The sequence below is a fragment of the Lycium barbarum genome, chromosome 5, assembly GCF_019175385.1.
Source record: "Lycium barbarum isolate Lr01 chromosome 5, ASM1917538v2, whole genome shotgun sequence".
Classification (NCBI taxonomy): Eukaryota; Viridiplantae; Streptophyta; class Magnoliopsida; order Solanales; family Solanaceae; genus Lycium; species Lycium barbarum.
In genome coordinates, this window is record NC_083341.1 from 138986849 (window position 1) to 139047796 (window position 60948).

General features: G+C 35.1%; 4 protein-coding genes across 4 annotated transcripts; 2 read left to right on the forward strand and 2 right to left on the reverse strand.

The window, feature by feature from the left end:
- Positions 1-25298: 25298 nt before the first annotated feature.
- On the reverse strand, positions 25299-25875 carry LOC132642817 (uncharacterized). Its single transcript, XM_060359845.1, has one exon. It carries the CDS (start codon positions 25817-25819, stop codon positions 25412-25414), a length of 408 nt encoding a protein of 135 aa, XP_060215828.1. The 5' UTR covers positions 25820-25875; the 3' UTR covers positions 25299-25411.
- Positions 25876-28769: 2894 nt separating this feature from the next.
- On the reverse strand, positions 28770-29177 carry LOC132639902 (uncharacterized). The gene has a single exon (XM_060356288.1). The coding sequence runs from the start codon at positions 29175-29177 to the stop codon at positions 28770-28772; it is 408 nt and encodes a 135-aa protein (XP_060212271.1).
- Positions 29178-31701: 2524 nt separating this feature from the next.
- Positions 31702-32109, forward strand: LOC132639903 (uncharacterized). Its single transcript, XM_060356290.1, has one exon. The coding sequence runs from the start codon at positions 31702-31704 to the stop codon at positions 32107-32109; it is 408 nt and encodes a 135-aa protein (XP_060212273.1).
- A 27931-nt stretch (positions 32110-60040) lies between these two features.
- Positions 60041-60448, forward strand: LOC132639904 (uncharacterized). The gene has a single exon (XM_060356291.1). It carries the CDS (start codon positions 60041-60043, stop codon positions 60446-60448), a length of 408 nt encoding a protein of 135 aa, XP_060212274.1.
- The last annotated feature ends 500 nt before the right edge of the window (positions 60449-60948 follow it).

The window sequence follows — 60948 nt, forward strand, 5'->3', positions numbered from 1 at the left end:
AAGAAATCGGCGAATCCCAGGTTCTGGTCGAAAACGCTCATAATTCCTTCAGTGCGATCGCGCCACGAGACAGCGCGATCGCGTTCATGACGTCAGCGTCCCCTGTCCCTCAATCGCGATCGCGGTTTGAGTCGACGCGATCGCGTGTCATTTAAATAGCGCGTGGGCGCGGTCGCGTGAAGTCTCGGCGCGGTCGCGTGGAATTAATTTCGTGCTATGGCGCGATCGCGTGAGTACACGGCGCGATCGCGCAGAGTAATTTTCCGCGAACTTTTCCAGAACTTCCAGTTATCCCTAGTTTTGCAACTTTTTTGCTTGTTTTCCACACTTAGGCTCTAGGGACCTCATATAACCTGAAACATGACAAAAACCACGTAAAATAACACAGACTTGCTCAAAAACAAGTAAAACTTATAGTTAAAAAGCATCGATTATGGTGTAAATTCACGCCACATCATATATATATATATGTACTTTACCCTTTACAACATATGTTGGGCCCATGCTGGCACGGGCTTCGATATCTAGTTACTACTATATAGAAGCATGGGTTGGCACCCGTGCTTCGTCGTCAACCAAAAATGTTTTTTAAAAACTTGTGGGCCCCACCTAAACATCAACCAATTTTTTTTTTTAAAGTGTGGGCCCACCTAAACATCAACCAATATTAAAAAAAGTGTGGGCCCCAACTAAATCAAGCAACATTAAAAAAATGAATCCCATATTAAAAAAAAAACAATGTAAAAAAAAAAGGTGCAGCTCATATTAAAAAATCAAACAATATTTATGTAATTTCCAAAGTATCTCATTAAATCAATAATGATGGATTCATTGCCACATGCGTATCAATCCATTAGTGGGAGCAAATGAAATTATTGTATAGCAACATACTTAAAATACTTATATATTCTAACTATATAGAAGAGCCGGTTGGGCTCCTTTTGCGCGTCCGTTGTAGGGCCCCATAAAAAAAAATTGTGGACCCCATATATATTAAACAACAACTAATATTAAAAAAAAAATTGTGGGCCCCATTTTAAACACCAACCACAATTAAAAAAAAAGGAAGAAAAAAAGTGGAACCCACCACATCCAAACTCACGGGAAAAAAAGTGGACCCCATATTAACAAAATCAAACAATATTAAAAAAAAGTGAATCCCATATTAAAAAAACAAACAATGTAACAAACAATATTAAAAAAAAAATGTGTGGGCCCCACCTAAACATCAATCAACATTAAAAAAAGTTGTGGGCCCCACCTAAACATCAACCAATATTAAAAAAAGTGTGGGCCCCAACTAAATCAAGCAACATTAAAAAAATGAATCCCATAAAAAAAAAACAATGTAAAAAAAATAGTGCAGCTCATATTAAAAAATCAAACAATATTTATGTAATTTCCAAAGTATCTCATTAAATCAATAATGATGGATTCATTGCCACATGCGTATCAATCCATTAGTGGGAGCAAATGAAATTATTGTACAACAACATACTTAAAATACTTATATATTCTAACTATATAGAAGAGCCGGTTGGGCTCCTTTTGCGTCGTCCGTTGTGGGGCCCCATAAAAAAAATTATGGGCCCCATATATATTAAACAACAACTAAAATAAAAGTTAAAAACAATTGTGGGCCCCATATATATTAAACAACAACTAAAATAAAAAAAATTGTGGGCCCCATATATATTAAACAACAACTAAAATAAAAAAAAATTGTGGGCCCCATTTTAAACACCAACCAGTATTAAAAAAAAAAAGGAAGAAAAAAAGTGGAACCCACGACATCCAAACTCACGGGAAAAAAAGTGGAGCTCATATTAACAAAATCAAGCAATATTAAAAAAAAGTGAATTCCATATTAAAAAAACAAACAATGTTAAAAAAATTGTGGGCCCCATATTAAACACCAACTAGTATTTTAAAAAATAGAATGGAGCCCCATAAAAAAAAATTGTGGGGCCCATATATATTAAACAACAACTAAAATAAAATAAAATAAATTGTGGGCCCCATATATATGAAACAACAACTAAAATTAAAAAAAAATTGTGGGCCCCATATATATTAAACAAAAACTAATATTAAAAAAAAATGTGGGCCCCATATTAAACATCAACCAGTATTAAAAAAAAAAAAAAGAGGTGGAACCCACCACATCCAAACTCACGGGAAAAAAAAAGTGGATCCCATATTAACAAAATCAAGCAATATTAAAAAAAAAAGTGATTCCCATATTAAAAAAATAAACAATGTTAAAAAAAAAATTTGGACCCCATATTAAACACCAACCAGTATTAAAAAAAAAATGTGAAACCCACCACATCCAAATTCACGGGAAAAAAAATGGACCCCATTTTAACAAAATCAAGCAATATTAAAAAAAAAGTGAATCTCATATTAAAAAAATAAACAATGTTAAAAATAAATTGTGGGCCCCATATTAAACACCAACAAATATTAAAAAAAAAAAAAAGTGGAACCCACCACATCCAAACTCACGAAAAAAAAAAGTGAACTCCATATTAACAAAATCAAGCAATATTAAAAAAAAAAGTGAATCCCATATTAAAAAAACAAACAATGTTAAAAAATATGCTTAGAAAATCAAACAATTAAATCAATAATGATGGAGTCATTGCCACATGTGTCTCAACCCATTAGTGAGAGTAAATGAAATTATTGTACAGCAATATACTTAAAATACTTATATATTAAAATAAGATAGAATTTAATTACTTTTTCATTTTTTTCTTACTCTAATAAATGTGAAAAGAGATTAATGTCATAAAAGAAAAAATAATATTAAATGGAGATCAAATAATTAATAAGGTAAATTAGTGAAATTATAATTCTAATTGACGTTTCCTTAAAAGACCGTGTAAAAAATAACATGACAAGTAAAATGAGTTAAACAAAAAATATTTACTAAAAATTAAAAAATAGAAGTTCTTCATTTAAATAGAAAATCAAACTTCTACTTTGTTTCATTTTAAACATGTAAAATTAATATAATAATTTGAATTAGAATTATCCAAATCAAAATTTGATAAAAAAATTATATGTATTACTTTACTATTACTACTATATAGAAGAGCCGATTTATAGAGGCAAGATCGTCGTCCGTGTTTGGTCCTACTTTTTTATTTAAGGGTAAAAAAAATCCTTTGTTGTCCCACCCACTTTTTTATTTAAGGGCAAAAAAATGACGTTTCATACTTTATATTACCAACTCTTCTAAAAGGTAGATAGAAATACTTTATTATATTTCTATTTTTCTACTATATAGAAGCATCGGTTTACCTATGCTTCGTCGACAGTCACTCTTAAAAAAAAAAAAAAAAAAAAAAGGTGAACTCCACCCTCTCCAAACGCATGAAAAAAAAAGTGGACCCCACCCTCTCCAAACTCATGAAAAAAAAGTGGACCCCATATTAAAAAAGAAAAAGAAAAAGAAAAAAGGCAACGTCAAAAAAAAAAAAACGTGCACCCCATATATTAAAAAATCAAACAATATTCATATAATTGATAAGTTGGTATTTTACCAACTTATTTCTTCTTTAAGCTTAGACTTTTGCAATGTTTGATTGAAAAAATAGTGCATTTAATGTCGTTTACTTCCATTTTATAGGTTTATGTGATTTAGAAGTGATCGGAAGAAACCAAGCGAAAATAAAGTCAAAAAGAGGTCAAATTGGACAAAAACTGCACAGTTTTGCAAAACTGTCAAAAGTGGACAGTTTTGCAAAAACGGGACAGAACTGCAAAAAACGGGCAGAACTGCAAAAACTGAAATCTGGGGCATATTTTGTCATTTTTGGAACTTGGAAAAATTAGGGAACTACAAAAGGAAGAGAAGGGAGCAATTATATTCATCTTTGGCCATTTTTCTTACAAGCTTGGAGGCTAGGTTTTTCTACACCATTGGAGGAGAAGATTGGAAGCACTTCAATGAGATATTTCTTAATCCTTTCTTCAATTCCTTGTTTTGTATTGTATATCTAAGTGTGTAGATTTCTATTTCATTACTTGAATCTTGTTTATGCAAATATTCATATGTTTGGTTTGGATGAATCTCTCATTTTGCTTATGTATTGAATGATTTTAATTTCTAATGAAGTGAGTTTATTGTTTCTCTATTACATCTTCATGCTTAAATGTCTTTTAATGGTTGCAAACATTATTTGTGCCTAAGTACTTTTACTTTGCTTGAGAAAGAAAGTGAAAGTTAGGAAAAGAGTTAGATAGCAAGGATTTGAGTCATTAAACTCATCTAATAACTTGAGCCAGAGATAGGATAGTTAACTTGAGGTTGAATTGATTGTGTTTAACATCACACTCTAAGGCTTGAGAAAGCTTAGAGTGAAATTCATTGATTTGGTTGAGAAACTTTCAATGAGATTTTAGAAATCATTATCTATTAACATAAACCCGCTCTTAGTTGTAAAATTGTAAAATACATTGGATCGTTACTTGAGAGTAATTTCCCTTGTATCCATGCTTGTTGCCATTGATCATTTTATTCGCTTTCTAGATTAGTTTATATTTTTGAATTAGTCATAATCTTAATCAAGAACCAAAATATTATCTATCGTTTGACTTTAGCTTAGTTGGTGAAAGTTTCTTACTTTCTTAATCGCCTAGCATATTGTTCTCCGTGGGATCGACCCAGACTCATAGTTGGGTAAATTATATTGCATACGGCCGTGTACACTTTCTCTTTGGGGAGTGGATTTGGACGTTATCAATAATTCCCAAAGTATCCCCATCAAGTCAATAATAGTGGATTCATTGCCGCATGCATATTAACCCATTAGTGAAAGCAAATGAAATTATTGCACAACAAAAAACATGGGCCCCATATTATTACTTTTCTTCAAAATATTTAATTGCCGTATTTGCTATTCCGCCATGTCATTTATTTGTTATGTCTACTAAAATAAATATACTTAAAATATATATATTTAAAAAATAAGATACAATTTAATTACTTTTTTATTTTTATTATTACTCTAACAAATGTGAAAAGAGATTAATATCAAATGAAGATCAAATAATGAATAAGGTAAATTAGTCAAATTATAATTCTAATTCACGTTTCCTTAAAAAACCATGCAAAAGACAACATGACAAGTAAAATGAGTTAAACCGAGAATATTTACCAAAAATTAAAAAATAGCATTTCTTCGTTTAAATAAAAAATTAATTTCTACTTTGTTTCGTTTTAAACATGTAAAATTAATTTAATAATTTAAATTAAAATTATCCAAATCAAAATTTGATAAAAAATAATAAGTATTTTACACTTTTAAATTAATTGAATTAAAATTGAAAGTATCAACTAATGCTTAAATATTGCTATTATTTTATCTCAAAGAGAGGAAAATAGTTTTCTTTTAAACAAGTCTTCTCTTTTAAAAAGTATTAATAAATTTTCGTAGCAAACACGAATAAAATAAAGTTTTAGATACGGAGCACAAACTACAATGTTATATTAATCGTATTTTGAACATAGTATATATATATATATATATATATATATATTATCACTATCTAAACACAACTACATATATATAGATACACTATAATCCGAAGTGTTGGGCTCGTGTGCAGCAAGGGCATAGGCGGTCTAGTACTTTTATAGAAACATGAGTTTGAAGCAGTATCATCGTCATCATTCCAAGGGCATTTCGGTCATTTCACGTTTTGCTTATTCAACGTCCTTGGACGACCAAGGGTACTACTGTAATTTCATATTGAGTCCAGCTGTTCACCCACTCCCCTCTGGAATTTTCGCTATTCACTTTGTTAGCCTCTCTGTTGTTTCGGAGAATTCTCGGCGTAAGTTTCAAGATATTTGTGCAGGTTTAATTTCGTTTTCCCCCCTCATATTCACAGAGATAACTAATTCAGCTTTTTTCTGGTTTAAATACTGGGTTTATATTAATTTTGTCAACTTCGTCATTGTTTGCGATATAATAATTTGGTTGAATCTATTTTTGTTTCTTTCTGCTCTTACAGTGACTTCTTCTTATGCATGTCTTCAAATTCTCTAATATTTTCTTTTATAGTATATGTTTGCTTTCTCTTTTTATTTTTTGAACCTACTGTTAGTAATCAACTTTATTTGAAAAATAGGAATTACAGACTTATCTCATCTGTTGCTTTCTCAGGTGCATGGTATCTTAATGCAGCAAGACCTTTATGATTTGTGTTGATACTTTGGCATTTCTTGATTTTCTATGCATACTGCTTATCCTTTTGTTGTGGTAAAAAAATAATTCAATGCAACAGAAGTCGTGTTCGTTGGAACAAGAGTGTTTGGGTTAAATATGCTAAATGGGAAGAATCACAAAAGGATTTCAAGCGCGCACGTTCTGTTTGGGAACGTGCGCTTGAAGTCGATTATAGAGATCATACAATGTGGTTGAAATATGCTGATGTTGAGATGAAGAATAAGAATGTTAATCATGCTAGGAATACAATGTTTGGGATCGGGCTGTTACGTTATTGCCTAGAATTTATCAGTTGTGGTACAAGTATATACATATGGAGGAGATGTTAGGGAATGTAGCGGGTGCTAGGCAGATTTTCGAGAGGTTGATGATGTGGATGCCAGATCAGCAAGGTTTTGTTGAGTTATATTAAGTTTGAGTTGAGGTATAATGAGGTTGACAGGGCGAGGGAGATATTCGAGAGATTTGTTAAGTGTCATCTGAGAGTTGGGGCGTGGATTAGGTCTGCCAAGTTTGAGATGAAGAACGGAGAGATAGGTAGGGCAAGGGGTTGTTATGAACGGGCGGTTGATAAGTTAGCGGACGATGAGGAGGCCGAAATGACTCATTTCTTTGTCATTTGATTTACATCTATTTGGCCTTTTAATGATATGCACCATGTTGTTGCAGTGTTTCACTCAATGTGAATGATATTTCTTGAAAATCTTTCGTCGGTAGAGTGTTTTTTACTTAAATTTTCATATGCTTTGAATGTCTAATTAAGGAAGTCATCATGCTGATGTGTTTCAACTCTCTGTTATATGCTACCTAGCTTTTGATCATGGAGTAAAGACTTCATATATTCTAACATTGGGAGCCTTTTTCCGCTTTTATCGTAGATTTGTTTTCATGTAAGTAGCTAAATGCTCACCCTTTTCTTCAAACTCTGTTAACTTTTTCTCTAGGTCAATTTCGGGCCACCAAAAGCAACTGTATGTTGTCACACCCCCTGCCTTCCAAAGATGCCTAGAGGACAGGCCAGACACAGCAGCACGATGACCGGGGAGCAGGTTCCTATGGGAAGGGGGACAGACGGCCATCTCAAGGCATATCACGACCTACAAGTAAAAAGCACTTTATTCATGATCACATGTTTGTGTATCCATTTGTGGTACTTTGTGATTCACATGAAGTCGCTGTCCAAGCACATTAGGTTTTAATCCTGAACAGAAAAACATTAGCTGGGGAATTAAGAGCATGACTTCCATATTATGTGCGTTAAGATATTTATGTCTATATATATTCTTTCTCCTGGACATACTAAAATGATTTACTGATGGACGATCTCTGCTAGGTTTATCACAAGTGAAGTTAATATGAGAAGTGCAAGTGGAAACTAATCTATAGAGCTATGGTTTAATGCAGTGCATATCCATGACTGCATCTAATTAATTTGATGGAGGTGCTTGCTTAATAGTGGATGTGGATCAGTACAGCCCTGCAACTTGGATTCAGCTTCATGCATATCCCGTAAATCTTGAACACAAAGATGGGCTTGTAGAACTTATGTTGTCTAATAAATACTTTAAACTTGAACATGTTTCTTTGTGTTTAGACTTTCTATTTGTGGTCATTATGTATGGTCTTTTACACACTACTATGCCGGAAAAAAATACATCAACATTTATGGATTTCTTTTGTGTTAGCCAGAGGAAGATTCAGAATTTAAATTTTATGGGCTCAATCTTAAGATTTTTAGTATTCAACCCATTATAGTTTACAAGTTATGGGTTCATATCTATTAATACATTATAATTTTAAGAATTTTTTACACAAAAATTTGTACTCCGCGTCTAAAGTTAGGCGTTCAATTGAACTCCCATTTATAAGGCTAGATACGCCACTGGTGTTAAACAGATTAGTGCTCTTAAAGGAGAGGATATATACTTCTTGATTGACAGAAATTGCCATAAGATGTTGTGACCATTTTTTTCCCCTCGACGCTTTTTTGGGTTGGTGCTACCCTTCTATTGGAACTATACTTAAAAAAGCTTTACCTTTAGTATCCCAAAACAGAAATTAATTGTTATAATGTGTGATAGATGTAAAGGTTTAGATTATACATGTTACTTATTTTAGCTTAATTTATTTAATGCAGGTGTTGGAAGGTAAAGCTGAAACAAGACCTTGGTTATAATAAAGATATCATTTTCAATAGACAAAGGAACATCCAATTCAGCAACAATGATAAGTCAAGACAGAACCAGATGGAGATGCTAAGAAATTCTTTGGATTTTGTAATTATATCAATGTCATACGGTTTTGTTAGCATTAGAATTCTTTGAATATCCCGCAGAACTGTCCCTTAATTCATGAAAACACTATGAAGTGTTAATATGTTGTAAAATATTGAATCAACTTGACAATGTTTTTTTTTTCTTTTTCTTCCAGTGACCCTATTAAATGCTTGAAACAAGTATGAAAATATATATTTTCGTTGTTGGAAACTTTTCTTTATTAATCTTATAGATGTACAAATAACATTAGTAATAGTGTCGGGCACAGGCCCATGCCTTGCAGGGGCGCCCAACATCTAGTTTTATATTTAATTGTGACCTTCATTTTTGTCACTAATAGTTGAAATAATTAGTGATGATTGTATTATTGTTTCTATATAACCTTCAATTTAGTCACAGCTAAATTTTGTCACAGAAAATACAATTTTCAAACGGTTACGACTTAAATTTTGTAGTCAATTAGTGCAATTATTGGCTACGAAAAACACTCGTAGTTATAAATTAAAAGATCATCAATGATAGACATTTCATTGATTTGATAAAATAAAAAGTAGAGTTTTATCTGTCAATAAACATGCAACACTCAAGCGGATTGGTCCGTTGGATAGGGTCTATATTGGAAAATGTTGGACAATTAGGCCGAATTTTGAACCCTGCAATTGTAGCCAAAGTCTATTTAATTCGCAGCCCAAAATATTTCAATCATAGCAATTAGTTGCCAGAATTGTCAATTTGTTTTAAATTAAAATCAATTTCTCACACAATTAAACCAAATTCAAATATAATTTTGAAAATTGACCAAACTGGAGTAAAATTGAGATTAAATCATGTATTAAATAAATGATTTAATTAAACTTTTTCAACTAAACAAAGATAAAAATAAATACAGTAAACAGATTAAATCTATAGTAATAAGTCGTAAATAGTTATAAATTAGTAATTTTAAATATGTATGTAATCAGACAATTCTTTTTTGTACTGATTTGTAATTTCTAAAACATCAAATACATTTTGTACTTTAGGAAACAATATGTAATTAATTTACATAAATAAATTAATACTGAAATTATATACATAATATTATTAGGGTATTTTGCAGTGTGAAGTGGAAAAATAGGACAAAAATAATATGAAATAGTATTTTGCAGTTTTATAATACTAATAATAAATAGATATTTCTACTCCGTTTAAAATTCATGAAACTTAATAATTAACTTATAAAGTGGAGCATCAAAATTGGATGTTAACACATATATGCATAATTATTTTTCTATTCAATATTTTTTTTTTGAATTTTTCTTACGCTATATAGATCTTTTATATGTTCTAATTTCTACTTCATATCACAAAAAATCGTTCTAAAATATATATATTCAGTACAATTTTTGTAGTGATTAGCGCACTGCACACATCTCTAATGACCAGTTATATTAAAATCGTGATAGTAAATTTATCGCTAATCCATTACAATAGATAATATATTTATTATATGAAAAGTTTTATAATATTTTTGTGTTGTAGCTCCATCGCATAATTTTGCATTATTATTTTTCAAATAATTTGGCCATGATTTTGTCATTGTATTGGTGAGAATTACTGCGAGAAACAATTTATCTCAATCATTTTTTATTTCATTTATTTGACGCTTGCAATTGTAGCAAATTCTATTTGATTCTTACCCAAAATTATTTCAAGAATAGCCATTAGTTGGCAAAATAGTGAATTTGTTTTAAGTTAAAGTCAATTTCTTGCACAATAAATTCAAATATAATTTTAAAAATTGACCAAATTAGAGAAAAATTGAGATTGAATTATGTATCGATTTAATTAATCAAACATCTTGGACTAAACAAAGATAAACATAAATACCATAAATAGACTAAATATACAATAATAAGCCATAAATAGTTATAAGTTAGTAATTTCAAATATGTATGTAACTAGAAAATTCTTTATTTTGAAATGATTTGTAATTCTCAAAACATCAAATACATTTTTGTACTTTTGGAAATAATATGTAATTAATTTACATAAACAAAATTAATAGCCAAATTATATAAAAATGTACATAAGATTATATGTAAGGTATTTTGTCAAATGAAATGGTTAAATAACACCAAAATAATATGAAAATATTTTTGACTTTATAATAATAATAAATAGATATTTCTACTCTATTTAAAATTCATAGGAATTAACAATTAACTTAAAATGTGGAGAGCTAAAATTGGATGTCAACACATATGTATAATTAATTTTATGTTAAATAAAATATTTTGAAAAATATTTTATACATTTTTTGTAATGATTAGCGCACTGCACATCTCTAATGACCGTCCAGTTATACTAAATTTGAGATAGTAAATCTATCACTAATCCATTGCAGTATATATTTACTATACGAAAAGTTTCTACGATGGGTTTTTGGTTATAGCACTATTACATAATTTTACATCATTATTATTTTTCAAATAATTTGGCCATGATTCTGTCACCATATCAGTAAGAATAACTGCGAGACATAATTTATCTCAATCATTTTCGATTTCATTTAATTGAACCTTGCAAATGTATTAAAAATCTATTTAACTCGTAGTCAAAATTATTTCGATCACAACCACTAGTTTCCATAGTAGTAAATTTGTTTGAAATTAAATTCAATTTCTTGCACAATTAAACCAAATTCAAATATAATTTTAAAAATTGACCAAATTGGAGTAAACTTGAGATTGAATTACGTATCAAACTAATCAAATTTCTTTAACTATAAAAAGATAAATAAATACCATAAATAGACTAAATATACATTAATTAGCCGTAAATAGTATAAGTTAGTAATTTTAAAAATGTATGTAATTAACAATTCTGTATTTTGAAATGATCACATTATTTTTCAAAACATCAAATGCATTTTGTACTTTAGGAAATAACATGTATTTAATTTGCATAATCAAAATTAATATTTAAATTATATAAAATATATACATAATATATTAAGGTATTTCGTCAAATTAAATGGCAAAATAGCACCAAAATAATACGAAAAAATATTTTTGGATTTTATAGTAATAATAAATAGATATTTCTACTCTGTTTGACGAATCGTAGGTGCCCTTCTGGCCATGAGAATTATTCATTTTTTTTTCTAGATTTTTTTCATTTTATTTGAAAATCATCGTTTGGCCATGAAAATTTCAAATACAACTTGAAGGTATATTTGGAAAACATCTAAAACCTTATTTTCACTTTTTCACTTTCAGTACATTCAACCAATCAAATATTCTTTGCAAAAGCTATAACCAAACACAACTCCAACTTCAAAAATTTCAAATAAATTTAAAAACATTTAGTTTATATGGCCAAACATCTACTTAATAAGTTAACTTAAATGTGGAGAGTCAAAATTGGATATAAATACATATATGCATAATTAATTTTATGTTCAATAAAATATTTTGAAAAATGCTTTACGTCATAGATTTTTATAGGTTTTAAATATCTACTTCATAACTCAAAAAATCATTCTAATATATATTCAATACAACTTTTCAATTATTTTTTGTAAATCATACACACACCCGAATTACTTTAATTGCATTATTAAACTTGTAACTAGTCTGTTTTAAAAATAAAAAAATTGTGGGAGCTTATAATTAATATGTACAATGATCCTAACATTAAGCCTGCTCATGTGCACACACAATATCGATTATATACAAAATTATTTTCAAAGTGTTTCACTTGTCCAAATAAAATTTGTGAGGTAAAAAGTGTTGAAATCATTCATAATACAAAAATCAAAGATAGGAATATAATTTTAATAGTTAACGGGAAGTCGTTTAAGTGAAGAAGTCATAAGTATGGGAATTTTACATGAAAATATTGGAGGGAAATTAAAATAACAAAAATTGACTTTCAATTATTTTACCTTTCCTCCAATATTTTCGTGTAAAATTTTGTCTCACCCATTCCCTCCTTGTAAACCGCTAACAACTACCCACTAAGATAAATATGATGTGTCCAACTCAAATGCAAATATACGCTCTCCCAAGAAAGAAGAACTTCATATGTGTATTTTCTACTCTTTGATTTTTTTTTCTATCAATTTTTTTTCTGTTCCTCCAACTGATGGTCATTAGCATTTGACCAAAAAAAAAAAAAAAACACTCCTCTCTCTCATCATTTCATTAGTCTTTTTGTAGGAGGTGCATATTTGTTCGGGTACAATGAGCAAATTTTCCACAGGGCTTGTCAATTGTTCTTTTAATAAGGAGGTATGTTTGTAATAATATAGCGTCGATCTTGACATCTGAATTGTTACTGATTCGTATAAATGTTATTACTTCTTTCTCGTTCTATTATTTGACTCACTAATTAATGTTAGTTTTATGATTAAAGTCTGAAGATATATTTTGGTTAACTCCTGATAACAAAAAGTATATACTAAAGTTATTAGTATATATTTTTTTTTCACAGAGGTACATGAAGGTGCAAAAAGTATTTCAAGAGTGAAGTTTATAGATTACGAAGGTTGCATTAGCACATGAGGAAACAACATACTTTGTCTTTTTCAATTAGACTTTTTATGATTGAGTGGTTTCACTTTATTTACTCAATGTTGGACCCATATGTTATCTCATAATAATTATAGATGTAACTAGTAGAGGTGTCAAAATGTGCTGGCCCAGCCCAACCCAACCCAGCCCTAAAGGGCCAAAGAATTAAATGGGTTAGGACGGCTTGACCCTTTTAATTGAAGGGTCTGCAAAATGGTAGCCAACCCAGACCTAAGCGGGCCGCGGGCTAGGACGAGCCAGCCCGTTAAGGTTTTTTGTCTTCCGAAATAACATTTTCTAAGTGATTTTGGGTACAATTTGAACATGAAACATTTGCAATATGAAATAGAATATTCTATCACCCATTCTTGTGCAAATCCATATCATAGAAGAAAAAATTCAAGAGAACAAATATAAATTATTATTTTTAATCACTAATTCAGATCACGTTCAAAAGAAATTAAACATAATATAAATTCTAAGACTAAAAAGTATTACTCTAATTTCTAATTACTACTTAGTAGTAAGTACATTCTTTTTTCTCATCACTTTTTATCTTTTTGTTTAATTTACTTATATTTATTAAAAAATAATTAATTTATTATTTTTCTCTGGTTTCAAGGGTTGGGCTGAGGCCAACCCTTGAAGCCGGCGGGCCAAGTAAGGCTCGGCTTTTGAGCCTCACTTCTATATGGGCCAAAGAAATCTTGGTCCAACCCTACTTAAATAAAGGGTTGGGTTGGGCCGACCTCGCGGGCCAAGCCCACATTGACAGCTCTAATAACTAGTAGTTGATTTTGTATGAATTTTTCTGATGTCTTTTATTTACATATTTAAATACTCATCATTAAATATATACAATTTGTTATAAAATAATTTTATCCTGGAAGATTTATACATTTTAAGACAACCGCATTTGGTCACAAAAGTGTCTATTTATAGAAAGTAACTCATTATTCTCAAATTGATTAAATTCAGTAAAAGAAGTAATTTATCCCAAAATGGATTCATATTGATAAAATAATTATATTTTTAACTGCAAATTAACTTAGTATTTGATGACAATTGAAATTGTCACTAATTAAGATAACATATAGTGACGAACTAGTCTTGTCAAAAAAAAAAAAAATCCTATGAAATTGTTGCCTTTCCTAGAGAAATCAATCTGTCACTATTTTAATTATTTAGAGATGAAAATTTCCTTTCGTACATAAAACATATACCTTTTAGTGACGTAATCACTTTCTTTTAACTACAAATTATGCATAGCTTTAAAGACAATCTGTATCGTCACTAATTAAAATTATATTTAGCGACAAATTAGATTTGTCAGTAATAACCAGCTTTTTATCGACGTTACAGTGTTTTTAGCTACAACTTTTACGCTATTCATGACAAATAGGTTCGTCATAAATACTACACATTTGAGGATAGAATTTTATTTTGTAGTTAATATAACTTTATTCAGCGACGAAACACTAAGTTGTCTTTGTATACTTTTAGCGACCCACTTTTAGGGACGAAAGGTTCACGAATATTTTTTTGTCACGAAAGATTTTTTGTGACGAAAGATTTTCTTGGCCAAACACTAATTGTTGTTCAAAAGTACTTTTTAAATTAATTGGCCAAATACAAATTGTTTTTAGCCAAAAGTACTTTTCTGAAAAGTATTTTTTTAAAAAATACTTTTTAAAATAAGTTGTTTTTAAAAGTTTGGCCAAACAGGCTCTTAGAGTGTGATATTAAGCGTAACCAATTGAATCTCAAGTAACATTACTATTCGTAGCTCAAGTTATTAGATGAGGTTTAAAGCCTCAAATTCTTATTAATTAATATTTCCCAACCTCAATTTTCCTCTTCCGAGCTCAAATCGAAGTAAATGGGCAATTCTCCAAAATTGAAAACATTCAAATTCACTCCTCAAAGAGAAAGTGTACACGGTTGTATGCAGTATAATTTACCCAAATATGATTCGGGGTCGATCCCACATGGAACAATATACTAGGCGATTTAAACAAGTAAGGAATTATCATCAACTATTGTAAGCCAAACACTTTTTCAATATTTTGATTTTAAGAAAATTACAACTAACGCAAAAATGTAAACTAACCTAGAAAGCAAGTAAACTGATAAATGGCCACAAGTTTAGAAACAAAGGAAACTACGCTCAAGTAACGATCCAATATATTTCACGATTTTACAACTAAGAGCGAGCTTATGTTAATAGATAATGGTTTCTAAAATCTCATTGAGAGTCTCTGATGTGCCACGAAATTACGGGATATTCGATGCTAATTCCTTAAGCTTTGGTGACTCTTCAAGCACTTTTATTATTACTTTTTGTGTATTTATGTCATTTTGTAGGATAAGATGCTCGGAGAGCATAACGGAGCAAAACAGAGTAAAATAGAGCAAAAATAGAACAAGTAGCACTTTCTGGCAGCACGTGCTAGCAGCACTTGCTGCAGCATGTTGTGCATGCGAGCAACACTTGCTGCAGCATGTTGTGCATGTATCACCTGCGAGTAGCACTTGCTGCAGCATGTGTTGCACGCAGGGCATTTTTGTCCACAATTTGTTCCCGTTTTTGGAATGTTATAAATACTCTTTTAGGGTTTGTAAAACATATCTTTGGCCATTCAACACAAGTTTTGGAGACTAGGGTTCCTGCACCACACTTGGGGATTGAAGATTTGAAGTTTTGATAAGAAATTTCTTAACCATTCACTCATTTCTTCAATTCCTTGCTTTGTATTGTATATCTAAGTGTGTAAATTTATTCCATAACTTTAATCTTGTTTATGAAAATATTCATTTGCAAAGTTGGATGAAACTACTTGTTATGTTTATGTATTGAATGATCTTTATTGCTATTGAAGTGGGTCTTTGTTGTTTTAATTAATCTTGTTCTTTAATGTTTCTTAAGGGATTAGCTAACCCTAAGACTCGCCAATTTACTTTGATTGAGCTCGGAAGAGGAAATCTAGGTTGGGAAAGATTAATTAACAAGAATTTGGGTCATTAAACCCATCTAATAACTTGAGCTCAGAAGAGGATAATAACTTGAGGTTAAATTGATTGTGCCTAATATCACACTCTAAGGCTTGGAAAAGCTTAGAGTGAAATTCATTGATTTGGTTGGAAGACTTTCAATGAGATTTTAGAAATCATTATCTATCAACACAAACCGACTCTTAGTTGTAAAATCATAAAATACATTGGATCGTTACTTGAGAGTTTCTTGCATCCATGCTTGTGGCCATTGATCATTTTACTTGCTTTCTAGATTAGTTTACATTTCCGCATTAGTTATAATTTTCTCAAAAACCAAAATATTATCTATCGTTTGGCTTAGCTTGGTAAGTGAAAGTTCCTTACTTTCTTAATCGATTAGTATATTGTTCCCTGTGGGATCGACCCCGACTCATAGTTGGGTAAATTATATTGCATACGACTGTGTACACTTTCTCTTTGAGGAGTGGATTTGGACGTTATCAATTTTGGCGCCATTGCTGGGGAACAATTTGGCGTATTTGGGTTAGTTTGGGATTTAAGCTTACTTGCTTTTGTCCAATATGTGTCCTCCATAGCTTCCTATCTAAGGTCATATCCTTGGTAAACTGGAAATGCGCCATGTCTTGTCTAAACACCTCTCTCCAATACTTCTGCGGCCTACCTCTACCTCTTCTGAAACCGTCCATAGCCAACATCTCACACCTATACCTTGGGGCATCTGTGTCTCTCCTCTTCACATGCCCAAACCATCTTAATCGCGCTTCCCGCATCTTTTCCTCTACCGATGCCACTCCAACCTTATCCCGGATATGTTCATTCCTAATCCTATCTCTCCTAGTGTGCCCACACATTGATGAGTCGTGAAATTACGCGATATTCGACGCTAATTCCTTAAGCTTTTGTGACTCCTTAAGCACTTTTGTTGTTACTTTTTGTGTTTTTATGTTGTTTTGTAGGAAAAGATGCCCGGAGAGCATACCGGAGCAAAACAGACCAAAATAGAACAAAATAGAGCAAAACAAGCGAAGTAGCTGAAATGAGTGATCGGAAGAAACCAAGTGAAAAGAAAGTCAAAAAAGAGGCCAAACTGGACAGATTTGCAAAACTGTCAAAAGTGGACAGTTTTGCAAAAACGGGCAGAATTGCAAAAACAGAAATATGGGGGCAGATTTTGACATTCTTTTAAACTTGGAAGAATTAGAGGAGCTACAAAAGAGAGGCTTAGGGAAAAACATATACATCTTTTGCCATTTTACAAGCTTGGAGGCTAGGGTTTCTTTCACCTACACCATTGGAGGAGAAGATTGGAGTTCTTTAATGAGATAATTCTTAAACCTTTCTTCAATTCCTTGTTTTGTATTGTATATCTAAGTGTGTAGTATTTATTTTCTTCACTTGAATCTTGTTTATGGAAATATTCTATGATTAAAGTGTTGAATGAAACTCTTGTTTTGCTTATGTATTGAATGATTTTTATTGCTATTGAAGTGGGTCTTTGTTGATTTAATTAATCTCGTTCTTGAATGTTTCCAAAGGGATTAGCTAACCCTAGGACTCACCCATTTACTTAGATTGAGCTTGGAAAAGGAAATCTAGGTTGGGAAAGATTAATTAACAAGAATTTGGGTCATTAAACTCATCTAATAACTTGAGCTCGGAAGAGGATAGTTACTTGAGGTTAAATTGATTGTGCCTAATATCACACTCTAAGGCTTGGAAAAGCTTAGAGTGAAATTCATTGATTTGGTTGGAAGACTTTCAATGAGATTTTAGATATCATTATCTATTGACATAAACCCGTTCTTAGTTGTAAAATCATAAAATACGTTGGATCGTTACTTGAGTGTAATCTCCTATTATCCATGCTTGTGGCCATTGATCATTTTACTTGCTTTCTAGGTTAGTTTACATTTCCGCATTAGTTATAATCTTAATCAAAAACCCAAAATATCATTTATCGTTTGGCTTTAGTTTAGTTGGTGAAAGTTCCTTACTTTCTTAATCGCCTAGCATATTGTTCCCTGTGGGATCGACCCCGACTCATAGTTGGGTAAATATATTGCATACGACCGTGTACACTTTCTCTTTGAGGAGTGTATTTTGGACGTTATCAAAAATGGCGCCGCTGCCGGGGAACAATTTGGCGTATTTAGGTTAGTTTGGGATTTAAGCTTGCTTGCTTTGGTCAAAATTCGTAAATATTAGTGTAGTTGTTTTCTTTGCTTGATTTTATTTTTATATATAAAAAAAAAAAAAAAAAAAAAAAACTGACCAGTTTTTGCAAAACTGCAAAACTGTCCAGTTCTGAAAAACTGTCCAGTTTTTGCTTTTGCGGAAACTGTCCAGTTCTGAAAAACTGTCCAGTTTTTGCTTCTGCAGAAACTGTTCAGTTCTGAAAAAAAACTGTCCAGTTTTTGCTTCTGCAGAAACTGTCCAGTTCTAAAAAAAAAAAACAATGGCATCATATAATGAAAATTGGTCGGATGGTAGTTATGCATACTTTGATGACCCTTGTCTTTATTGTGGAGGACCACACTCATGGCAAAATTGTTTGAATTCTCCCGGGGGCGGATTGTGCGCACAATCCCAAACCTATGAGTGGAGTATATGTGATAGGTGTGGTGGTCAAAATGGTCATTGGGATAATTGTGATTATTTGTCCTTCCCTCCCCCGAACCCCCACTATGACTATTCTAGTTTTGATTTTGATGATAGTAGGGATATGGAAGTGGAAGAAGTCTCGAATGCTCAAAATGAGAGGATAATGCTCATGTTGGAGACCATCCTTGAAAAAGTTGAAAAACAGGACTTAGCGGTTAAGGACTTGAGGCAACCACTTGATGACTTGAGGCAAGCAATTAATTGCAATGACAAAGCTATTCACACCTTGGAGGATCAAATAAAATTATTGGCTCAGATTCATAATGCTCAACAACTTGAGGATGTTGAAAGTAGACAAGAAAGTGACCAAAACATGAATTTCTCCAAGGGTGGATTTTTACAAGCTTTGAATGACCCTCAACTTGAAGAAAGTCTTGACAAAGTGGAAGTTGTGAGCCAAGATTGGCTTATGACTCAAGCTCAACAACTTGGAGCCTATGGAGATCATCGTGAAGGCATTTCAAGGATGATGGAAATTTTTTTAAAAATCCATGTTGAGCAAAGTCAAGAGTTGAAGGAACTTGAAATTGCTATCCGTGACTTGAATACCGAATTGAATGCAAAAGTTGAGGTATGCATTACTCAACATCAAATAGTTATGGATAGTAGTTTTCAGTTAGTTTCCAATGAAAAAGTGGTCAACATTGATTTTCAAGAGCTAATGATGAATTGCCAACCGACCAATCCAAAAATAATGCAAGATGCCAATATTGAAGAAATGATACTAGAGTTGCATAAAAAAGTTCATGAAATAGTTTTTGAAGACTCTAGTTCATTTTTGGGCGAGGATGTCAAAAATGAAGCAAATTTGAAATTGAAGCGCATTGGACCACATTCCAACCATTTTTCAACATTGTGCTTGGTTGATGATATAGAAGTTGAACTAACCAAGCCTATCGAGAATTTTGGAGATGAAGAAGAAAACGTTTTCATTTTGAAGTTTGCTATGCCAAGAAGACAAAATGGCATGCCTCACTTAAGGGCCAAGAAATGCAAAATGCGACACCCAAGAGTTGGCCTACTCGTTTTTCTGCCACCGCCCCATGAGCGTCATCATGATCTTGATTCAAAGTTGGGGCGCAAATTCATATCTTCCAAATGGAAGGAAAAGTGGTAAAGGTAACCGTCGTGCCGCGACGTTAAATCAAGCGCTTGGTGGGAGGTAACCCATCGTTTTAAAAGTTTTAAATCGTTTTTGAAATTTTATTTTTTAGAATAGTTTAGTTTATGGTTTTTGACTAATCTGCAAAGTTTCAGAATTTTTGGAGTTGTTTTGAGCATGTCGGATATCCGGACAGCCCCCAAAACCAGTAAAAGCTGCGAAAAAATCTTTTCTGGTGTCATAACCTGCGATTCGCAGGTCATACCTGCGAATCGCAGGTGGGGTCGCACATGGTGACAGAGACACACAAAAAAAAAAAAAAAAATTTGGTGACATCACCTGCGACTCGCAGGTCATACCTGCGAATCGCAGGTGGGGTCGCAGGTGGTGACAGTAAGCAAAAAAAAAAAAAAAAATTTTTTTCTTCCAATATTTTTATGTTTTGTTTTGATTATGTGCAGCGAGGACACTTCAATGTTTATAGTTGGGGGTGGCACGTGGTAGCGCATTATATTTTGAAACTTGCTCAAAATTTTTGAAAATTTTATTCTTTTGACATGTTGTGGATTAGTCACTCTTATTATTTTATTTTCTTTCTTAGCTTCTTTCATTAGTATTGTAAGTTTAGGTGTAGGTTCTCCTTTGAGGAAAAATGTGAAAACTCTTGGCTTGTTTGGTACTAATAGAGTTAGTCTCTTGCATGTGAAATTGAAATATGAATACCTCTCCAAATTGTTGTGAAAGTTAAAAAGCAAGGTGCATAGGAAAGAATGATCTTTGTGACAACTTTTTGGCTCATTTTGGCTCATTTTGTGACTCTTTACCTGCTGGTTGTGTTGACTTTGGATTGTGAGATATTGCGCTAGTTGTTCTTGCTTGGGAAGTGAAATTGATCCATCTTGACTAGTTCATATGCCATGTGTGTGAGTGTTTGTTGAATAATTCTTGTGTTTACTTTTATCATCTAGAACTTGCCCGGTTAGTCGTTCATTGCTAATTTTGATTATGTTGATTGGAGAGATGACCTTGGGATATATTTGTGATTTTTGAAAAAACCTCTTTAGCCTTTCTAGCCTACCATTGCATAAATAATATCACTAGTAACCTCATTTGAGCTTATGACCTTTTCTTTGATTGCCCCATTACAAGCCTTTACCTTGTTCGATGAAAAGTCTCTCTTTTGAACCTTTCCCTCCTTGAACATGAAATTGTGAATTTGAGGCCAAAAGCCTAAGTTGGGGGTGTTAGTGTTGCTTGAGAGTGGTGAAGGTTGGTGTTGTGAAAAAATCAAAAGAAAAGAAGAAAATTTGAAAATACAAAAAGGTTGCAAACTTTTTGTGCAAAAAAATGTATCTTTAAAAAAAAAAAAAAAAAAAAAAATTTTGCAGGTGGCATCACCTGCGACTCGCATTTCAGACATGCGATTCGCATGTGGGGTCGCAGGTCGTGCCAGTGTGTAAAAAAAAATAATTTTTTTTTTTCTTTCTCTGTTTTGTTTTGATTATGTGCAGTGAGGACACTGCAATATTTATAGTTGGGGGTGGAATGTGCTAGCACATTATATTTTGAAACTTTATAAAGGAAGTGTGAATAATTGGGGAAACTAGTATGCAAAGGAAGGAGTGTTGTTTTGAAATGAAGAGGAAAGTGGACGAAAGGTTTTGTGTAGTGTTCAAGGAGGGCGTAGTCACTTGTATCTCAAATACTTATCCTACCCTTCCCTAAGCCTACATTACAAGCTTAAAAAGTCCTTATGTGATCTCCAACTAAATGTTCTTGAGTTAGTGATGCTTGAAAATAAGGGCAAGCTTATGGTGTGATATTTGTTAGCACTAGAATTTTTTTTGTTGAGTGTGAGTGACTTTGTGTAATTGTCCCTTGTGTTGTTTTTGTGAATACAGTGATTTTGGGACTTTCTTTCTTGTGAGGGCATATGGATTACGATAGATTGGTGATGTTGAAAAATCTAAAGTTGAGTCAACTGAGCATATCTAGTAAGCTAGTAGTTTTGAGTCACTTATTGAGACTTGAGTGTTGTTGCTTGATAGTTTTATATCTCTATTGCATTCTTGAAATTGTATTTTGAAACGAGGGAGTTATTTCGTTGAAGCTTCACATGCTTGTAGCCTAATTATTGGTACCAACCAAAGTCATGTTTTTGTGCTTAAAATGGATCCTCATTGGGATTTTTGTTTTAGTTTGCTTGAGGACAAGCAAAGACTTTAAGTTGGGGGTGTTGATGAGTCGTGAAATTACGCGATATTCGACGCTAATTCCTTAAGCTTTTGTGACTCCTTAAGCACTTTTGTTGTTACTTTTTGTGTTTTTATGTTGTTTTGTAGGAAAAGATGCCCGGAGAGCATAACGGAGCAAAACAGACCAAAATAGAGCAAAACAAGCGAAGTAGCTGAAATGAGTGATCGGAAGAAACCAAGTGAAAAGAAAGTCAAAAAAGAGGCCAAACTGGACAGATTTGCAAAACTGTCAAAAGTGGACAGTTTTGCAAAAACGGGCAGAATTGCAAAAACAGAAATATGGGGGCAGATTTTGACATTCTTTTAAACTTGGAAGAATTAGAGGAGCTACAAAAGAGAGGCTTAGGGAAAAACATATACATCTTTTGCCATTTTACAAGCTTGGAGGCTAGGGTTTCTTTCACCTACACCATTGGAGGAGAAGATTGGAGTTCTTTAATGAGATAATTCTTAAACCTTTCTTCAATTCCTTGTTTTGTATTGTATATCTAAGTGTGTAGTATTTATTTTCTTCACTTGAATCTTGTTTATGGAAATATTCTATGATTAAAGTGTTGAATGAAACTCTTGTTTTGCTTATGTATTGAATGATTTTTATTGCTATTGAAGTGGGTCTTTGTTGATTTAATTAATCTCGTTCTTGAATGTTTCCAAAGGGATTAGCTAACCCTAGGACTCACCCATTTACTTAGATTGAGCTTGGAAAAGGAAATCTAGGTTGGGAAAGATTAATTAATAAGAATTTGGGTCATTAAACTCATCTAATAACTTGAGCTCGGAAGAGGATAGTTACTTGAGGTTAAATTGATTGTGCCTAATATCACACTCTAAGGCTTGGAAAAGCTTAGAGTGAAATTCATTGATTTGGTTGGAAGACTTTCAATGAGATTTTAGATATCATTATCTATTGACATAAACCCGTTCTTAGTTGTAAAATCGTAAAATACGTTGGATCGTTACTTGAGTGTAATCTCCTATTATCCATGCTTGTGGCCATTGATCATTTTACTTGCTTTCTAGGTTAGTTTACATTTCCGCATTAGTTATAATCTTAATCAAAAACCCAAAATATCATTTATCGTTTGGCTTTAGTTTGGTTGGTGAAAGTTCCTTACTTTCTTAATCGCCTAGCATATTGTTCCCTGTGGGATCGACCCCGACTCATAGTTGGGTAAATATATTGCATACGACCGTGTACACTTTCTCTTTGAGGAGTGTATTTTGGACGTTATCACACATCCATCGCAACATTCTCATTTTCCGCAACTTTCATCTTTTGGACGTGCGAGTTCTTGACTGCGCAACACTCCGCCCCGTACAACAAAATCGGTCTCATTACCACTTTGTAGAACTAGCCTTTAAGCTTTGGTGGAACCTTCTTACCACACAACACTCTTAAAGCGAGCTGCCATTTCATCCACCCTGCACCAATACGATGCGCGACATCATCGTCAACATCCCCATTTCCTTGAATAATAGACCCAAGATAGTTGAAACTTCTTTTCTTTTGGATGGACTGGGTACCAAGGCTCACTTGCACATCAGCCTCATGTGTCACGTCACTGAACTTGCACTCCAAGTACTCTGTCTCTATCCTACTCAACTTGAAGCCCTTTAGACTCCAGAGTTTGTCTCCACACCTCAAGCTTATCATTCACTTCGCTACGGGTCTCGTCAACCAAGACTATGTCATCTGCAAATAACATGCACGATGGTTGAATTTGCCACATCAAACCATCCATCACCAAGACAAATAAAAATGGGCTAAGAGTTGATCCCTGGTGCAACCCCATCTCCACTGGGAAGTCCTCCGAGTCTGCAGAACATATACGAAAATAAAAATAAAAATCTCACAATTCCACACAACTAAAATGGCAGAACATATACGATAAATAAAGAAAGCAGATTTGCAAAAAAAGAAAAGAAAAAAAAAAAGGGAAAATTGAATTTTTCAGCATGGATGAACAATGAAGCTTTTATGAATTGAATATGAAGAAAAATAGGTTGGTTGGATGAAATTTAAGTGGTAAAACTGTATCCACCATGGATGAACAATGAAGATTTTGGGTTTTAATTTTTAGCGGGTAGGGCGAGTCGGTTAAAATGATTTAAATTGTAATCAGATTTAATTGGGGAAAATAAAAGCCACGTAGGTAATTTTATGTGGGGGCATGAGAATTTAATGGAGTAGGGGTAAATATGACTATTTTTCAGAGTACAAGGGCAAATATATCAAAAAAGTATAACGAAGGACAAATATAACTTATTTGTAATAGTACATGGGCAAATATGACCCTTTCCGTTAAAGAAAACTTTTGATAACTCTCTTGTTATTGCAATTTGCAACTATGTCACTCACATATATTGCCGGTCCAAGATTAAATAAAGGATAAAAGTTCGATAAGTTGATTGTTATCATAAATCTAGTAAATTTATGATGAATTGTTAATGTATGTTCGCCATTACAAGACAAGTGAATTTTGATGAGAATTTTGTTTGGGAATTATTTTCAGAAATCTGAAAATTCCTAAACTCTTGAATACTTAGTTGAGGAGAATATTTTGCCAGGTAAATTTGTTGCCAATTAGCATGACAATAACACCTACGCGGGGAGAATTATCGGCGAGTACCATTTTCTAAGTGAATATGTAAGTAATCAATGAAAAAATGGAAATTTTAATCTCGTTGTGAATTTGCAGGAAATTCCCCTGCTAACAGTTTTGGCAAATTTAACAGCTGAAGAGTTATTAAAGCTTTGAAGATATTGATTTCATTTATTGCTTTGCGTTTTTTGTTCCTCTTTTACTACGAGTATATGTATCGAACGTATGCTCTCGTAACTGGTATTGGTATATATTAAAGTTGACATTCAACAATAATAAATCTTTATTGCACGTAGGGGCGGATGTAGGGGTTCTCCAGGGTGTTCACCAATTACACTGCATATAAAAGGTAATTTTCTTACTTATTATGTACATATATTGATTTTGAACACCCTAAAAACAAATTAGAGGTTGGCTCAATGGTTTAGGGGTTCATAATTTATCTTGAGGTTCCAAGTTCAAATCCCAAGCACTATATTTTTATTTTTCGATCACCCTTAACAAAAATCCTAGATTCACCATTGATTTGCACGCATGTTGATACTCAAAGACATTTAAATAAATAAAATGTGCATTATCTAACCACTTCATCATTTAAATAAAACAATCATAAGATTCAACATGGTACTAATTATGAAGAGGTGCAAGTCCGATCACCACCGGTTTATTAAAAAGAATTAAAATGATGACAACTAAACAACTTAGTTCTTAACTTTGCGTGCTACTGTTGGAACTAGAAGTTGAGGGGGTGTTGGTGGTAATGAACCCTGAATGGGGCAGAGACTCCTAAGTGTAAAAGGGAAAAGAGAACTCAAAGGGAAGATATTAGGCAAACAACTATCCTCAAATTCTAATGCAGCTTTGCAGCATTGAGGACCAATCAATCGTAGTTGAATACTTAAGAGAGATGTTATAATTTCCTCAACACATCCAGGAACATCTAACACCGATGCTATACATTTTGTGGTATCCAAAACAAGACTATTATTGACTTGACGGTCTAAACCTGGCAAAAGATCGTCACCTCCATGTAATTGTGAGACACTCGGAGAAACTTCGATGGGTATGCACAAGAAAATAAGTGCATACGCATAGATAGAAGAAGCCATTTTTTCTTACTGAATATATAAGATGGTTATGATTAGTTTGTGTTTGGAGTGTTGAGAGGATTTGGAACTTGATGAAGATTTGGAGGGAGGATGTCATATTTATATTGTAGGATGTAATGTTAATGTACGTTGATTTTTTAATTTCTTTAAATGTCTTTAATACGAGCACCTTAATGTACATTTTAATAGTTGTAATCAATTGTCATTTAAGTTCTAAGAATCTGTGAAATATTTACTTGCATCTATGGACATTAAGTAGCAATGTCTATTATATTTATTTGTAGTTCATAAATGGTAGTACATCCTCTAGAAAAAAAAAGAAAAGGATTGAACTAAATTGAACGGAGTCAAAGTGAACAATTAATTTTCAGATATGCTTGCCCCCTTGACTGCATAAAAAATTTAAGCTCACTAATAATACGTTAAAACTGAATTGTTGGTTTGTTGTGGCAATGTCAAAATGAACAATTAATTGTTGGTTTGTTGTGGCAATGCTCAAACGTCTAATTAAAATGGATGTGCTTATTATGTTAATATTATTATATTTATCCGCGCTTCACACGATCGTAAGAAGCACAAGCAATATTCATGAGGTAAGCACTTGAGAGTATAAAGAGATTCATGAATTAAGAAATGAATTAGTTATAAATATTGCTGAGATAGAAGAGATAGTAAAATTTTGTAGGCACGTGCTTAAAAAATTCAATTATATATATATTGATGAAATCATATATCTTAATATATATATATATATATATATATATATATATATTAAGATATAGAATTAGAACTTTTCTATATTAAATTTGAACCTTATTTTATAAATTAATTAAGAAAATCCTAGCAAGACACACATTAAAGAATAACCGATGGTCTTTATAAACTGGTCACAAAAATTATACTCTGCTGTAACTTAAGTTTGATAGAGATACTTGATTAATTCGTAGTAAACCAATGGCCCCAAAATATGGAAGATAGCAAACAACAAACCTGGGGCGTCTCAACGATATTGGAGGCCTCGAAACTCTAATGTGAGGCCTATACACGCGTGCGCGCACACACATTAAATGATTTTTCTTCGTTGTATAAATTATGATTAATCTTAGGATTTGACAATTAAAAATAAAAAAATTAGACACTATGCATCTATTTTGCCTATAGCAATGCAATATTACTTAAATGTCACTGTTGTTATAAGTGTATAACAACCATTCGCTATAACAACCAAAAAATTTCGGATCAAACGATATTGTTATAGAGAGGTCTGACTGTGTAGTAAAAAGTATATTCAAAATTGAAAATAATTAATTCATAATAAATATATGCATAGGAATAAGTGGAGAAATATTATTTAAATGTCACTTTTGTTATAGGTGTATAACAACCTTTCGTTATAGCGGCCAAATTTTGACTTTTACCTCACAAATTTTGACTTTTACCGTATTTGTTTTCCTCATTTATTACTACTACTATTATGTATTTGTCCGCGAGAAAGAAAAATCATATTATGATTAAATATTAATATCATAATTTTTAAAAAGAAAATCAATCTTTAGTAGTAAAATATTTTTGACGATTCTTTTAACCTCTTATACAAAATTGGAATTCCCAATTATATATGAAGCAATTCGTTTGGATTAATATTTGTAAATTTGAATAAAAAATGGAAAATAAAAATAATTAAAAAGAGAATTATGTTATATAAATTAGTATTAAGAAGGTGGTGGTGGCGCTGCACAATGTATGTTGGACATTTTTTGTTAAGCTTTCTCTTGAGCCGAGTGTCTTCGAAAAAAAATTCCTACCGTCCAAGGTAGGGGTAAGGTTTGCATACACTTTACTCTCCCCAGATCCCACATTGTGTGATTTCATTGGATATGTTGTTATTGTTGTTGTTTGTTTCCTTGTCTGCTTTGGAAGAGAATCTTGTGAGAGATAGAAGAACCAAGTCCTTAGGACCGAAAAGTACTATCCAAAAAATTAAAAGTAACTTAGTTTTCTTTAAAAATTAATCAAAAGTAGTTTTTTCAAAATTTGAAATATCTTTTTTTTTTTAAAATAAAATAAATTGAACCCCTATAATTTGGTGCAAAATTAAGTTCGAAGAAGTCTATAAATTCTTTTTGAACAATACATAAGAATTTTTATGTTATGTTATACAATGGTGCCACATCATTTTCTCATCAGAATTTATGTAGATTTTAGTGCAGAAGGACTGAACTGAGAATTGCAACTTATAAAACAAAAGCATAAGATAGTTAGCCAAAGCCGCCACCACGAACAAGCTGTAGTTAGGCTCACCTCAAAATTTGAATCATGGTGGCATCTGACACAGAAAATATCAAGAACTAATTTTTCACTTCAACTAATTCAAAATTGTTTGAACCCTTCGGATCACCACCCAAACATTTTCGTTCAAATCTAAGCATTTATTTGGTCTGAATAGATTTCAATCATTAAAATCTTGAATAAAGCCTTAATATCATTACTAGCTATATATTTTTGTGCAGATAATTTTCACCATTACTTTGTCCACAATCACCAACCACCACCACTAACCACCTTTGTCATCACGACCATTTAACAACTGAAAAGGTGTTAATCCTCTGAAGATATTGATTTTGTTACTTGGCATTTTCCTTTTCCATTTTTACCACTATTATATGTATAGAGTGTATACCCATGATAATTAGTCTACGTATTCATTGAATAAGAGAGAGATAATGCTAGCATTATATTAAGTTAACATCGATGCAATAATGGATTAAACAAATTACGGAAAACATAATTATGTAAATGAAAATATGCATTATCTAATATTTTATTAATCACTTAAATGAAATGAACATACAATTTAACATGATATTAATAAAGCATAAAAAACTCCTAGGTGCAAGTCCGATCACCAACCGTTTATTAAAAATAATTCGAAGGACGATAACTAAACAACTTAGTTCTTAACTTTGCGTGCTGCCGTTTGAGCTGGAGCTTGAAGGGGTGTTGGTGGTAATGAACCCTGAATGGGGCAGAGACTTCTAAGTGTAAAAGGGAAAAACGAACTCAAAGGAAAAATCTTAGGCAAACAACTATCCTCAAAGTGTAATGCAGCTTTGCAACATTGAGGACTAATCAATCGAGGTTGAATACTTAAGAAAGATGTTATAAGTTCCTCGACACATCCAGAAACACTTAACACCGTTGCTAAACATTTTGGGATACCCGGAAGAAGACCATTACCGACATGACCCTCTAAACCTGGCAAAAGGCCGCCACCTTCAAGTAATTGTGAGACGCTGGGAGAAACCTCGATGGATATGCACAAGAAAATAAGCGCATATGCATAGACAGAAGAAGCCATTTTTTTACTTACCGACTATATAAGTTAGTTACAATTGTATTTGAGTTAAGAAAGCTTTGGATTTGGTGAAGATTTCGAAGGAGGATGACATATTTATATTGTAGGATGTAATGTTAATGTATGTTGAACTTTTAATTTCCTTAAATGTCTTTAATATGAGAACTTTATTGTATATTTGAATAGTTATAATCAATTGTCTTTTAAGTTTTAATTGGCATTAAGAGAGTTCCATGCATCTGTGCAATATTTATTTGGATCTATGACACATTAAGAAGTAGTATTTATTATATCTATATATTTGTAGTTCATAAATGGTAGTACATTATCACAAAAATAAAAAAAAACACAAGAATTATGTTGAACTAAATACATTAAAACTGAATTGTTGCTTCGTAGTAGCAATGATCAATCGGAGCATTTCTTTTGTGACATTGATGTGTCGTGAAATTACGGCATCGATGCTAATACCTTAAGCTTTTGTGACTTTTCAAGCACTTTTGATGTTACTTTTCGTGTGTTTATGTCGTTTTGTAGGATAAGATGTCCGGAAAGCATAACGGAGAAAAATAGAGCAAAAAATTAGAACCAGCAGCACCTGTTAGATGCAAGTGCTACATGCCAACAACTTCCTGTGAAGCATGTACTGCAGCAAACGATGACAGAGATATTGAAGAACTGAAGATAGTTGGTGCAAGCACAACCAATTGAATCTCAAGTAACTTTCCTATTCCTAGCTCAATCAAAGTAAATGGGTGAGTCTTAGGGTTAGCTAATCCCTTAAGAAACATTAAAGAACAAGATTAATTAAAACAACAAACACCCACGTCAATGGCAATAAAGATCATTCAATACATAAGCATAACAAGAGGGTTCATCCAACTTTGCAAATGAATATTTTCATAAACAAGATTAAAGTTATGGAATAAAATTCTACACACTTAGATATACAATACAAAGCAAGGAATTGAAGAAATGAGTGAAGGGTTAAGAAATTTCTTATCAAAACTTCAAATATCCAATCCCCAAGTGTGGTGTAGGAACCCTAGTCTCCAAAACATGTGTTGGATGGCCAAAGATATGTTTTACAAACCCTAAAAGAGTATTTATAACATTCCAAAAGCGGGAACAAATTGTGGACAAAAATGCCCTGCGTGCAGCACATGCTGCAGCAAGTGCTACTCGCAGGCACAACATGCTGCAGCAAGAACGTTCGTTTGGAGATCACATAGGGACTTTTTGAGCTTGTAATGTAGGCTTAGGGAAGGGTAGGATAAGTATTTGGGATACAAGTGACTACGCCCTCCTCGAACACTACATACTATTTTTTTGTGCATACAAGTGACTACGCCCTCCTCGAACACTGGATACAGCACTAAGGTTTTTTTCACAAGCCTTAGAGTGTGATATCAAGCACAACCAATTGAATCTCAAGTAACTTTCCTATTTCTAGCTCAAGTTATTAGATGAGGTTTAAAACCCCAAATTCTTGTTAATTAATCTTTCCCAATCACAATTTTCCTCTTCCGAGCTCAAATCGAAGTAAATGAGGGGGGGGGGGGGGGGGGGTCTTAGGGTTAGCTAATCCCTTAAGAAACATTAAAGAACAAGATTAACTAAAACAACATCAACTCACTTCATTAGCAATAAAAATCATTCAATACATAAGCACAACAAGAGTTTCATCCAACACTTTAATCATAGAATATTTCCATAAACAACATTCAAGTGAAGAAAATTAATATTACACACTTAGATATTCATTACAAAGCAAGGAATCAAAGAAATGGAGAAAAGTTTAAGTCATCAATATATATAATTGAATTTTTTAAACACGTGCCTACAAAATTTTACTATCTCTTCTATCTCAGCAATATTTATAACTAATTCATTTCTTAATTCATGAATCTCTTTATACTCTCAAGTGTTTACCTCATGAATATTGCTTGTGCTTCTTATGATCGTGTGAAGCGCGGATAAATATAATAATATTAACATAATAAGCACATCCATTTTAATTTGACGTTTGAGCATTGCCACAACAAACCAACAATTAATTGTTCATTTTGACATTGACACAACAAACCAACAATTCAGTTTTAACGTATTATTAGTGAGCTTAAATTTTTTATGCAGTCAAGGGGGCAAGCATATCTGAAAATTAATTGTTCACTTTGACTCCGTTCAATTTAGTTCAATCCTTTTTTCTTTTTTTTTCTAGAGGATGTACTACCATTTATGAACTACAAATAAATATAATAGACATTGCTACTTAATGTCCATAGATGCAAGTAAATATTTCACAGATTCTTAGAACTTAAATGACAATTGATTACAACTATTAAAATGTACATTAAGGTCCTCGTATTAAAGACATTTAAAGAAATTAAAAAATCAACCTGCATTAACATTACATCCTACAATATAAATATGACATCCTCCCTCCAAATCTTCATCAAGTTCCAAATCCTCTCAACACTCCAAACACAAACTAATCATAACCATCTTATATATTCAGTAAGAATAAATGGCTTCTTCTATCTATGCGTATGCACTTATTTTCTTGTGCATATCCATCGAAGTTTCTCCGAGTGTCTCACAATTACATGGAGGTGATGATCTTTTGCCAGGTTTAGACCGTCAAGTCAGTAATAGTCTTGTTTTGGATACCACAAAATGTATAGCATCGGTGTTAGATGTTCCTGGATGTGTTGAGGAAATTATAACATCTCTCTTAAGTATTCAATTACGATTGATTGGTCCTCAATGCTGCAAAGCTGCATTAGAATTTGAGGATAGTTGTTTGCCTAATATCTTCCCTCTGAGTTCTCTTTTCCCTTTTACACTTAGGAGTCTCTGCCCCATTCAGGGTTCATTACCACCAACACCCCCTCAACTTCTAGTTCCAACAGTAGCACGCAAAGTTAAGAACTAAGTTGTTTAGTTATCATCATTTTAATTCTTTTTAATAAACCGGTGGTGATCGGACTTGCACCTCTGCATAATTAGTACCATATTGAATCTTATGATTGTTTTATTTAAATGATGAAGTGGTTAGATAATACACATTTTATTTATTTAAATGTCTTTGAGTATCTACATACGTGCAAATCAATGGTGGATCTAGGATTTTTGTTAAGGGTGATCGAAAAATAAAAATATAGTGCTTGGGATTTGAACTTGGAACCTCAAGATAAATTATGAACTCCCTAAACCATTGAGTCAACCTCTAATTTGTTTTTAAGGTGTTCAAAATCAATATATGTACATAATAAGTAAGAAAATTACCTTTTATATGCAGTGTAATTGGTGAACACCCTGGAGAACCCCTACATCCGCCCCTACGTGCAATAAAGATTTATTATTGTTGAATGTCAACTTTAATATATACCAATACCAGTTACAAGAGAATACGTTCGATACATATACTCGTGGTAAAAGAGGAACAAAAAATGCAAAGCAATAAATGAAATCAATATCTTCAAAGCTTTAATAACTCTTCAGCTGTTAAATTTGCCAAAACTGTTAGCAGGGGAATTTCCTGCAAATTCACAACGAGATTAAAATTTCCATTTTTTCATCGATTACTTACATATTCACTTAGAAAATGGTACTTGCAGATAATTTTCCCCGCATAGGTGTTATTGTCATGCTAATTGGCAACAAATGTACCTGGCAAAATATTCTCCTCAACTAAGTATTCAAGAGTTTAGGAATTTTCAGATTTCTGAAAATAATTCCCAAACAAAATTCTCATCTAAATTCACACTTTTCTTGTAATGGCGAACATACATTAACAATTCATCATAAATTTACTAGCTTTATGATAACAATCAACTTATCGAACTTTTATCCTTTATTTAATCTTGGACCGGCAATATATGTGAGTGACATAGTTGCAAATTGCAATAACAAGAGAATTATCAAAAGTTTTCTTTAACGAAAAAGGGTCATGTTTGCCCATGTACTATTACAAATAAGTCATATTTGTCCTTCGTTATACTTTTTTGATATATTTGCCCTTGTACTCTGAAAAATAGTCATATTTACCCCTACTCCATTAAATTCTCATGCCCCCACATAAAATTACCTACGTGGCTTTTATTTTCCCCAATTAAATCTGATTACCATTTAAATCATTTTAACCGACTCGCCCTACCCGCTAAAAATTAAAACCCAAAATTTTCATTGTTCATCCATGGTGGATACAGTTTTACCACTTAAATTTCATCCAACCAACCTATTTTTCTTCAGATTCAATTCATAAAAGCTTCATTGTTCATCCATGCTGAAAAATTCAATTTTCCCCTTTTTTTTCTTTTCTTTTTTTGCAAATCTGCTTTGGTTCGAGTCAGTTTCTTTATTTTTCGTATATGTTCTGCCATTTTAGTTGTGTGGAATTGTGAGATTTTTATTTTTATTTTCGTATATGTTCTGCCATTTTAGTTGTGTGGAATTGTGAGATTTTTATTTTTATTTTCGTTTCTGGAGACTCGGAGGACTTCCCAGTGGAGATGGGGTTGCACCAGGGATCAACTCTTAGCCCATTTTTATTTGTCTTTGTGATGGATGGTTTGACGTGGCAAATTCAAGGTGAGGTGCCATCGTGCATGTTATTTGCGGATGACATAGTCTTGATTGACGAGACCCATAGCAGAGTGAATGCTAAGCTTGAGGTGTGGAGACAAACTCTGGAGTCTAAAGGGCTTCAAGTTGAGTATGACAGAGACAGAGTACTTGGAGTGTAAGTTCAGCGACGTGACACATGAGGCTGTTGTGCAAGTGAGCCTTGGTACCCAGTCCATCCAAAAGAAAGGAAGTTTCAACTATCTTGGGTTTATTATTCAAGGAAATGAGGATGTTGACGATGATGTCACGCATCGTATTGGTGCAAGGTGGATGAAATGGCGGCTCGCTTCAAGAGTGTTGTGTGGTAAGAAGGTGCCACCAAAGCTTAAAGGCTACTTCCACAAAGTGGTGATGAGACCGATTTTGTTGTACGGGGAGGAGTGTTGCGCAGTCAAGAACTCGCACGTCCAAAAGATGAAAGTTGCAGAAAATGAGAATGTTGTGATGGATGTGTGGGCACACTAGGAGAGATAGGATTAGGAATGAACATATCCGGGATAAGGTTGGGGTGGCATCGGTAGAGGACAAGATGCGGGAAGCGCGGCTGAGATGGTTTGGGCATGTGAAGAGGAGAGACACAGATGCCCCAAGGTATAGGTGTGAGAGGTTGGCTATGGACGGTTTCAGAAGAGGTAGAGGTAGGCCGAAGAAGCATTGGAGAGAGGTGCTTAGACAGGACATGGCGCATTTCCAGCTTACCGAGGACATGACCTTGGATAGGAAGCTATGGAGGACTTGTCATACTCCATTTTAACCGGAGTCAAAATTAGAGTACAACATATTGGTGATTCCTGTTTTTTGTTTATGTTAAGGAGTCGCCACCTAATTATTTATGGTGAATTAGGACACATAAATTTATTAAAGTTATTTTAAAGTTAGCTCTGTTTTAAAAGTCTGCGAAACTTAAGATTCTAGGTAAGGGTTCAATTAGTCTAAAGGAAAGGTATTAGGCATCCTTTAAGATCCATTAACAATGGTTGACCGACCGGACTTAGGTGAATTAATAAGGCTAAGATCTTGCGGAAACGTCCAACTAATTTAAAGTAGTTGTTTAAAATAACATAAATTTAGTCATTGAAAAATAGCAGTAGTAGACTGGAATTAAATAGTGAACTAAAGGAGATCAAATTTTGCATGGTCGGCCAAAGAAAGTCATTTATAAAGTTCACATTCCAAGGTGGATTAAAGGTGTCTATTAAGGACTCACGTTTTGAAAGCTCATTTTTTTTCTTCTTTGAAAATGTTGCTGACGCCATTTTATTTTTTATGAAAAATGTGGAGTTTTGACATGGAAAAGGTTGAGAAATGCCAAAAAGAATCCAAATGACTTCACCTAATATACCTGACATAACATCCTCCAAATTAAAAACTTTGTCTAATTGCCCCCTTTCTATATGACAACAGGTACTCTTCACTACTGCCTAAAAACTATAGAATATTCCAGCTAGTATCTTACGCTAATTCCGAGTTTTAAGAAGTAGTGAATATATAATAAAAAATAAATGTTAGCCACACCAACAGATAATCAAAGATAGTATCGTAGATAATGAAAGCCATTTTCGACTTCCACATGCGATATGAATGCTCTGCAAGATGCCGCTTAGGCCATGCAAGAGAGAGTTGATGGTGGATATCGTACTAACTCCGTGTGAAAGCGGCGTCGTTGAGTCTCAAAGTGAGACCCTTCGGCTCCGGTATTCATGCAAAATAAAAGAAAAAATAGGATTAGAATAATGATAAGACTCATAACGAATATTAAAATCAGAGAAGGAAATTCACAACTTGCAAGCAAATATTTCGTAAGTGTCATGATGCCTATAACTATCCAAATTTAACTCCTGGTACAGCGAGGTTTGAACTGATCCTTCGCATTGGACCAGTGCTTTAGCGTGAATAACCAAAGAGAAAGGGAAGGCCCTAGTTTGAACTAAACGATTAGTTAACCAACTCAAATTATTAACTATAAACTAAACCCAACTCCCAATAACATAAGCGAGGTGAAACTGAGTGTAAGCGAACATGAAATCTAGGCAGGAATCATCGCAGTCCAAGAAAATTCATGCTATTTAACCATAGACAAAGTTAACACCTTTTTCATATCTCAAATGATACACATATAGGTTAAAATAGTTAAGTCCTCTTTGTTAAAGTTTGAAAGCACAAGGAAAGAACAGGGCAGATTTTGGCATCGCGCTATATTCTACTTCTTCTATCTAGTTTTTAACTAATTGAGTGAGAGAGGAGAGTTACAGCCTCATAGTCTGAAATAATGGATTTCTACAAAAACTAGAGCTGGACAGTACCAAATCAACTACATACTCCAAAGCCGATTCACAACAACGACAAGACTTTCTATAGATTTTTTAGTTTTACAGAAAAAAGAAACTATTCAGGACCTAATCCTGCACAACCAAACAGTTTAAAACAAGTCTAAAAAATTCATTCATAACTTAGTTGTTAAAGATAGAACCAAATCAGCCCCTTTTGTTTGAAAGAAAACGAGATCTCTTCACTGTAGGCTTTGCCCAAGACCAACCCATCATATCTTAAAATATTTGCGCAGGAACAGATAGCTTATCACAGAATTTTAAACTGTAAGGTTAGATAAGGAGAACTTTCAGTGTTTTTACTTTCATTCAGAGGCATACAATACCAGTTTTTTCTTTAACTCATTACCATACTGCTTGAGAAACATTTTTTGAAATAAATTGATAATGCTTCATACACAAGTTCATGAAATCTGTTTATATGACCTGTCACCTTTACACCTAAACTAGACTCGAGATTAAATTAGGCTATTCGTCAGCTATAGCAGCTACGCGAAATAAGAAATGCAAACATACTTTTGAATCACAAATGGCAACAGCAAGATACTAAACATGATTTTTCTATACTAACATAATTTAACAGAACGATAAGTCGAAATAGCATCGGATTTCACCTGTTTGTGGTGCAGTGAACTGAGTATCGACAACCTCGAATCTACTCGAACATGACGAGCTCGAACTTGAAAAGAGTTTTTCGAATCGAAAACTTCGGTATCAGCCGAAACAGTATATTCTTATTGAAAGAAAAAGAAATTCCAAAAAATTCCCCTAATCAGTGTTCTCCTCCCTAAACACTCCATATCCCCTCTTCTAAAACAATGTTCAGTCCCCAATCAGTGTTTAATCCCCAAATCGTGTTGAATCCCCCGATTTTTTTTTACATACTCGACTTCGAAATCGTAAAAGAGCAAACAGAAATATGGGTTTCAATTTTTTTTTGCTCCCCCCCCCCCCCCCCCCTCAGATACTGAATAATCCTTTTTTTAAAAATAAAATAAAAATGATCCCCTCTGTTCTAAGACCAAAATCCCCCTTTCTAAAACAATCCTCCCTCTCCTCCAAAACTGAATCCCCCCCTCAAATGTCTAAAGAAGGCCCTATTTGTAGGGTTCCGATTCGGGTTTAAGAAAAAGAGGAGCGTATGAGAGAAGACGAAGGCGTGGGGAACAAGAGGAAGTGGGGAGCAGAGGCGTGGGGGACAGACAAGGTGGAAGTGGCAGGGAGCAGGTGTGGTGGAGAGGAACGTGAGGGGGGGGGGGGGGGGGGGCTAGAGAGGGAAAAGAGAAAAGAAGGGATTAGGTTTAGTTTTTTTTTTTTTTAGGATAGAAGATGAAAATGTGGGGGTTGGGCCGGGTCAGGTATAGAAATAGTGGGCTGGTCCGAAATTAACATGGGGGTGAGTTGAATTTTAAGTGTGGGCTGAATTGTTTTTGGATAGGGGAATAATGTGGGCTGGTCCGTTTGTTGGTCCGAAAATGAGTTCTTCTTTCTTTGTTTCAATTATTTGTGGGCTTCTAATTTGACAACTAGTACAATATTTATTATGTGAAGATAAATAGTAATTAGTATATAGAAAGTAAGGATTTAACAAAGTAAAATTAATTTAACGAGTAGAAATGCTAAAATGAAACGATGACGAACCATTTAAAATTTGTGATAAAGTAAAATAGCGAAAAATGAAAGTAGAGATATTAATACTAGTAGCAATAAAAAATAATAGTGAAAATAAAGTATTTAGTTCGTCAATAAATTTAAAAGCCCGTAGAAATAAAAAATAGGAAGAAAGGAGGGACAAAATTGGGTGTCAACAGATGCCCCTCTTCGACCGGAGACGATGTAAGAGTCTTCGGGTGAAGAAGTTGATGTAGTAGCCAATTTTGTTCCGACCAACAAATACGAACTTGGGAAAATATGGGTTAGGAGAATTGGTGGAAAATATTATGAAGGCAGAAGGAATTATGGTCGAACCCGTTTCGAGTTGCCTACCTATCTCGGGTTTTGTAAGAATCAAGCTGCATGAAGTTTGAAAGAAGTGGGTCGATGCTGACGCTACGCTTTCTGCCCCAGTGTTGAATTATGGTGAGACTGGGACATAGAAAAGGCTTACATGATTGTGAAAGAAGCTGATTGAGTAGAGTTTTAGCGGGGGATATGAAAGAGAAATTAACCTACGTATCACATGTTTGTGAATGTAGGCGGAGTTGAGTTCGAGAGTAGATCTGTGACCTTTGCTTATGAGTTTGATATTCCTCTTCAGCATGTTTGCCCCAGTTCACTGCATAAGATAAAGTTCCACGTTGCGCTGCGTCTCTGTAGATTGTACTTTCTGTCAAAACTGAAATTCATGTCAAAATCAGTAATACAGTTTGGCATAAAGTTGAAAGTACACAACTTATAAAGAATGTAAAAATGATAATAAATATGAGTGTGAGAGTGAAGATGAAGCCGTGTGGCTTATAATGAGGTCGCGTGTCCAAATGTTGTCTCTGGTTGTCTTCAGGGACTTGAATGAATGCGTGATGTTTATGCTGAAGATGTAATAATATCTCTAGTTGCCGTTTGAAGATGATAGTGATAAGGCCTCCGGCTGTCTTCCGGGACTTGATGATAAATGATGTAGCCAAATGATGTCTCCGGTTGTCTTCGGAGACTTAATGATAATTCCTGTAAAGTTCAAGGTAAAGTCGTTAGAGTTGGTAAAGTGAATGATAAAATAGAGAGTAAAGTCATAGTGTAGCCGTCTGGCTTATGCGTATGAGGCCGTGTAGCCATGTGATGTCTTCGGAGACTTGATGAAGATTCCCGTAAAGTCTGGGTAAAGTCGTAAAGTGGATGATGTCTCCGGTTGTCTTCGGAGCTTTGATGATAATTCCTGTAAAATTCAGGGTAAAGTCATTAAAGTTGGTAAAGTGAATGATAAAGTAGAGAGTAAGGTCATAGAGTAGCCATTCGGCTTATGCATGTGAGGCCGTATAGCCGAGTGATGCCCCCGGTTATCTTCGGAGACTTGATGAAAATCCCTGCAAAGTTCAGGATAAAGTCGTTAAAGTTGGTAAAGTAAATGATAAAGTAATTGGTAGAGTAGAGTGATAGTGTAGCCGTCTGGCTTATGATGTTGAGGCCGTATAGCCGAGTGTTGCCCCCGGTTGTCTTCGGAGACTTGATGATAATCCCTGCAAAGTTCAGGATAAAGTCGTTAAAGTTGGTAAAGTAAGTGATAAAGTAATGGATAAAGTAGGGGGTAGAGTAAGAGTGTAGCCGTTTGGCTTGTGCAGAAGAGGCTGAATAGCCAAATGACGCCTCCAGTTGTCTTCGGAGATGCCTCCAGTTGTCTTCGGAGACTTAACATTGATTCCTGCAAAGTTCAGAGTAAAGTGGTTAAAGTTGGTAAAGTATATAATAAATTAATTGATAAAGTATGGAGTAAAGTGATAGAATAGCTGTTTGGCTTATGATGTTGATGGTATCGTGACAGGCCGAACTAATGACATGTGATCCTGATTTAATTCGCCTTCAATTTCGTCAACCTACAAAAACAGGTATATAAAGTCATAAAGTTATTGTGATAAAAATAAAATTAAAGATAAAGTTGGAAATAAAGCTGCTTGGCTTTTAAGGCGAGGCCGTAATGGCCAAGCGATGCTTTTAGCCGTGATCGATAGACTTGACTGTTGGTCTCGCGGCCTTTTGGTTCCTGCACTCAAAGAAAAATTCTTAGTTTGGGAGGGGGAAGTTGATTCGTGTTGACTCGAAGCTTGACGTTGTTGGTTCTCCATTCGTCTTATTTGTTTGGATCTCGTGACCCCCGTTCAAGCCTCGGTAGATTAACAGTAGTGAAACAATTGAAAGAAAGTATTTCTTTTGAAAGGTAGGTATGTAAGTATATGTATACGGAAATGTAACTATATGTATATAGGTTGTGAAATATATGTATGTAAGGAAATATATATATGTAAATATATGTATGTAAGTTGTAAAATATTTCTGCCAACTTCAGATTGTGACACTTCTAAAGTAATTGGTCTATGATACTTTCTGTCTGGTAGCCTTAATCTTGTCGATATCTAACTCTAATCTTTCAAAATATGCTCCAGTTTTTTATTCAGCAGGGTGTACTAAACCTATGTTGTAGTGTGACCGAACCTTGTATAGGTTGCCTACGTATCCGCCAAGGAATCAGGTCAGAACGTAGTTCGTGAGGTTCATAAAAATGGTTTGAAATTTTCTAATAAAGGGACCGAACCCGATATGGATTGCCTACGTATCCCACCAAGGGAATCAAGTCAGCGTAGTTCTGTTATATAAATGGTAAAAGATTTGTTGAATTTTATCTAAGTGTGACGGACCTGTATGTTGATAGTCTACGAATCCCGCCGAGGGAATCAGGCTATGTGTAGTTCTCCTTACATAAGGGGATTTTGGATTTTCTGTTATAATGCAACCGAACCCTATGTGGGCTGCCTACGAATCCCACCACGGGAATCAGGTCGGAACGTAGTTCGTACGGATTGTTCAAGGAAAGGTTGAAAACTAGGTTGTCTAAACTAATGTCGTCCTTGATTTCTTCTTGACTGATAGCCTTGAGGCTTGTGTCATTGTCTATCGGCTATTTCGATTTCTTTCAACTGGAATCTTGTTTTATCCTCCAAATTCTTTATTATTTTCTCGAGACTATGTTATTCATCGTTCATTTTATGTCACAATCGTAGAGTTGGCAGTTTTGAAAAATAAAGTAGAAAATAACAATAATGGATGATTAAGGAAAATCAGAAATGCATTCATAGGTTTTGCAATTTAAGCTTCCAAAGAAGAAGCAAAACAAACAAAAGTTTTGGGTACGATTCAAGCCTCAATTTAAAAAACAAGTTCACTACATGTTCATACTACCAAGACTCCCGGCGAATCCGGGACGGAGTACAAGTCCAATTCTTCAGAGTCTCTCCTAGTTCGGCATCTCGTGTGGTAGGTGTCTCGGTGTTGTGAGTAGTTGTAGCAGTAATCTTCATGTGCGTTTGCCTTTGGATTGTTCCTACGGGAGCGACAAAAGTTGATGACATGCCCTTTTTCATCCTTCCAATTGACGTAATAACTTCTTTCAAACTTTGGCATCTTCATGAGCAGGTAAAGGATTGTTGACCACATTGGGCTTAGCTCCAGTGAGCTAGACTACTCCTTCCTTAATCAGGGCTTCGATGTTGTTTTTAAGCCCATAGCAATCTTCAGTGGCGTGCCCAGCAACTCCAGAATGGTATGCACAGCGCTTGGAACCATCAAACCATTTTGGGATAGGATCGGGAATTTTCCTTCAATCGGTTGTATTACGCCTGCTGCTTTCATTCTTTCAAACAATTGAGCCAAGGGTTCAGCGAACCGAGTGTAATTATGGGTGTTTTTGGTGTCAGGGTTTGGACGGGTTCTGGGTGTAGCATGTGGTCGATTTTGATAAGTGGGAGCTTGAATAGATTGGTATGGACGTGGGTTTTGATGTGGAGGTGCTCGGGGTTGATAGTAATTTGCTTGGGCGTTGTAGACAGGGTAAGGAGATAGTGGAGCTTGGTAGGGTTCAGTGTAGTGGTAAGGGTAGAAATGTTGTTGTGGGTGGTTAAAGTATGTAATGGCTTGGCTCGGCTCATGCCCTTAGACGTTCATGACTGCAGCGACATCTTCTTTCTTCTTTTTAACCCCGCCGACAGAACCAGATTGAATAGCTTTGTTTATTGCTTGCAAAGCAATAAGATCCTGAATTTTTCCCGATTTGATTCCTTCTTCTAAGGCTTCTCCCATTCGGACAACTTCTGTGAATTTTTGTCCCATCATACCTATCATTTTCTCATAAAATACACCAGCCTGGCATTCAATGAAAGTAGCAGTCATTTCTCTATCATTCATCGGAGGTTGAACCCTGGCCGCTTCTGATCTCCAGCGTAACGCATACTCGCGGAACGTCTCAGTTGACTTCTTGGTTAACTTAGTCAAGTAGACTCTATCTGGCGTGATATCAGTGTTAAAACTGAATCTGTCCATAAAGTCTTGCGTCATGTCACTCCAACCACGCCATTTACGGACGTCCTGTTGTGTATACCAAGTAAGAGCCTCACCAGATAAGTTTCTTATGAAGAGCTTCATCCTTATGTTCTGGTCTCTACCTACTCCAACCAGTTTGTCACAATAGGCCCTTAAGTGTGTATGAGGGTCGCCTGTTCCATTGAATGTATCAACTTTCGGCGGCTTGTAGCCTACGGGAAAATCGACGTCAGGCTGAACACACAGATCTTCGTATTCTACATTTTTGCTTCCCCTGGCGACTTGAAGGTTTCTCATCGCTTCTTTGAGACTGTGGATCTCTTTTAGCAATATGTTATCTGCCCCTGCTTTTGCATCCTTTTCCATTTCCTCGTATTGATCTACCTCGGGTTGGAACCTGACTGTTACTGGGTTGGTAAAGGCTTGTGTTTCCGCTGCATATACCAGAGGAACATATTGCGCATTTGGGGTGACAAAATGTGCCCCTTGTAGATGGTGGGTTGGATAAGTTTGGACAGTGGGGGTGTTTTGGACTGGAGGTGGTATGTTATAAGTGGTGTTTGTAGGTAGTTGGTTTGGTGGGTTTAGAGGAGTAGTTGTAAGTGGTGGATTAGTGTTGGTGGATGAAGGAATATAAGGGGTGTGAGCTAGCGATTGACTTGGTGGGTTGGCGGGTAATGGATTAGAAGTAGCATAGGTAGTGTAGGTGGGTGGTTGACTTTGTGGAGGGGTATAGACAGATGATGGATTTGGTGGATTTGCGGGGGTGATCGGAGGTAAGTTGTTGTTGGTAGGTGCATTGTTTTGTGGAGGAAAATGCTCAGGAACTGGAGATTCGAGTGATGGGAAACGAGGTGGGTTTGGTGCAGTATTTCTAGGTTCAGGGGGTGGACTCTGGAGTGTGATGGACAAATTGGTCAAGTCCCTAACCCGATTTAGTTCTCCACGTAGATTCTCAATTTCCTGAGTCAGGCGGGCGATATGTTCATCATGTTGAATATTAGTTCTGTGTTCGGAAGTCTCGGGGGGATCACCAGAGATCACGATGTTTTCCACACCAGTTGAAATAGGTGCGGCCGGATCAGACATAGTAATTTCATTTCCTTGAACAGCCCAACTACGTTCAGGTAACGATGACGTCTTTGACCTTGTGATGTAAGGATGGTCGGCCATCGAGTGTCAACACGAATCAACTCTTTGGGAATAAACATAAAAAGAAACATAAAGTGCAAATGATGTCAGTGTCATTTACCTATCTAGGTAAAGTCATGATCACGTAGAGTCAAATAAGTCATGTAGCAAATAATTCGTCAAATAAAGTCAAACAAATTGTCAAACAAATGTAAACGATTATATCAAACAATAATAACGCGTCTTAATATGCATGTGACCTCTTTGTGCCAGAGGTAGGCCTAACGTTTGTTTGAAGGGTAAAGTGTGCCATAATACGTCATCCCGTTGCTTTGATTAATTAAACAAATTCTATTTCCCCAAAATAAAGTACAAAAGTAGTGTAATATTTATTACATGTCAAATGAATATAACATAAAGAGTTTCCTAACCTAAGTAAAGTAAATACAATTTCCTATGTCTAAATTTCAGCTTCGTTTTGTGATGTCATTGATCTTCGTCATTCGTTGTACTCCAATGCAATTCCATACCTGTCATAGAAGCGTTAGTCATTCCCTACCTCCTAAATTTTAATTAATTGGAGCAAATAGTCAATATTTAGGCACAATTATCCTTCAAACATGCACATAAAGTATGATTGGTGTCACTCGGGGTCGTGAACCCGCTTGGACGTTTGGGTAAAGTCGTCTAATGGGTTTAATACACCAAGGGTATTAAGTCTCCTAGGTCATGAAATGTATGCTCCTAATAAAGGGTGTTGGTTTAGCTCTATCTTAGGCTGACTAAGAGTTGGCTTCCTATGACACAAGGTTCCCCCAAGCGGACAACTTGGGAGTGGAAAGTTCGTGACCGTCGACTGCACCGATCGACTAAATCCACAAGATCAATCCAACTAAAGGGGTAATTTAGTAGTGCACGGGCGCGAACCGCGAAGCCGTTTTAAGTGTGTGAATATGTGTGAGTTTTCCAGGAGTGGAAGAAATATGAACGGAATGACAGTTTATCAAAGCAGTAACATTTAAACAGTTGATATCAAACAAACAATTAATAGAGTGTAAGCAGTTCATAGCATGTGAAAATAGTTTAAGCAAATAAAGTAACTAAGTTAGCACACAAAGCCTAATTAAATCTAAGTCCGTTATGGTTAGAACCTAGGTAGAGTCCCCAGCAGAGTCGCCAAGCTGTCATACCCCATTTTAACCGGAGTCAAAATTAGAGTACAACATATTGGTGATTCCTATTTTTTGTTTATGTTAAGGAGTCGCCACCTAATTATTTATGGTGAATTAGGACACCTAAATTTATTAAAGTTATTGTAAAGTTAGCTCTGTTTTAAAAGTCTGCGAAACTTAAGATTCTAGGTAAGGGTTCAATTAGTCTAAAGGGAAGGTATTAGGCATCCTTTAAGACCCATTAACAATGGTTGACCGACCGGACTTAGGTGAATTAATAAGGCTAAGATCTTGCGGAAACGTCCAACTAATTTAAAGTAGTGATTTAAAATAACATAAATTTAGTCATTGAAAAATAGCAGTAGTAGACTGGAATTAAATAGTGAACTAAAGGAGATCAAATTTTGCATGGTCGGCCAAAGAAAGTCATTTATAAAGTTCACATTCCAAGGTGGATTAAAGGTGTCTATTAAGGACTCACGTTTTGAAAGCTCATTTTTTTTCTTCTTTGAAAATGTTGCTGACGCCATTTTATTTTTTATGAAAAATGTGGAGTTTTGACATGGAAAAGGTTGAGAAATGCCAAAAAGAATCCAAATGACTTCACCTAATATACCTGACATAACATCCTCCAAATTAAAAACTTTGTCTAATTGCCCCCTTTCTATATGACAACAGGTACTCTTCACTACTGCCTAAAAACTATAGAATATTCCAGCTAGTATCTTACGCTAATTCCGAGTTTTAAGAAGTAGTAAATATATAATAAAAAATAAATGTTAGCCACACCAACAGATAATCAAAGATAGTATCGTAGATAATGAAAGCCATTTTCGACTTCCACATGCGATATGAATGCTCTGCAAGATGCCGCTTAGGCCATGCAAGAGAGAGTTGATGGTGGATATCGTACTAACTCCGTGTGAAAGCGGCGTCGTTGAGTCTCAAAGTGAGACCCTTCGGCTCCGGTATTCATGCAAAATAAAAGAAAAAATAGGATTAGAATAATGATAAGACTCATAACGAATATTAAAATCAGAGAAGGAAATTCACAACTTGCAAGCAAATATTTCGTAAGTGTCATGATGCCTATAACTATCCAAATTTAACTCCTGGTACAGCGAGGTTTGAACTGATCCTTCGCATTGGACCAGTGCTTTAGCGTGAATAACCAAAGAGAAAGGGAAGGCCCTAGTTTGAACTAAACGATTAGTTAACCAACTCAAATTATTAACTATAAACTAAACCCAACTCCCAATAACATAAGCGAGGTGAAACTGAGTGTAAGCGAACATGAAATCTAGGCAGGAATCATCGCAGTCCAAGAAAATTCATGCTATTTAACCATAGACAAAGTTAACACCTTTTTCATATCTCAAATGATACACATATAGGTTAAAATAGTTAAGTCCTCTTTGTTAAAGTTTGAAAGCACAAGGAAAGAACAGGGCAGATTTTGGCATCGCGCTATATTCTACTTCTTCTATCTAGTTTTTAACTAATTGAGTGAGAGAGGAGAGTTACAGCCTCATAGTCTGAAATAATGGATTTCTACAAAAACTAGAGCTGGACAGTACCAAATCAACTACATACTCCAAAGCCGATTCACAACAACGACAAGACTTTCTATAGATTTTTTAGTTTTACAGAAAAAAGAAACTATTCAGGACCTAATCCTGCACAACCAAACAGTTTAAAACAAGTCTAAAAAATTCATTCATAACTTAGTTGTTAAAGATAGAACCAAATCAGCTCCTTTTGTTTGAAAGAAAACGAGATCTCTTCACTGTAGGCTTTGCCCAAGACCAACCCATCATATCTTAAAATATTTGCGCAGGACCAGATAGCTTATCACAGAATTTTAAACTATAAGGCTAGATAAGGAGAACTTTCAGTGTTTTTACTTTCATTCAGAGGCATACAATACCAGTTTTTTCTTTAACTCATTACCATACTGCTTGAGAAACATTTTTTGAAATAAATTGATAATGCTTCATACACAAGTTCATGAAATCTGTTTATATGACCTGTCACCTTTACACCTAAACTAGACTCGAGATTAAATTAGGCTATTCGTCAGCTATAGCAGCTACGCGAAATAAGAAATGCAAACATACTTTTGAATCACAAATGGCAACAGCAAGATACTAAACATGATTTTTCTATACTAACATAATTTAACAGAACGATAAGTCGAAATAGCATCGGATTTCACCTGTTTGTGGTGCAGTGAACTGAGTATCGACAACCTCGAATCTACTCGAACATGACGAGCTCGAACTTGAAAAGAGTTTTTCGAATCGAAAACTTCGGTATCAGCCGAAACAGTATATTCTTATTGAAAGAAAAAGAAATTCCAAAAAATTCCCCTAATCAGTGTTCTCCTCCCTAAACACTCCATATCCCCTCTTCTAAAACAATGTTCAGTCCCCAATCAGTGTTTAATCCCCAAATCGTGTTGAATCCCCCGATTTTTTTTACATACTCGACTTCGAAATCGTAAAAGAGCAAACAGAAATATGGGTTTCAATTTTTTTTTGCTCCCCCCCCCCCCCCCCCCCTCAGATACTGAATAATCCTTTTTTTAAAAATAAAATAAAAATGATCCCCTCTGTTCTAAGACCAAAATCCCCCTTTCTAAAACAATCCTCCCTCTCCTCCAAAACTGAATCCCCCCCTCAAATGTCTAAAGAAGGCCCTATTTGTAGGGTTCCGATTCGGGTTTAAGAAAAAGAGGAGCGTATGAGAGAAGACGAAGGCGTGGGGAACAAGAGGAAGTGGGGAGCAGAGGCGTGGGGGACAGACAAGGTGGAAGTGGCAGGGAGCAGGTGTGGTGGAGAGGAACGTGAGGGGGGGGGGGGCGGCTAGAGAGGGAAAAGAGAAAAGAAGGGATTAGGTTTAGTTTTTTTTTTTTTTTAGGATAGAAGATGAAAATGTGGGGGTTGGGCCGGGTCAGGTATAGAAATAGTGGGCTGGTCCGAAATTAACATGGGGGTGAGTTGAATTTTAAGTGTGGGCTGAATTGTTTTTGGATAGGGGAATAATGTGGGCTGGTCCGTTTGTTGGTCCGAAAATGAGTTCTTCTTTCTTTGTTTCAATTATTTGTGGGCTTCTAATTTGACAACTAGTACAATATTTATTATGTGAAGATAAATAGTAATTAGTATATAGAAAGTAAGGATTTAACAAAGTAAAATTAATTTAACGAGTAGAAATGCTAAAATGAAACGATGACGAACCATTTAAAATTTGTGATAAAGTAAAATAGCGAAAAATGAAAGTAGAGATATTAATACTAGTAGCAATAAAAAATAATAGTGAAAATAAAGTATTTAGTTCGTCAATAAATTTAAAAGCCCGTAGAAATAAAAAATAGGAATAAAGGAGGGACAAAATTGGGTGTCAACAGATGCCCCTCTTCGACCGGAGACGATGTAAGAGTCTTCGGGTGAAGAAGTTGATGTAGTAGCCAATTTTGTTCCGACCAACAAATACGAACTTGGGAAAATATGGGTTAGGAGAATTGGTGGAAAATATTATGAAGGCAGAAGGAATTATGGTCGAACCCGTTTCGAGTTGCCTACCTATCTCGGGTTTTGTAAGAATCAAGCTGCATGAAGTTTGAAAGAAGTGGGTCGATGCTGACGCTACGCTTTCTGCCCCAGTGTTGAATTATGGTGAGACTGGGACATAGAAAAGGCTTACATGATTGTGAAAGAAGCTGATTGAGTAGAGTTTTAGCGGGGGATATGAAAGAGAAATTAACCTACGTATCACGTGTTTGTGAATGTAGGCGGAGTTGAGTTCGAGAGTAGATCTGTGACCTTTGCTTATGAGTTTGATATTCCTCTTCAGCATGTTTGCCCCAGTTCACTGCATAAGATAAAGTTCCACGTTGCGCTGCGTCTCTGTAGATTGTACTTTCTGTCAAAACTGAAATTCATGTCAAAATCAGTAATACAGTTTGGCATAAAGTTGAAAGTACACAACTTATAAAGAATGTAAAAATGATAATAAATATGAGTGTGAGAGTGAAGATGAAGCCGTGTGGCTTATAATGAGGTCGCGTGTCCAAATGTTGTCTCTGGTTGTCTTCAGGGACTTGAATGAATGCGTGATGTTTATGCTGAAGATGTAATAATATCTCTAGTTGCCGTTTGAAGATGATAGTGATAAGGCCTCCGGCTGTCTTCCGGGACTTGATGATAAATGATGTAGCCAAATGATGTCTCCGGTTGTCTTCGGAGACTTAATGATAATTCCTGTAAAGTTCAAGGTAAAGTCGTTAGAGTTGGTAAAGTGAATGATAAAATAGAGAGTAAAGTCATAGTGTAGCCGTCTGGCTTATGCGTATGAGGCCGTGTAGCCATGTGATGTCTTCGGAGACTTGATGAAGATTCCCGTAAAGTCTGGGTAAAGTCGTAAAGTGGATGATGTCTCCGGTTGTCTTCGGAGCTTTGATGATAATTCCTGTAAAATTCAGGGTAAAGTCATTAAAGTTGGTAAAGTGAATGATAAAGTAGAGAGTAAGGTCATAGAGTAGCCATTCGGCTTATGCATGTGAGGCCGTATAGCCGAGTGATGCCCCCGGTTATCTTCGGAGACTTGATGAAAATCCCTGCAAAGTTCAGGATAAAGTCGTTAAAGTTGGTAAAGTAAATGATAAAGTAATTGGTAGAGTAGAGTGATAGTGTAGCCGTCTGGCTTATGATGTTGAGGCCGTATAGCCGAGTGATGCCCCCGGTTGTCTTCGGAGACTTGATGATAATCCCTGCAAAGTTCAGGATAAAGTCGTTAAAGTTGGTAAAGTAAGTGATAAAGTAATGGATAAAGTAGGGGGTAGAGTAAGAGTGTAGCCGTTTGGCTTGTGCAGACGAGGCTGAATAGCCAAATGACGCCTCCAGTTGTCTTCGGAGATGCCTCCAGTTGTCTTCGGAGACTTAACATTGATTCCTGCAAAGTTCAGAGTAAAGTGGTTAAAGTTGGTAAAGTATATAATAAATTAATTGATAAAGTATGGAGTAAAGTGATAGAATAGCTGTTTGGCTTATGATGTTGATGGTATCGTGACAGGCCGAACTAATGACATGTGATCCTGATTTAATTCGCCTTCAATTTCGTCAACCTACAAAAACAGGTATATAAAGTCATAAAGTTATTGTGATAAAAATAAAATTAAAGATAAAGTTGGAAATAAAGCTGCTTGGCATTTAAGGCGAGGCCGTAATGGCCAAGCGATGCTTTTAGCCGTGATCGATAGACTTGACTGTTGGTCTCGCGGCCTTTTGGTTCCTGCACTCAAAGAAAAATTCTTAGTTTGGGAGGGGGAAGTTGATTCGTGTTGACTCGAAGCTTGACGTTGTTGGTTCTCCATTCGTCTTATTTGTTTGGATCTCGTGACCCCCGTTCAAGCCTCGGTAGATTAACAGTAGTGAAACAATTGAAAGAAAGTATTTCTTTTGAAAGGTAGGTATGTAAGTATATGTATACGGAAATGTAACTATATGTATATAGGTTGTGAAATATATGTATGTAAGGAAATATATATATGTAAATATATGTATGTAAGTTGTAAAATATTTCTGCCAACTTCAGATTGTGACACTTCTAAAGTAATTGGTCTATGATACTTTCTGTCTGGTAGCCTTAATCTTGTCGATATCTAACTCTAATCTTTCAAAATATGCTCCAGTTTTTTATTCAGCAGGGTGTACTAAACCTATGTTGTAGTGTGACCGAACCTTGTATAGGTTGCCTACGTATCCGCCAAGGAATCAGGTCAGAACGTAGTTCGTGAGGTTCATAAAAATGGTTTGAAATTTTCTAATAAAGGGACCGAACCCGATATGGATTGCCTACGTATCCCACCAAGGGAATCAAGTCAGCGTAGTTCTGTTATATAAATGGTAAAAGATTTGTTGAATTTTATCTAAGTGTGACGGACCTGTATGTTGATAGTCTACGAATCCCGCCGAGGGAATCAGGCTATGTGTAGTTCTCCTTACATAAGGGGATTTTGGATTTTCTGTTATAATGCAACCGAACCCTATGTGGGCTGCCTACGTATCCCACCACGGGAATCAGGTCGGAACGTAGTTCGTACGGATTGTTAAAGGAAAGGTTGCAAACTAGGTTGTCTAAACTAATGTCGTCCTTGATTTCTTCTTGACTGATAGCCTTGAGGCTTGTGTCATTGTCTATCGGCTATTTCGATTTCTTTCAACTGGAATCTTGTTTTATCCTCCAAATTCTTTATTATTTTCTCGAGACTATGTTATTCATCGTTCATTTTATGTCACAATCGTAGAGTTGGCAGTTTTGAAAAATAAAGTAGAAAATAACAATAATGGATGATTAAGGAAAATCAGAAATGCATTCATAGGTTTTGCAATTTAAGCTTCCAAAGAAGAAGCAAAACAAACAAAAGTTTTGGGTACGATTCAAGCCTCAATTTAAAAAACAAGTTCACTACATGTTCATACTACCAAGACTCCCGGCGAATCCGGGACGGAGTACAAGTCCAATTCTTCAGAGTCTCTCCTAGTTCGGCATCTCATGTGGTAGGTGTCTCGGTGTTGTGAGTAGTTGTAGCAGTAATCTTCATGTGCGTTTGCCTTTGGATTGTTCCTACGGGAGCGACAAAAGTTGATGACATGCCCTTTTTCATTCTTCCAATTGACGTAATAACTTCTTTCAAACTTTGGCATCTTCATGAGCAGGTAAAGGATTGTTGACCACATTGGGCTTAGCTCCAGTGAGCTAGACTACTCCTTCCTTAATCAGGGCTTCGATTTTGTTTTTAAGCCCATAGCAATCTTCAGTGGCGTGCCCAGCAACTCCAGAATGGTATGCACAGCGCTTGGAACCATCACACCATTTTGGGATAGGATCGGGAATTTTCCTTCAATCGGTTGTATTACGCCTGCTGCTTTCATTCTTTCAAACAATTGAGCCAAGGGTTCAGCGAACCGAGTGTAATTATGGGTGTTTTTGGTGTCAGGGTTAGGACGGGTTCTGGGTGTAGCATGTGGTCGATTTTGATAAGTGGGAGCTTGAATAGATTGGTATGGACGTGGGTTTTGATGTGGAGGTGCTCGGGGTTGATAGTAATTTGCTTGGGCGTTGTAGACAGGGTAAGGAGATAGTGGAGCTTGGTAGGGTTCAGTGTAGTGGTAAGGGTAGAAATGTTGTTGTGGGTGGTTAAAGTATGTAATGGCTTGGCTCGGCTCATGCCCTTAGACGTTCATGACTGCAGCGACATCTTCTTTCTTCTTTTTAACCCCGCCGACAGAACCAGATTGAATAGCTTTGTTTATTGCTTGCAAAGCAATAAGATCCTGAATTTTTCCCGATTTGATTCCTTCTTCTAAGGCTTCTCCCATTCGGACAACTTCTGTGAATTTTTGTCCCATCATACCTATCATTTTCTCATAAAATACACCAGCCTGGCATTCAATGAAAGTAGCAGTCATTTCTCTATCATTCATCGGAGGTTGAACCCTGGCCGCTTCTGATCTCCAGCGTAACGCATACTCGCGGAACGTCTCAGTTGACTTCTTGGTTAACTTAGTCAAGTAGACTCTATCTGGCGTGATATCAGTGTTAAAACTGAATCTGTCCATAAAGTCTTGCGTCATGTCACTCCAACCACGCCATTTACGGACGTCCTGTTGTGTATACCAAGTAAGAGCCTCACCAGATAAGTTTCTTATGAAGAGCTTCATCCTTATGTTCTGGTCTCTACCTACTCCAACCAGTTTGTCACAATAGGCCCTTAAGTGTGTATGAGGGTCGCCTGTTCCATTGAATGTATCAACTTTCGGCGGCTTGTAGCCTACGGGAAAATCGACGTCAGGCTGAACACACAGATCTTCGTATTCTACATTTTTGCTTCCCCTGGCGACTTGAAGGTTTCTCATCGCTTCTTTGAGACTGTGGATCTCTTTTAGCAATATGTTATCTGCCCCTGCTTTTGCATCCTTTTCCATTTCCTCGTATTGATCTACCTCGGGTTGGAACCTGACTGTTACTGGGTTGGTAAAGGCTTGTGTTTCCGCTGCATATACCAGAGGAACATATTGCGCATTTGGGGTGACAAAATGTGCCCCTTGTAGATGGTGGGTTGGATAAGTTTGGACAGTGGGGGTGTTTTGGACTGGAGGTGGTATGTTATAAGTGGTGTTTGTAGGTAGTTGGTTTGGTGGGTTTAGAGGAGTAGTTGTAAGTGGTGGATTAGTGTTGGTGGATGAAGGAATATAAGGGGTGTGAGCTAGCGATTGACTTGGTGGGTTGGCGGGTAATGGATTAGAAGTAGCATAGGTAGTGTAGGTGGGTGGTTGACTTTGTGGAGGGGTATAGACAGATGATGGATTTGGTGGATTTGCGGGGGTGATCGGAGGTAAGTTGTTGTTGGTAGGTGCATTGTTTTGTGGAGGAAAATGCTCAGGAACTGGAGATTCGAGTGATGGGAAACGAGGTGGGTTTGGTGCAGTATTTCTAGGTTCAGGGGGTGGACTCTGGAGTGTGATGGACAAATTGGTCAAGTCCCTAACCCGATTTAGTTCTCCACGTAGATTCTCAATTTCCTGAGTCAGGCGGGCGATATGTTCATCATGTTGAATATTAGTTCTGTGTTCGGAAGTCTCGGGGGGATCACCAGAGATCACGATGTTTTCCACACCAGTTGAAATAGGTGCGGCCGGATCAGACATAGTAATTTCATTTCCTTGAACAGCCCAACTACGTTCAGGTAACGATGACGTCTTTGACCTTGTGATGTAAGGATGGTCGGCCATCGAGTGTCAACACGAATCAACTCTTTGGGAATAAACATAAAAAGAAACATAAAGTGCAAATGATGTCAGTGTCATTTACCTATCTAGGTAAAGTCATGATCACGTAGAGTCAAATAAGTCATGTAGCAAATAATTCGTCAAATAAAGTCAAACAAATTGTCAAACAAATGTAAACGATTATATCAAACAATAATAACGCGTCTTAATATGCATGTGACCTCTTTGTGCCAGAGGTAGGCCTAACGTTTGTTTGAAGGGTAAAGTGTGCCATAATACGTCATCCCGTTGCTTTGATTAATTAAACAAATTCTATTTCCCCAAAATAAAGTACAAAAGTAGTGTAATATTTATTACATGTCAAATGAATATAACATAAAGAGTTTCCTAACCTAAGTAAAGTAAATACAATTTCCTATGTCTAAATTTCAGCTTCGTTTTGTGATGTCATTGATCTTCGTCATTCGTTGTACTCCAATGCAATTCCATACCTGTCATAGAAGCGTTAGTCATTCCCTACCTCCTAAATTTTAATTAATTGGAGCAAATAGTCAATATTTAGGCACAATTATCCTTCAAACATGCACATAAAGTATGATTGGTGTCACTCGGGGTCGTGAACCCGCTTGGACGTTTGGGTAAAGTCGTCTAATGGGTTTAATACACCAAGGGTATTAAGTCTCCTAGGTCATGAAATGTATGCTCCTAATAAAGGGTGTTGGTTTAGCTCTATCTTAGGCTGACTAAGAGTTGGCTTCCTATGACACAAGGTTCCCCCAAGCGGACAACTTGGGAGTGGAAAGTTCGTGACCGTCGACTGCACCGATCGACTAAATCCACAAGATCAATCCAACTAAAGGGGTAATTTAGTAGTGCACGGGCGCGAACCGCGAAGCCGTTTTAAGTGTGTGAATATGTGTGAGTTTTCCAGGAGTGGAAGAAATATGAACGGAATGACAGTTTATCAAAGCAGTAACATTTAAACAGTTGATATCAAACAAACAATTAATAGAGTGTAAGCAGTTCATAGCATGTGAAAATAGTTTAAGCAAATAAAGTAACTAAGTTAGCACACAAAGCCTAATTAAATCTAAGTCCGTTATGGTTAGAACCTAGGTAGAGTCCCCAGCAGAGTCGCCAAGCTGTCATACCCCATTTTAACCGGAGTCAAAATTAGAGTACAACATATTGGTGATTCCTATTTTTTGTTTATGTTAAGGAGTCGCCACCTAATTATTTATGGTGAATTAGGACACCTAAATTTATTAAAGTTATTGTAAAGTTAGCTCTGTTTTAAAAGTCTGCGAAACTTAAGATTCTAGGTAAGGGTTCAATTAGTCTAAAGGGAAGGTATTAGGCATCCTTTAAGACCCATTAACAATGGTTGACCGACCGGACTTAGGTGAATTAATAAGGCTAAGATCTTGCGGAAACGTCCAACTAATTTAAAGTAGTGATTTAAAATAACATAAATTTAGTCATTGAAAAATAGCAGTAGTAGACTGGAATTAAATAGTGAACTAAAGGAGATCAAATTTTGCATGGTCGGCCAAAGAAAGTCATTTATAAAGTTCACATTCCAAGGTGGATTAAAGGTGTCTATTAAGGACTCACGTTTTGAAAGCTCATTTTTTTTCTTCTTTGAAAATGTTGCTGACGCCATTTTATTTTTTATGAAAAATGTGGAGTTTTGACATGGAAAAGGTTGAGAAATGCCAAAAAGAATCCAAATGACTTCACCTAATATACCTGACATAACATCCTCCAAATTAAAAACTTTGTCTAATTGCCCCCTTTCTATATGACAACAGGTACTCTTCACTACTGCCTAAAAACTATAGAATATTCCAGCTAGTATCTTACGCTAATTCCGAGTTTTAAGAAGTAGTAAATATATAATAAAAAATAAATGTTAGCCACACCAACAGATAATCAAAGATAGTATTGTAGATAATGAAAGCCATTTTCGACTTCCACGTGCGATATGAATGCTCTGCAAGATGCCGCTTAGGCCATGCAAGAGAGAGTTGATGGTGGATATCGTACTAACTCCGTGTGAAAGCGGCGTCGTTGAGTCTCAAAGTGAGACCCTTCGGCTCCGGTATTCATGCAAAATAAAAGAAAAAATAGGATTAGAATAATGATAAGACTCATAACGAATATTAAAATCAGAGAAGGAAATTCACAACTTGCAAGCAAATATTTCGTAAGTGTCATGATGCCTATAACTATCCAAATTTAACTCCTGGTACAGCGAGGTTTGAACTGATCCTTCGCATTGGACCAGTGCTTTAGCGTGAATAACCAAAGAGAAAGGGAAGGCCCTAGTTTGAACTAAACGATTAGTTAACCAACTCAAATTATTAACTATAAACTAAACCCAACTCCCAATAACATAAGCGAGGTGAAACTGAGTGTAAGCGAACATGAAATCTAGGCAGGAATCATCGCAGTCCAAGAAAATTCATGCTATTTAACCATAGACAAAGTTAACACCTTTTTCATATCTCAAATGATACACATATAGGTTAAAATAGTTAAGTCCTCTTTGTTAAAGTTTGAAAGCACAAGGAAAGAACAGGGCAGATTTTGGCATCGCGCTATATTCTACTTCTTCTATCTAGTTTTTAACTAATTGAGTGAGAGAGGAGAGTTACAGCCTCATAGTCTGAAATAATGGATTTCTACAAAAACTAGAGCTGGACAGTACCAAATCAACTACATACTCCAAAGCCGATTCACAACAACGACAAGACTTTCTATAGATTTTTTAGTTTTACAGAAAAAAGAAACTATTCAGGACCTAATCCTGCACAACCAAACAGTTTAAAACAAGTCTAAAAAATTCATTCATAACTTAGTTGTTAAAGATAGAACCAAATCAGCTCCTTTTGTTTGAAAGAAAACGAGATCTCTTCACTGTAGGCTTTGCCCAAGACCAACCCATCATATCTTAAAATATTTGCGCAGGACCAGATAGCTTATCACAGAATTTTAAACTATAAGGCTAGATAAGGAGAACTTTCAGTGTTTTTACTTTCATTCAGAGGCATACAATACCAGTTTTTTCTTTAACTCATTACCATACTGCTTGAGAAACATTTTTTGAAATAAATTGATAATGCTTCATACACAAGTTCATGAAATCTGTTTATATGACCTGTCACCTTTACACCTAAACTAGACTCGAGATTAAATTAGGCTATTCGTCAGCTATAGCAGCTACGCGAAATACGAAATGCAAACATACTTTTGAATCACAAATGGCAACAGCAAGATACTAAACATGATTTTTCTATACTAACATAATTTAACAGAATGATAAGTCGAAATAGCATCGGATTTCACCTGTTTGTGGTGCAGTGAACTGAGTATCGACGGCCTTGAATCTACTCGAACACGACGAGCTCGAACTCGAAAAGAGTTTTTCGAATCGAAAACTTCGGTATCAGCCGAAACAATATATTCTTATTGAAAGAAAAAGAAATTCCAAAAAATTCCCCTAATCAGTGTTCTCCTCCCTAAACACTCCATATCCCCTCTTCTAAAACAATGTTCAGTCCCCAATCAGTGTTTAATCCCCAAATCGTGTTGAATCCCCCGATTTTTTTTACATACTCGACTTCGAAATCGTAAAAGAGCAAACAAAAATATGGGTTTCAATTTTTTTTCGCCCCCCCCCCCCCCCCCCCCCTCAGATACTGAATAATCTTTTTTTTAAAAAAAAAAAAAAATGATCCCCTCTGTTCTAAGACCAAATCCCCCTTTCTAAAACAATCCTCCCTCACCTCCAAAACTGAATCCCCCCTCAAATGTCTAAAGAAGGCCCTATTTGTAGGGTTCCGATTCGGGTTTAAGAAAAAGAGGAGCGTATGAGAGAAGACGAAGGCGTGGGGGACAGACATGGTGGAAGTGGCAGGGAGCAGGTGTGGTGGAGAGGAACGTGAGGGGGGGGGGGGGGGGGGCGGCCAGAGAGGGAAAAGAGAAAAGAAGGGATTAGGGTTAGTTTTTTTTTTTTTTTTAGGATAGAAGATGAAAATGTGGGGGTTGGGCCGGGTCAGGTATAGAAATAGTGGGCTGGTCCGAAATTAACATGGGGTGAGTTGAATTTTAAGTGTGGGCTGAATTGTTTTTGGATAGGGGAATAATGTGGGCTGGTCCGTTTGTTGATCCGAAAATGAGTTCTTCTTTCTTTGTTTCAATTATTTGTGGGCTTCTAATTTGACAACTAGTACAATATTTATTATGTGAAGATAAATAGTAATTAGTATATAGAAAGTAAGGATTTAACAAAGTAAAATTAATTTAACGAGTAGAAATGCTAAAATGAAACGATGACGAACCATTTAAAATTTGTGATAAAGTAAAATAGCGAAAAATGAAAGTAGAGATATTAATAGTAGTAGCAATAAAAAATAATAGTGAAAATAAAGTATTTAGTTCGTCAATAAATTTAAAAGCCCGTAGAAATAAAAAATAGGAATAAAGGAGGGACAAAATTGGGTGTCAACAGGACTCAGATTAGGATAGAAGGTTAGTGGGTTGTCCCACATATCCCTTCGTACTAGTAATCGCAGTTTTGATCTACAGTTTATTGTCCTTTGATCCTTGCTACTATATGTTGTTTCTTGTAACTTGAATATCTTATTTATCTGTGGTAGCCACTGCTTCTTTTTTCTCAGACTGCTTTATCAGGGTTTTCTTTTGCTTTCGTTAGTTGCATTTTCATATTGCTTTGAGTTATGTGTGCCTATCTGACCTTTTCTCTTCATGTTTTTTCTTGAGCCGAGGGTCTTTCGGAAATAGCCTCCCTATCTCGAAAGATAGAGGTAAGGTCTGGGTGCACTTTACCCTTCCCAGACCCCACATTGTGGGATTTCACTGGGTATGTTGTTGTTGTTGTTGTTTCAAGCCTCGTTCAATATTGCTTCCTCTTGAGCCGAGAGTCTTTCGGAAACAACCTCCCTATCTCTCAAGATAGGGGTAAGGTCTGCGTACACTCTATCCTCCCTAGACCTCACTTGTGAAATTACATTAAAGTTGGATGACAAGGGCGAATATATCACAAAAAGTAGAATGAGAACAAATATAGCTTATTTGCGAGAGAAGAAGGACAACTCTGACCCTTTTCCATTTCTTTTTTTTAAAAAAAAATAGTTATTTTCCTTATGGTATGAAGGTAAAAATGTTAAGTTGGACTCTTTTTTACCCCATCAGATCTTCTGTTTTTTTTCTTGAGTTTACCCATAAGATGATGAATCACCGAAATGGAGAAAATGACAAAAATGATCACTTATATTTGAGAGTAGGTTCAAAATAGTCACTTAAGTATGCACTAAACAGTCATGGTCCTCTAAGTTTGTCAAAAGCTTAACAGTTTTAGTCTTAATAAAATATTTATCAAACTCTGTCTTATAGATCTGATGGAAATTATGAAAAAAGAAGGAGAAATGAGCAGAAACTCACATTTATAGGTACATTTTTTGTAGTTTAACTATTTTTAATTTATTTCTAGAGTATGGTGTAACCTTTTTTTGGTGTAATCTCTGCTTATTTTTCTTATATCTTCTTAGTGTCTAGTACATTGTGTTGCATATTTTAGGATTAATGAGACTTCTTGGTGTTTATGGTTACTTTTTCCCCCCATTGTTTCCGTCAAATCTAACGAATATAAATTGTTAAATGTTTGTTAGGGACAGGGGCGTACGTAGCATTCAAGGTGGGAGTTCAATTGAACTCATAACTTTTAAAATATAATGGGTTCAACTAAGAATTATAAAGATTGAACCCATAAAGTTTAATCCTTGAATGCGCCTCTGGTTCGGGGCTAAAAATATAAATTGTTCAAATGGCCTATTTGTAATATAAAATTAATTAAAATTATAAACTGCACCTGTAGATTAGTCAATGTGCGTGCAAGTTGTCCCGGATCCCAGAATCTTATAGAAAAATCTTGAATATCATGGAATTTCCTATGCTTAATTTCAAATTGCCTTTTGATTATTTCATTTCAATTAATTTGTGCTATTATTCAATATCGCTGAAGTACAATAATTAATATTAGAGAGTTACTAAATGGCCACAGTAATTTGACCCAAATTTGGCCACACTTATATAAAAATCACCATAACTTCTATTGTACAATTTTAAATTAGGATAAACTTTGAGAAGAAAAGATAGAAATGACATTAAGTAAGCATAAATTATTAAATTTGACCTAAATAATCATATGAATTTACCCCATTTGAGATAAACTTTGAGAAGAAAAGATAGAAATGACATTAAGTAAGCATAAATTATTAAATTTGTTCTAGATAATCATATAAATTTACCTATTTGGGTCATTGTGGCCAAAATAGTGTGGCCAAAAGACCTTTTCGTAAATATTTTATGCAATTAAGGAGGTAAGCTTATATGAGAATTAATTGTTCATTTTTACTCCGTTTAAATGTAGTTCATTAATCCTTGTTTTTTAATTTTCTAGAGGATGTACTACCATTTATGAACTACAAATAAATACAACAGACATTGCTACTTAATGTCCCATAGATGCAAGTAAATATTTCACAGATTCTTAGAACTTAAAAGACAATTGATTACAACTATTAAAATGTACATTAAAGTCCTCATATTAAAGACATTTAAGGAAATTAAAAGATCACCGTACATTAATATTACATCCTACAATATAAATGTGACATCCTCCCTCCAAATCTTCATCATGTTCCAAATCCTCTCAACACGCCAAACACAAACTAATCATAACCATATCATATATTCAGTAAGAAAAAATGGCTTCTTCTATCTATGCATATGCACTTATTTTCTTGTGCATATCCATCGAAGTTTCTCCGAGTGTCTCACAATTACATGGAGGTGACGATCTTTTGCCAGGTTTAGACCGTCAAGTCAGTAATAGTCTTGTTTTGGATACCACAAAATGTATAGCATCGGTGTTAGATGTTCCTGGATGTGTTGAGGAAATTATAACATCTCTCTTAAGTATTCAACTGCGATTGATTGGTCCTCAATGCTGCAAAGCTGCATTAGAATTTGAGGATAGTTGTTTGCCTAATATCTTCCCTTTGAGTTCTCTTTTCCCTTTTACACTTAGGAGTCTCTGCCCCATTCAGGGTTCATTACCACCAACACCCCCTCAACTTCTAGTTCCAACAGTAGCACGCAAAGTTAAGAACTAAATTGTTTAGTTATCGTCCTTCGAATTCTTTTTAATAAACTGGTGGTGATCAGACTTGCACCTAGGAGTTTTTTTTTTTTTTTTTTTTTTTGCATAATTAGTACCATGCTGAATTTTATGATTGTTTTATTTAAATGATAAAGTGGTTAGATAATGCACATTTTATTTATTTAATTATGCCTTTCAGTAATCTGCATGCATGCAATACAATATTTATTTGTTGTTGAAAGCCAACTTTAATAAATATCAATACCAGTTACGAGGCATACATTCGATACATATACTCGTGGTAAAAAAGGAACAAAAAAAGGCCAAGCAATAAATTAAATGAATATCATCATAGCTTTAAAAACTCCTTAGCTGTTAAATCTGCAAAAACTGTTAGCAGGGAAATTTCTTGCAAATTCACAACGAAATTAAAATTTCCTTTTTTTTCATCGATTACTTACAGATTTACCTAGAAAATAGTACTTGCAGATAATTTCCCCCGGACAATCCCTA

Bases quoted from the DNA above. Each gene is read 5' to 3' on its own strand.
- LOC132642817 (XM_060359845.1), bottom strand. From the start codon at position 25,819: ATGGCTTCTTCTATCTATGCGTATGCACTTATTTTCTTGTGCATACCC.
- LOC132639902 (XM_060356288.1), bottom strand. From the start codon at position 29,177: ATGGCTTCTTCTGTCTATGCATATGCGCTTATTTTCTTGTGCATATCC.
- LOC132639904 (XM_060356291.1), top strand. From the start codon at position 60,041: ATGGCTTCTTCTATCTATGCATATGCACTTATTTTCTTGTGCATATCC.
- LOC132639903 (XM_060356290.1), top strand. From the start codon at position 31,702: ATGGCTTCTTCTATCTATGCGTATGCACTTATTTTCTTGTGCATATCC.